This window comes from Hemitrygon akajei, chromosome 31 (assembly GCF_048418815.1).
Source record: "Hemitrygon akajei chromosome 31, sHemAka1.3, whole genome shotgun sequence".
NCBI lineage: Eukaryota > Metazoa > Chordata > Chondrichthyes > Myliobatiformes > Dasyatidae > Hemitrygon > Hemitrygon akajei.
Window position 1 is genome coordinate 10,340,362 of NC_133154.1, and position 63,803 is coordinate 10,404,164.

Consider the following 63,803-nt stretch of genomic DNA (forward strand, 5'->3'; position numbering starts at 1 on the left):
AAATAGAAACTAGGAGAAACAGGGCGGTGTTGATGAAGATTTGTGGCAATAAGTGGTTAGGACTGAGTTCTGATGAAGGGTCTCGGTCCAAAATGGCGACCACTCATTCCCTTCCACAGAGGCTGCCTGGTTTGCTGAGTTCTTCCAGCATTTTGTGCGTTTTGCTGGAGGGATGGGATTGTTATGAGAGTTGGAATAGACCAATGCTGGAAGGGAAGAGAAACAGGGTTTCTGCTTCCAATTGAAGACCTTCCACCAGAATTTTGGAAAGTGATAAAACAAGGTAGTGTTAAGTTCCAGAGCGAGTGTTGGAGAGCTGGTTTAAGACAAAAGGGATGTCTCAGATAGGGTGAGGTTGGTAATTCTGCTGTTTATGAAACCCTCTGGTTGGTAGATTGAAGATGGGTTGTTCGAGACGGAAAACAAAGAGACATGCAAGTCCTGTGAAGTGCAGGGTGCTGAAAGCCGAAACCAGTTGGAGAATGGTGGAAATCAGGCTCTGTCCACGCCGAGAGACAAGCTGAGTTAATTTTACAGCTGGATAACCTTACAGCGGAACTGGCCAGTCCAGATACAAACAGAACAGGAAAAAAATTAGTTATCTGAAATTGTTCAATTTGATACTGAATTCCAAAGACTGCAAAATAACCAGACGGAAGATGAGATACTGTCCCTCAAATTTATTTTGGGCCTGCTTAAAACAGAGCAGGCTACAGATGATAGGTCACCCTGGGAGAGAGACAGAGAATTGAACTGACAGGACATGTCTGTAGACAAAACAGAGGTGCTGTGAAAAGCAGTCTCCCATTCTGTATGTGGTCTGCTTCTCTTTCCACAGATGTTGTCTGACCAGCTGAGTATTTCCTACAGTTACTATCTTTAGTTCAGATTTCTTGCATGTGCAATATTTTTGATCTGGTACCCTCTGTTGGCCAGAAAGAACTACAGTCTACAAACCAGTGAATTCGAATGAATCGAGAGCAGTGGAAGCAGACAGACCAATCATCTTTGTTCTTGCCATGAGGTTGAAGGAATGGAGGCTGCCATTTTGTGAAGCTGCTCTGCACCCTCCATTTTGTGAACTGGTTTTGCTTGGCTGAATCGGTGTTTTAAAGTAGAAACAATGATGCTCCAGGTAATCTGCTGGATTAAAGATAATTTCCAAATAAGAAGTTGTTTGTGAGGTGTTCTTTGGTCTGATATTACATTGAAGGTTTGTGAATGGTGGGGTCTGTGTCTGCCATTAGTGATTCGAGCTGGTAACTGATTTCAACCAAAGAGCCATAAATTACCAGTTACCACTTGTGGAAGAAGGGCAATAAATGGATGCTGACTTGGACCAGAGCCAATAAGAAAGTGATATAGGTCATCAGATGACCCACAGCCAATGAGATTCAAATGTGACATTTGACCTAGTAAGGAAAGAATATGAAAACAGAGGTTTTGGATGCAAAGCAGCGACAACTCTTCAGAGCCCAACCGTCATGGAAGTGGAGTACCCCACGGACACGTGGAGATTAGTTAGGGACCACAAGGAACACATGGTCAGCGTAGACTCCTTTTCAGGGTATTAACTCTTTGATGCACCATCAATAACTCTCGGAGATGGGAGGCGAACAATAGGCTTTTATTAGCTGCAAGAGACCACGATTAGCAGCAAGAGACCACCACACAACATCCTGGAGACTGAGGGAGGAGCAGTGCCTCCAATCGCCTTCATACAGGGATCTGTGGGAGGAGCCACAGGAGCAGTCAGCAGAGGGGCGTGTCCAGACAGGTATATGTAGTTCACCACACTCTTCTATTCTTTGACAGTTCATCGAGGGTCAGGAAACCTTAATAGGTGTGCACATAGGTATTCATGTGCTCTTCCATTGAGACAATAAAGATTCTTGTCAGTAACTACAGATTATCTCTGGGCCTGACTGAGCATTATGACTAAGGGATAAATCTTTGCAATCTTGGTCATTTTATCCCCTCTCTCCCTTTGTAAAGCCACTAAGATTTATGGATTCCTCCAATTCTGCCCTCTGGATCATACCTGAATTTAGTCAGTCTGCTATTGCCTCTAACTGCCCCAGATCCAGGTCCAAAGCTCTGGAATTCCCTCTCCAAACCCCACACTCTCCTTCCCCTTTTAGGACATACCACGACATTTGGTTCTCTGACCAAACTTTCCATCGCCCTTTATACAGACGACTTCCTCTTCGTCTTTCAATCCAGCTGAAAGGTCTCAGCAGGAAGAGCCATTGTCTATTTCTTTCCACAGATGCTGCCTGACTTGCAGAGGTCTTCCAGCTCTTTGTGTGTGTGTTTTTTTTTTGCTCAGTCTTTCATTGATCCTGTTATAGCTATTATTATTTTATAGATTTATTGAGTACACCCATGAGAAAATTAATCTCAGGGTTGTATCTGGTGACATATATGCACTTTGATAATACATTTACTTTGAATTTTAAGTGGCAAGCTCAAATGTTGTGTAGAAATACTCCTGTACCTTTGGGTGTTCCTTTTTTTGTTATTTTAAAGATGCTATGTCACTGCAAGTTTTCCCTTCTGCTGCAGCAGGAATAAAAAAATTTTATCTAGGCTTTAAGGATGGTTTTGAAATGTGATCTGGAAAGCAGGATTTCTGCAGAAAATTCCTTGCCCTTTTCACGACATTTGAAAGCTCTTTACAAGCAATTAAGTACGTTTAGAGCTTGGTCACGCAGGTAATGCAAGAAATACAGCAACCAATTTCTCCACAGTAATCTGCATACAGTGGTGCAGTATCCAGATTTTCTTACCTTTTAATAATATAGAAGCCATTCAGCCCATCAAACCTGCACCAGTTCTCAGAGCATTCCCTTTATTCCACCCATTTCATTGTAACCTCTCTCACATACCCATCAACTCCTGCCTAAATTTCCTATCAGCGACTTTCACTGGGGATTGTTTTCCCAATCGGCAATTAACCTATTAATTCCCAGCTGGATGTGGGAATGCCCAGGAGCAACCCCGCACCATCACACCATCATTGGGAGAAAGTGCAAACTCCACCATCCAAACATTTGGATATAGCCAAGGTGCAGCGAGAGAGAGAGAGATGAGAGAGCGAGAGAGTGGGGAGAAGGAGGGGAGAGAGAGAGAGAGGGGGAGAGAGAGGGGAGGAGGAGGAGAGAGAGAGAGAGAGAGAGAGAGAGAGAGAGAGAGAAAGAGAGAGAGAGAGAGTAAAGCCAGTCGAGAATTCACTGACTTTAATGAGAACTGCTGCAGAATTTAAAAGAAAAGAAAAACAATAAACACTAGGACCGTTAACTAAAACACTCAGACTGAAAGTTAATGCCAACACTGTGGCTGAAAGCAATACCAAACGAATACTGCTCCTCTCCAACATCAGTCGAAACGGTAGTCCTCTTTCCTGGACAAGGATGCGGGTAAGCAGGGAGTATAAATGTCGTTGTACTTCTGGTCAAGTCTTGCCAAGACTACAATGAAAAGAAGGGGGTCAAATACCACCGTAATGAGACAGTATTTAGCTGGAATGTGAGCACATTTGCCAAGCCTGTTGCGCAGCCCCGCCTGCGGGGGACGCGTAGACCCTAGCGCTGTCTGCGGTTGTGACGTCCATGCAGCCAGACACTCCGCACAATCGTGTGGAGGTCACGTTTACTGAAGCTCAAAGGCAACAGAACTACCTGCTGCAATAAGGCGTGACCACAAAATACAGGAGCAGAATTCGGCCATTTGGCCCATCAAGCCTGGTCCATCAATCGATCGTGGCTGATTTATTTTTCCCTCCAGAAGATAAAAGCAGAACACGTTCAACAAATATTTCATATCACTAAACACTCCCATGGAACATCAGCTCTTTCTCACCCACCAAATATGTTGCTTGACCTATTGAGTATTTCCAGCATCTACAGCGCTTTATATTTGTATTGTAGAACTCTGGTTAGGCCATATCTGGAGTGTTGAATACAGTTCTGGTTGCCCCTGCGATAAGGAGATGTTGAGGCTTTGAAGAGGGCGCAGAAGAGGTTGACCAGGATGCTGCCTGGTTTAAAGGTCTTGTGAGGGGCTGGACAAATTTGGGTTATCTTCTGTGGAGCAGCAGGGGCTGAGGGGAGATATGTTGGAGGTTTATAAGATTATGAGAGGCATAGATGGAGTAGACGGGGAGTGTCTGTTTCCCAGGGTAGTAATGTCTAATATCAGAGGGCAAGTGTTGAAAGTGAGAGGGGGATGTGAGGGGTAAGTTGTTTACTCAGAGTGGTGGATGCCTGGAATCGCTGCCTGGTATGGTGGTAGAGGCAAATACATTAGAGGCTTTTAAGGGACGTTAAGGTAGGCACATGAATGTGAGGAAGATGGAGGGATATGGACATTGTGTAGGGAGGAGGGATTAGCTTTTGGAGGATTTTGATTTGATTTTTAGCTGGTTCAGCACAACACTGTAGGGCAAAGCGCCTTTTCCTGTGCTGTACTGTTCTATGTCCTACGTCTCCATTAGTATTTTATGAAATACTGAATAATAAATACATTTTCTCCCAGGACAAAACAAGTACCAAAGATAGCTAGAAAGTCCGAAGAAAATTTACAAGGATGCTGCACTGCTGGGATTTGACGAATTGAGTTATAGGGAAAGGTTTAATAGCTTGGGACTTTATTCCCTGGAGCACAGGAGAATGAGGAGAGATCTTATGGAGGAATGCAAAATTAATGATGAGTCTCGGCCTTCTCCCCTCAGGTTGGGTGAGACTAGACTTAAAGATCGTAGGTTGAGGTGAAAGGTGAAATATTTATTTATTTATTATTGAGATACAGCACAGATAAGGCCCTTCTGGCCCTTTGTGCCGCCCAGTAATCCCCCAATTGACTCCTAGCCTAACACGGGACAATTTACAAAGATCAAGAACTCTGCCGACCGGTACATCTTTGGACTGTGGGAGGAAACCGGAGCACCCGGAGGAAACCCACACAGTCACGGGGAGAACGTACAAGCTCCTTGCAGGCAGCAGCGGGAATTGAACCCGGGGCGCCGGTACTGTAAAGCGTTGTGCTAACCACTACGCTACGAGATCCTGGGGGGGGGGAGCTTCTTCTTTCGGAGGGTGGTGTGAATGTGAAACAAGCTGTCAGTGGAAGTAGTAGACGAAGTTCTAGTGTAACATTTAAGAGAAGTTTGGTTAGGTGCATGGAAGAAAGAGATACATAGGTATGTATGATCCAGGTACAGCTAGATGGGACGAGATAGAGAACAGGTTGGCATGGATTAGAAGGGCAGAGAGGTCTGTTCCTACGCTATAGTAGCACAGTAGGTGGTGGAAGAGGCTGACAAATAAGGGGCATTTAAACGACTCTTTGATAGGCACATCCTCCAAGAGAATAGGCTTACTTGCCTTAATGACCTGGAGAGCCATGTTGGCTGGAGTCAGGGCTTTATACTTTAGCCATTGGTAGGGTCACCCACGCCAAACAGGGCAAAGACGAAGAGTGGTCCACTGGTCCTCCAGGTTCAGCTCAGCTGTCTAGTAAAACCAAACTGTTTAGGAAACAGCAATGAAGAATCCTTCTACATCTGAGTGGGACGGTATTCCTGAGTCTCCACCCGGGATTTGCGTGACTGAGAGGAGCGAAAACCGAGAGGAAGCTACTGACACGATGAAGGAAGACCTGAACACCGCCAGAGATGGAGGACCTTCATTGAGTAAGTACTCAATGACTCATAACAACTGAATATTGTGCTCATCTACAAGATAGATATCACTGAACTGGAAAGATTGCAGAGGAGATTTATGAGGTTGTTGCCAGGACTCAAGGGACTGAGGTATGGAGTGAGATTGTGCAGGCTCCAACTTATTTTGATTAGAATGTAGAAGAAGGAAAGATGATCTTATAAAATCATGAGGGACATAGGTAGGATGAACGAGTACAGTTTTTTTTTTCACAGGGTTGGGCATCAAGGACAAGGGGGCAAAGCTTAAAGGCAAGAGGCAAAAGATTTAATCAGAACCTGAGGAGCAATCCTTTCACCCAGAGATATAATGTCAGTTTACTGAATGAGCTACCTGAGGAAATGTTGAGGCAGGTATGTAAAAGCATAAGATGTCGGAGCAGATTTAGGCCATTCGGCCCATTGAGTCAGGCCCACCAATCCATCGTGGCTGATATGCTATCCCTCTCAACTCCATTCTCCAGCCTTCTCCCCGTAACCTTTGACAAGAACCTATCAACCTCCACTTTAAATATACCCAGCGACCTGGCCTCCACAGCTGCCTGCATCAATGAACTCCACAGATTCACCACCAGCTGGCTAAAGAAGTTCTTCCTCTCATTTAGAAGGTACTTGGACAGGGGGATGGATAGGAAATGTTAGAAACAGAGAAAACCTACGGCACTATACAGGCCCTTTGGCCCACAAAGTTGTGCCGAACATGTCCCCACCTTAGAAATTACTAGGCTTCCCCATAGCCCTCTATTTCTCTAAGCTCCATGCACCTATCCAAAAGTCTCTTAAAAGACCCTATCGTATCCGCCTCCACCACTGTTGCCAGCACCTGTTGAGAGGGATAGGGGCCAAATTTGGGCCAACGGGATTGGGTTAAATGGGAATCTTGGTGAGCACGGACCAATCGAGCTGCAGGGCCTGTTTCTGTGTCAGATGACTCAATGTGCCTTTTCAAGAACAGCATAATGATGCTTTTTAAATCCAGACAAAAGGGAGGACCGAATCCCAGTTTAACGTCAGATCTGAAAGCCATCACAGTACGGCACGTTTCAACTGCTGTACCAGGATTCTGTCAGGGCTTCATTCAGCCCTCCTGAGCAGGAGCTGAACCAACAGCCTCCTGACTCAGAACCCAAAGGCCTACCGACTGAGCCACATTTGAGAACAGCTGAGTGCACGCCTTGAGTATAGCTACAAGGTCACATTGCACTGCAGCAGAAATGACACATTACCTCACAGTTCCTTTCTCCCTGTGACAGTGGTGCCCTTTAAGCAGACTTCCATTAACAAATGTATATTTTAACAGACCATTAGACTAATTGGGCCATAGATGCATCCCAGCCTTAGGGATTACACTAAAGGGGAGCTCTGTAAATTGGAGCTGTCTGTAGGTGTTCGAATCATTATAATTTGGTTCTTGCACAGTATTCTGAGGCATGTACATTCGGCCCAAACAGTTCATGCTAGCACTTATATGCCACATGAACCTCCTCCTTTCCTTCTTCATTTAAATCCAACAGTGTGATCTCAATTTTGTTCTCTCTCGTGGGCTTGTCCAATTTCCCCTTAAGTGCATCCAGACTATTTGTTGTGACGTGAATAAAGTCACCGGAGAGACACTGAAGTTAGTGGATAGAGAAGTGTTTTATTCAACAAAAACGAGCAGCAGGCATCATATTGAGACACTCGTGGAAGAAGAGGCCTGCTCGGCCCAATATTACATGACATTTTTACATGCTAAAGATGAAAGGTAGTGACAGGACAATTCATACAGTAATACTGTATCTACAGTCCTTCCTCTTTTCAAACACCTCCCTCTTTGCACCCACACTCCAGACACCCAAAATGAATGTTAATTCCCGCCGACCCCGGGCTGCATGCATGCTTCTGTGGTCAAACGGAAGGTCATTGTTCAGAGCTGGATTTTAAATTCAATCTACAATCCATGTTCAGATCTGAAGACTGGCTACTGTTAGAATTAGTATTTCCTATATTCCATAACTCCAGAATACATCTGAACAGTGCACCCTCTTGCAGGCTGTTCACCTTAAGAGCCCCCTGAAGCCATCAGTTCCATATCCTTACCATTCTTTTCATCAATTTTTTGAACATCGCATCTCCATTTTTTGACCTTGCACCATTATACACCTGCCTCGTGCCTCTCCGCCAACCTTCCTATTTCTTTACAATGTTGACCCTGACTTTAGGATATAAAAAGTTCATCGTTTTAGGGAAAGCGATCATTGAAATCAATGTAACCTTCTCGGGCTGGGCAGGTTTCTGCTACCGGTAATTAACTGCCCACTTGTTAGCAACCTACAAAACGCACTGCTGCAGCTCGCCAAAGCTTTTTTTTTTAACCAATCTTTCCCAAGCTTTTGACCTTATCATCTAACAGGCCGAGTATAGCAGACACATGGGAACAATTCGGTCTGCTCCCCCTCCAAGACATGCTTTTCCCCGGCTTGGCTCCTTCATTGGCACTGCATTGAAACCGTGGAGTTCCCGACCAGCGGATTCCGTACTGTTGTAGATGCTGCTGTATGTTTAAAGAGAAATATTTCATCAGTTAAAACCTCAACATTCAAGACAGTTACATGTGGCCACAATGCTGCTTGCTTGATCACAGAGAAGGCACAATATTACAGACAGAAACTTGAAGCTGTTACATTTAAAACACACACACACACACACACACACACACACACTCACTCACACACACACACACACTCACACACACACACACATACACACACACACTCACTCACTCACACACACACATACACACACACACACACTCACACACACACACACACACATTCTCTCTCTCTCTCTATCTCTCCCCTCTTTCTCCCTCCCTTTCTTTCTCCCCCTCGCTTTCTCTCCTATTACCCACCTTCTTTCTCTCCTTGATCTTTCACCCATTCTCTCTTTCCTGCCCCCTTCTCTCTCTCACTCTCCTTTCCCCTCTATCTCCTTTCCCCCTCTCTCTTTCATTCACTTTCTCTCTCTCACTCTTCTCTCTGTTTGTCTGTCTCTTTCACTCTCTTAATCACTAACTCTCTCTCTCCTTTCTCTGCCTCTCTCTCATTTACTTTCACGTTCTCTCTCTCTCACTCACTCTCTTTCGAAGATATAATGAATTGTTTTCGCTGTCTAACCTGAGAAATGGTTAGTTGCCTCCTACTTCTATTGGGACAATTCCGCCTTTCTGCCCCAATGGACGTTTGGATTCCAGGTACCTAGGGTTTCTCACTGTGCAGTTGCAAATCCCCTGAGCTCTTAATCAGCACAACCATACCTTTGGTTCCACGCTGGAGATAGGAGCACAGAAATCTGGGCTGAGTCTCCCAAAGCAGTTACAAAGGAGCCCCACGCAGAAAATGCTCGAGTAACTTAGCAGGTCAGACAGAGGAATAACCAGTCGATGTTTCGGGGCAAGACCCTTTCATCAAGAGTTGAAAGGAAGACGGAAGAAGCCATTCTAGCCCAAAATGTCGACTCTTTATTCCTCTCAATAGATGCTGCCGGACCTGCAGAGTTCCTGAGTCCCTCCAGTGTTTTGCATGTCTTACTCCAGATTTCCAGCATCTGCAGAATCTCCTGTGCTTACAGAGGAGAACAGCACCTTTCGATGTGCTGCTTTGACAGGAGTGATTAAATCGAAGACCTGCATGCTCTTGACAAATAGACGGAAAGAATCCACCTATTTTTTTGGGGGTGGGGGGGAGATCAGTAAAGAGGGTATTTGAACCTCAGAAACACAAGAGATTCTGCAGGCGCTGGAAATCCAGAACAACACACACAAGATGCTGGAAGAACTCAGCAGGTCAGTCAGCGTCTATGGAGATGAATAAAAGACAACATTTCAGACCGAGACTCTTCATCGGGACTGGAAAGGAAGTGGGAGGAGCCAGAAGAAGATAGATAGATAGATAGATACTTTATTCATCCCCATGGGGAAATTCAACTTTTTTCCAATGTCCCATACACTTGTTGTAGCAAAACTAATAACATACAATACAGGTGGTGGTGGGTGGTGGGGAAGGAGCACAAGCTGGAAGGTGATAGGTGAAGCCAGGTGGGTGGAAAAGATGTAGAAATCTGACAGGAGGGGAGAGTGGACCATGGGAGGAGGGGCACCAGGGGGACTTAACAGCAACTGAGGAGAAGAGAAGATGTGAGGAGGGGGCAGAGTGGGGAATTAAAGAAGAGGGACCAGGAAAGAGGAAAGTTAGCAGAGGGAAAGGGAAGGGAAGGGGAATAATTACTGGAATTTGGAGAAATTGATGTTCATGCCAACAGGTTGGAGGTTACTCAGAACCAATATGAGGTGTTGCTCCTCCAACCCGAGAGTGGCCTCGTTATGGCAGTAGAGGAGGTTATGGAGCAACATGTTGCAATGGGAATGGGGATTGGAATCGAAGTAGATGCCATTGAACCTCAGTGCATTTTCCAATAGTCAACATTACCAGAGAGGAACTTTTCCTCTACTCCGTCCCCAAGTTTGGCTTACCCTTCCGTCTCCTCCACTGCTGATTTAATCCCCACCTTTCCCTCAACGTTAATTTCCACTCCTCTCCCTCTGTGCAAGTGGGATCTTGCCCTATGCAAATTGTCTGCCAGGTCTCAAATTCAAATTCAAGTTTAATTATCATTCAAACGTAAGTACAGCCAGATGGAACAGCGTTCCACTGGGTCAAGGGGCGAAACACACGCAGCACATTCAAAATAGTGAGCAAAAAAAAAGCCACGCGAAAAAAAAACACACACATATATATATACTACAACGGTTACTGCCATTTAAAAAGCATTTCATTTGCTGTAAAGCACTTTGGGACATCAGAAAAATAACTTTAGGAATGTAAATCTGTCATCACCACAGGCTTGTGAGTATTAGAACAAGACTGAAAATTTATATTGATCCATTTCTTTTCTCTGGGTTTCTGCATCTCAGAGTAACACCAGCTATCACCTTGTGCCCAATATTTCTTTTGATTAATGAATATAATGGACTACTTATTTGTTGTAAATTTGTTATTTATCAATTAACTTAATAATATATTTAAATATAATTTATTAATAAAAATAAATGTACTTATTATCATTTAAATTGCAAACGTTTTCCGGTACATTGGTTAACATACACTGAAATGTTAAATAGCGACTTATCACAAGTAAATTTTATTCCACGTTCTTATCTAGCTTGCTTAGTGATATTCTGAAATATTCACTCTATTTGCACATATTAAAATATTATTCATCTTGATATTTCTTGTTTGTGTGTTCTCAATTTATTAAGCATAGATTGTAGTTTAATTCTATTTACATTATTTAACATGAATTTTTAATATTAGGTTGTTTTGCATATAGAAAGATATTTTTATCAGATTTCTTAACGTACAATATCAAAATATACTCATAAAATTATTTTGCATTCATTTTTATTTTGAAGACTCAGTATCACCTCATATTCCATATAGGATCACTTCATATTTTGTCCTTTTAAAACGCAACAATATTATCATGCATAATACTTTACTGCTACAAGGACATTTAACAGGTGCAACAATTAAAAATATATTTGCGGGATGTTTTAACAGGGGTATTACAATTTTAATACTTGATAAATTGTGCCATATGAAATATCTTTAAAAATGTTTTGCAATTAAAGGTTTATATGCTATCGCATGTTATCCTTTATTTCGTGCTTCTGGGTTGAGGAGGTCTTTCGAATTCTGCTCGCGAATCGCCTTTTCTCCCCCTCCCCGCTCGTGCACTCCGGCTTGGTCCAGGCGGCTTCCGTGCCTGGGAGTGCGCGCCCCCGCCGGCGCCGGGCGCGTTCCCGTCGCTCCAGCGCTGGGAGAAGGAAGAGGCTGGAGAAAGATGGAGACCGCAGCAGCCTATGGAGCTGGCAAGGCTGGGGGAGCCTTTGACCCCGTCACGTTCATCAGGCAGCCTCAGACCATACTCCGGGCTGTCAGCTGGGTGAGTGGGGGGGGGCCGAGCTGCCGGCAAGGGGTGGGGGTGGGGGGCAGATGCACTGACGGTGGGCTTAGGGAGAAGGTTGGATTTAATCAGTTAGGAGGACGGGTGGTGGGGATTTAAATTAGCCTGAGATGTGTGAAGTTAAACCAGACAGTGGCAAGGGGTTAAGTTAGACTTCTTGCAGGAGAAGGGGTTAATGCTGGTGGGGGTTGTGAAAATAGGTTTGTACTGGTTAGGTTGTGAGATGCGGGGGGTCAATGATAACTAGTATTGTCAGTGTGACTGTGGGAGGGGCATTTAATACTGACTAGACTATGGGGAAGTCAACCTTGGTTAGACTGTGAGGAGGGGTTAATGCCAGCTGGACTGTGGGAGAGGAGGTGTTAACACTGTGGGGATGGGCGTTAAGGCTGGTTAGATTGTGGGACAGGTGTTAATGGCATTTAGTCTGTGGGGGATGTGTGGTTAATACCGGTCAGACTGTGGGAGATGTGGGGTTAACGCCCAGTCAGACTGCAGGAGACGTGGGGTTAACGCCGGCCTGACTGTAGGAGATGTGGGGTTAACGTCCGGTCAGACTGTGGGTGATGTGGGGTTAACGTCCAGTCAGACTGTGGGTGATGTGGAGTGAACGTCCAGTCAGACTGTGGGTAATGTGGGGTTAACGCCGGCCTGACTGTAGGAGATGTGGGGTTAACGTCCGGTCAGACTGTGGGTGAAGTTGGGTTAATGTCCGGTCAGACTGTGGGTGATGTGGTGTTAATGCCGGCCAGACTGTGGGAGACATGGGGTTAATACCGGCCAGACTGCAGGTGATGTGGGGGTTAATGCTCGGCCAGATTGTGGGACATGTGGGGTGTTAACCCCGGCCAGACTATGGGAGGAGGGGGTGTTAACCCTGGCCAGACTGAGGGAGCTAGAGTGGATTAACACCAGTTGTATTGTAGGAGACGGGGCAGGGGTTAACGCTGATTAGACTGTGGTGGCGCAGTGGTTAATGCTGCTTTAGATCTCTTGGGTTTAATGCCGGTTCAATTTTTAGGAGAGTGGGTTAATGTAGGCTAGGAGAGCACAGTAGTTTAAGGCAGTATGGAGTGGTTTGACGGAGTGTGTTTAACAGTGGTTTAACACAGTGTGGACTGTATTTAACAGTGGTTTAACACAGTGTGGACTGTATTTAACAGTGGTTTAAGGCAGTGTGGACTGTGTTTAACGGTGGTTTAAGGCAATGTGGACGGTGTTTAACGGTGGTTTAAGGCAGTGTGGACTGTGTTTAACGGTGGTTTAAGGCAGTGTGGACTGTGTTTAACGGTGGTTTAAGGCAGTGTGGACTGTGTTTAACGGTGGTTTAAGGCAGTGTGGACTGTGTTTAACGGTGGTTTAAGGCAGTGTGGACTGTGTTTAACGGTGGTTTAAGGCAGTGTGGACTGTGTTTAACGGTGGTTTAAGGCAGTGTGGACTGTGTTTAACGGTGGTTTAAGGCAGTGTGGACTGTGTTTAACGGTGGTTTAAGGCAGTGTGGACTGTGTTTAACGGTGGTTTAAGGCAGTGTGGACTGTGTTTAACGGTGGTTTAAGGCAGTGTGGACTGTGTTTAACGGTGGTTTAAGGCAGTGTGGACTGTGTTTAACGGTGGTTTAAGGCAGTGTGGGCTGTGTTTAACGGTGGTTTAAGGCAGTGTGGGCTGTGTTTAACGGTGGGTTAAGGCAGTGTGGACTGTGTTTAACGGTGGGTTAAGGCAGTGTGGACTGTGTTTAACGGTGGGTTAAGGCAGTGTGGACTGTGTTTAACGGTGGGTTAAGGCAGTGTGGACTGTGTTTAACGGTGGGTTAAGGCAGTGTGGACTGTGTTTAACGGTGGGTTAAGGCAGTGTGGACTGTGTTTAACGGTGGTTTAAGGCAGTGTGGGCTGTGTTTAACGGTGGTTTAAGGCAGTGTGGACTGTGTTTAACGGTGGTTTAAGGCAGTGTGGACTGTGTTTAACGGTGGGTTAAGGCAGTGTGGACTGTGTTTAACGGTGGTTTAAGGCAGTGTGGGCTGTGTTTAACGGTGGTTTAAGGCAGTGTGGACTGTGTTTAACGGTGGTTTAAGGCAGTGTGGACTGTGTTTAACGGTGGTTTAAGGCAGTGTGGACTGTGTTTAACGGTGGTTTAAGGCAGTGTGGACTGTGTTTAACGGTGGGTTAAGGCAGTGTGGACTGTGTTTGACGGTGGGTTAAGGCAGTGTGGACTGTGTTTGACGGTGGGTTAAGGCAGTGTGGACTGTGTTTGACGGTGGTTTAAGGCAGTGTGGACTGTGTTTAACGGTGGTTTAAGGCAGTGTGGACTGTGTTTAACGGTGGGTTAAGGCAGTGTGGACTGTGTTTAACGGTGGGTTAAGGCAGTGTGGACTGTGTTTAACGGTGGGTTAAGGCAGTGTGGACTGTGTTTAACGGTGGGTTAAGGCAGTGTGGGCTGTGTTTAACGGTGGGTTAAGGCAGTGTGGACTGTGTTTAACGGTGGGTTAAGGCAGTGTGGACTGTGTTTAACGGTGGGTTAAGGCAGTGTGGACTGTGTTTGACAGTGGGTTAAGGCAGTGTGGACTGTGTTTAACAGTGGCTGAGGGAAAAGCTTTAATGTAGGCCAGGATTGGGGTTGAGAGTTGTTGGGTTGACGTGGCTGGAAGAGGAGGGTGGTGATGGGGGTTGGTGAGGAAGTGAAAAATGAGCTGATCCAGGCTGGAATGCCAATTAAGGAGTGGAGGTTAATGTTGACCAAGAGGCAGGGGAGAGGTTTAAACGATGCAGGGAGAAGTGGTTAAACACGGCCTCCTGGAGCAAAGTTAACTGAGTTTGACTTGTAGGGGGGGGAGAAGATTGGGAAGAGCAGCCACCATAACTTGGGTGGGCCAGAGCGGGGAAGGCTGTGATACGGGAGCTGGTTCAGGCTGGGTGCACGTGAGTCCTGGAATGGCGAGATAGGGAGAGATTGAACAAAGTCACCGCTCACTGAAACAAGATAAGATGCTAGTGTGACATCAGAGTTGTTCAAAGCACCCTAATAATTTGATGTGTGTTAATTAGGAACCAATATTTGCCTCATGTGCCTTTCCCCATGTGTGCTAATGCATGTTACACCAGTTGAAATCTGCTGGATTGCAATTATCTCAGGTTGGCTGCCCTTGCTTATGAGGTATTACCATTTCTGATCTTGACTACATTAATAATAATAACTTATTTATAGAGAACTCTTCATACAGAATCACCAGCGTATGTCGTGAAATTGGTTAACTTTACGGCAGCAGTACACTGATAAATAAATAGAGGGGAAAAACTGAGTTACAGTAAATATATATGTCTATTAAATTGTTAAATTAAAATACGTAGAGCAAAAACAGAAATAAAAAAGTAGTGGGGTAGTGTTCATGGGGTCAATGTCTGTTCAGTGCAGAGGGGAAGAAGCTGTTCCTGAATCGCTGAGGGTGTGTCTTCAGGTTTCTGTACCTCCTTCCTGACGGTGGCAGTGTGAAGGGGGCAGGTCGTGGGTGGTGGGGATCCTTAATAATGGATGCTGCCTTCCTAAGGCACAGCTTCACGAAGATGTCCTGGATACTACGGAGGGGCTGGTACCCACGGTAGAGCAGATTATTTCAATCTTGTGCAATGCCCACCCACCACCACCCCAGACGGTGATGCAGCCAGTCAGAATGCTCTCCATGGTACAGGCCACTACAGTTCTTTTACAATGGGATATAGTGCAAACATGAAATTTTATAAGTCAAGTTTATTGTCATTTAACAAGATACATGTATATAACATTTATAGCCATATAATATATGTAACATACATATATAGAAACGAGACACCATTTCTCTGAACCAGGGTGTGAAGGACAATAGTACACATAACACACATTACACAGGATAACTTGTGAAAGTTCGGATAAAATCGACAGATGAATCACACAAAACTAACAAGCTAAAGTGCATAAGGTAAATATTAGTCCCGATGAAGGGTCTCAGCACAAAACTTTTCCAGAACTGCTGCCTGACCCGCTGAGTTCCTCCAGCAATACGTGTGCATTACCTAAATTAAATATCGTAAGGTACGGAGCAGATTAACCAGTGCCACTGAATACAATGCAGCAGGGAGGTCAGAAGCCCAGTGGCCTGAGGGAAGAAACTTTCTCATCCTGGCCGTTTTTGGCTTAATGCATCAGAATCTCCTTCCTGATGGTAGAAAGTCAAAGAGGATGCTGGATGGATGGGTGGGATCCTTAATGTCATGAAATTTGTTATAACAATGAGAAGAGGGCATGTCCTGGGAGGTGGGGTCCTTAATGTCAGACACTGCCTTTTGGAGGCATGGCTCCTTGAATGTTCCCATGATGGAGCTGACTAATTTTACATTTCTCTGCTGTGCAGCAGCCCCACCTCCATACCAGACGGTGATTCAGCCAGTTAGAATGGTCTTCACGGTACATCTGTAGAAATTTGCAAGTTAAAAGCAAGGTTAATTAAATAGGTTTTGAGCTGGTGTTTAAAAGTGTCAAGTGAGTCTGCATCAGGCATTCCCTTTTTTTTTCTTTCTTATTTTTTTAATAGGGATGTTAGGGGGGAGGGGTTAAGGGGAGGGGGGCTGGGTAACACATTTTTTTTTCATACACATTTATTCTGTAACTATTTGAAAACAATAAAAAAAAGTTTTTTTAAAAAAAAGGTATTGAATTCCACACTTTAGGAACGTTGTTCGAAAAAGCTGACGTGCCAGTTATCTTTTATGGGAGATTGTTTGAATCTAAGAGACCGGTGGAAGAAGACCTGGGAGTTTGAGCAGGATTAAAAAAAGATTATAAAATATAATTGAGTTCAGTGGGTGTTTTTGTTTTAAATCATCCCCTCCGTTCTTTAGAATCCCGTGGGATCTCTGGAATATTGATAGTATTTGATACCTCGAATGCGTGGGAAGGGGACTGAACCCTAAATGAGGTAATTCTGGTCACTGTTATTTATTATAGCCCATGATGAAGGTGTGACAGCAGTTAACAAAAATATATTCACTTTTTTCAAGAATTGAAATTGAGCAGGCAAGAAATCATTTTATTGAGATACAGCGCGGAATAGACCTTCTCGGCCTTTTCAGCCGCACTGCCCAACAGCCCCCGATTTAACCCTAGCCCAATCACAGGACAATTTATTTGTTTTTTAACAATGACCAGTTAACCTACCCGGTGCGTCTTTGGACTGTGGGAGGAAACCGGAGCTCCCGAGGAAAACCCACACAATTCCACGGGGAGAAAGTACGAACTCCTTACAGAGGACGTCGGAGTTGAACTCTGAATTCCGATGCCACTACGCTACCTTAAGTGTCCACTATCCAAATATGAATTGTTGGATTTTTAAAAAACTTCCACTAAGTTAAAAGTTCAAATTGCACTTATTATCAAAGTGTGTATATTTTATATACCACCTCAAGATTTGTCTCCTTATACAAAGAAACCCATTAAATCACAAGAAGGCCATCAATCATGTGTGGTGATTTCTTTTGAACTTATAGTCCTTTAACATCTTTGGACTATTTTTACTGTGCCCATGGTCTTTTTTTTAATCAATTATGCTATTGTTTGCACTGTTGTAACTATATGTTGTGACTATGTGGTTTTGTGCAGGTCTTGTAGCTTTAGTTTTTGGTCTTGTTTTGTCTGGTGGATTGGAGCTCCTTTCCGGGGAACGCGCTAAGACGGTAGCGCGATATTAATACGCAGCAGCCTCTCCGGATTCTGGATTGGGGATTGCCAAACGATATGTGGATTTTCTGGTGTAGTCTGTTTTGTCATATGCTTTTGTGATATCATTCTGGAGGAACGTTGTCTCATTTTTTAACTGCATTGCGTTTGTGGTTTCTAAATGACAATAAACTGAATCTGAATCTGAATCATCCAATGTGCAGTTAAAAAAAAATGAATTGTCCAAACAATAACAGTAAGCAAGTAGCATTCGGAACTCGAGTTCACGAAAGTGAGTTCACAGCCAATTCAGGAGTACATTAGTTGCAGGACACAGCCTCAGTTCAGTGCAGAGATGAGTAAACCCTGAGGACCAGTGAGCTGAAACATCAGTGTGTGTCTCACCTTGAATTTTTTTTTTTAAAAAGCAGAGTTATAAAAATAAAACATGGAAATAAGGAATTGATGTTGCGAATTGATCATGATCTTACTGGTTGGTGGAATTGGCTCAGGGAGATTAAATGGCCTACTCCTGACCCTAATTCGCACATTTGTATTTGTTGGAGGATAAGGGGTGACTTGATTGAGGTGTACAAAATGATAGACCAAGTGAACTGCCAAAGACTTGTTCCCAGGGTGGAAAGGACTAATACAAAAGGGGACATAATTATAAGGTGATTGGAGGGAAGTATGGGGGATGTTGGAGTTAAGTTCTTTACAGAGAGTGGTTGGTCTGTGGAACGCCCTGCCAAGGGTGGTAGAAGCAAATACATTGGGGGCATTTAAGAATCTCTTAGATAGGCATGTGGATGATAGAAAAATGGAAGGTTATGTAGGAGAGAATGGTTAGATTGATCTTAGGATAGGTTAAAAGGTTGGCACCACATCATGGGTTGAAAGGGCTGTACTGTGTTGTAATGTTTGATGTAACAGGTGAACTGAGGAAAGAATCCCCAAAAAAGTACCTTCCCAACTAAATGAAAACATTATTGCCTTGAGAAACTCCCTAGTCCCCAGGGCTCGCTAAGCTACATTCAACAGACTCGTTCTAATCACTCCTTGGGTTGAGTGGAGTTCCTTCTTCCTCATGAGGGAGGGACCCAGTGCGTGGCTGGAAATGTGATGTGGTCAGCGAGACAGATCTCTGGTCAGCAGTGCAGGATATGGGTCGACAGGCATGCAATCTGATCTGTGGCAGAAGGTAAATAGGGTGTGTATCTTGAATGGGGAGATGAGTCATTTTAATGGGGAGCTGCTATCGTGATTTGGACATAATTTCATGTCCTTGTCTTGGAAGCATGGTTTTTTCAGTTGCATGTTTACCAAGATACAGTGAAAAGCTTGTCTTGTGTACTGTTCCATAAAACATGGGCCCTATGCAGCCTGTTCTGCCATGGCTGATTTATTCTCCCTCTCAGCATCATTCTTCTGCCTTCTCCTGTAATCTTTGACACTCTTACTAATTAACACTTGTCACATCCATTTTAAATACAGGTGCCCCCCCCCCTTTTCAAACGTTCGCTTTACAACAGCCCGCTGTTACGAAAGACCTACATTAGTACCTGTTCTTGCTAACCAAAGAGGATTTTTGCCTTTACAAAGAAAAACGCCCACTTTATACGTATGTTTACCCCACAAAGACTACCATGACCGTGAAGCCTTGTGCGGGCAGTTGTGTGCGCATGCGTGTACGTGCGTCCACATGTATGTACGTATGCGTGTACGTACCGATTTTTTTCTCCAAATCGATTTTGGCTCGCTGTCTTCCTAATTTTGATATGTGAAACTACACCATATATACAATATTTCTACTTTATATAGGCTGTGTATTTATCATATCATTCCTGCTTTTTCTATATGTTTGTGTTATTTTAGGTTTTATGTGTTATTTGGTATGATTTGGTAGGTTATTTTTTGGGTCTGGGAACGCTCAAAAATTTTTCCCATATAAATTAATGGTAATTGCTTCTTCACTTTACGACATTTCGGCTTACAAACGGTTTCATAGGAATGCTCTACCTTCAGATAGCGGGGGGAACCTGTATGTCCAATATCTTGGCTTCTACAGCCATCTGCGGCAATGAATGCCACATATTTACCACCGTTTGACTAAAGAAATACCTCTCAACTCTGTTATAAAGGGACGTACTTCTATTCCGCGACTGTGCCCTCTGGTCCTAGACTCTCCCACTGTTGGCAACGACTTATCCATGTCTCTTTGGTTTCTTTTTCTCTCTGCGCATTAGCTGTTTGTCGTCTTTTTTGGGTTGTCTCAAGGTTGTATAATATATACATGCTTTGATAATAATTGTACTTTGAACTTCAAACTTTGAGTAGGATTACTAAATGGGACCCGGTGGGCCAAATGGCCTAATATTGCTTACGAATAGAAGGACAATAAGGTGAGATTCATGTAAATAGATCTTTGAGGGTCAGCGTAGAACAAAGGGTCTGTTTCTGAACTTATGACCCTATGATCAAATCTTCTACACAGTTTTTATATTCCGTGCTTTCACCTGTTTTTTTCTCATAGATTTTTTTTGCAGGAGAGGTGGGGTTGTGGTCCATGATCTTGTTCCATTTTGTGTGGGGGGGTGGGGAAGTTTGGGGGATTGATAATCATGTTGCCATTCTTTTCTGTGTGTGTGGGGGGGGGTATTGGGGTTTAATACCTCCATGGGTTTTCTTTGTTTCGTGGCTATCTGGAGAAGACAAATCTCAAATATGCGTACTGCATACGTACTTTGACAATAAGTGAAACTTCGCACCTTTGAAGCTTTGAAGTGGGTATTAGGTGAGGAGGGGCACAACACATTCACAGTAGAGATCACGGTGCATGCTGAACTCCAAGGGGAGTGTGAGAAATGGGAAGTAGAAGTCCAGTTAAACATTGGTTTAGTTCCAGAAATGTAAATCATATGGCCATATTCCAGGAATATGTAAAGGAAAAATATTGATATTCCCATCAAAATTAAAGGGATAAATGTATTACAAGTGAATAAATTGTAAGTAGGTTGTGATTGATGCAATGTGATGCATAATTTTTTATCTTTGCACTGAGTTTAAAAGTCTATTATACTCAGTGGCCACCTTATTAGATAAGGTGTAGGTTCATGGTCTTCTGCTTCTATCCACTTGTAGGTTAGACATCTGTGCTTTCAGAGATGCTCCTCTGCACACCTCTGTTGTAACACATGGTTATTTGAGTTGCTGTCACCTTCCTGTCAGCTTGAACCAGTCTATCCATTCTCCTCTGACCTCCCTCATTAACAGTTTTCACCCACAGAACTGACACTCACTGGATGTATTTATGTTTTTCACACCATTCTCTGTAAACCCTAGAGTAGGGGTTCCCAACCTTTTAATGCCATGGACCCCTACCATTAACCAAGGGGTCCGTGGACCCCAAGTTGGGAACCCCTGCTCTGGAGACTGTTGTGCATGAAAATCCCAGGATATCAGTTTCTGAGAAGCTTAAACCACCCGTCTGCCACCCAAAATCATTCCATGGTCAAAGTCACATAGATCACATTTCTTCTTCATTCTGATGTTTGGTCTGAACAACAACTGAACCTCTTGACCACGTCTACAAGCTTTTATGCAATGAGTTGCTGCTACATGATTGGTTGATTAGATATTTGTATTACGAGCAGGTGTGCCTAATAAAGTGGCCACTGAGTGTATATTTATATTAAAAAAAGGAATTCTAACATTGTTTCCTAGATCTGAATTATTGTACTTCAGATTCAGTCATTCAGCCAGGAGATGTGAATGTTAATTGAGTCTTGGTTGGTTATAGTTTAGAGTGAATTTCTTCTTCCATTGTTTTTGTCAAAGGAACAAATATAAGATATAAAGTTATCACACAGTAGGGACGATGACAAAGAAGGTGCAGATCTTTATCTTTATGGCTCTAAGATGATGGTTTTAGCTCTGTGGAGAGGATGGATAAAACTGCTGTCCAAAGAGCAGAAAAGGTCAGTAGATTTACTACTGATACACAAAATGTTTTGTTGGAGTAAGTAAAATGATTGAGAGTCGGGTTAATATCACCGGCATATGTCATGAAATTTGTTGTTTTGTGGCAGCAGTACTTTGTATTACATAATAAAACAGTAAAATACAAAAAGCATATATAAAATATAACTTTAGTGCAAAAGTAGAAGGAAAAATACTGAGGAAATATCCATGGACTCATTGTCCATTCTGAAATCTGATGGCGAAGCTGTTCCTAAAACTTTGAGGGTGTGTCTTAGGACTCCTGTACCTCTTCCTTGATGGTAGCAATGAGAAGAGGACATGTCCTGGGCGAAGGGGTTCCATAATGCATACCAAAATTGCAATAGTCATGGGGAACTTCAATATGCAGGAAGATTGGGAATATCAGGTTGGTGTTGGATTCCAGGAGGAGAGCCTAAGAGATGGCTTTTTAGGACGGCTCGTGGTTGAGCCCACTAGAGGATTGGGTGTTGTGCAATGAATCAGAATTGATTAGAAAGCTTAAGGTAGAATAACCCTTAGGGAGAAAGTGATCATGGTATGATTAAATTCACCCTGAAATCTGAGAAGGAGAAGCTAAAGTCAGATGTGTCGGTATTACAGTGGAGTAAAGGGAATTACAGAGGCATGAGTCGGCCAGTATTGATTGGAAAAGGACACTGACAAGGATGATGGCAGAGCAGCAATGGCTGGAATTTCTGGAAGCAATTCTGAAGGCACAGGGTATATACATCCCAAAAAGGGAAAGGTATTCTGAACGAAAGATGACACAACAGTGGCCAACAAGGGAAATCAAAGCTGACATAAAAATCAAAGAGAGGGCATATAATAGAGCAAAAATTAGTGGGAAAGTTGGAGGATTGGGAAGGTTTTAAAAACCAGCAGAAGGAAATTTTTAAAAAGCCATTAAGAAGGTAAAGTTTCTTCAGGTACATAAAGTGTTAAAGAGAGGTGAGAGTGGATATCAGACTGCTGGAAAACGATGCTGGAGAGGTAGTAATGGAGGACAACGAAATGGCAGATGAACTGAAAAAGTACTTTGCGTCAGTCTTCACTGTGGAAGGCACTAGTAATATAGTGGAAGTCCCAGGTGTCGGGGGTCATGAAGTGTGTGAAGTTACCATAATTAGAGAGAAGGTTCTTGGGAAACTGAAAGGTCTGAAAGTAGATTAGTTACCTGGATCTGATTGTGTACACCCCAGGGTTCCGATAGTGGTGGCTCAAGAGAAAATGGAGGCATTAATGATTTTTCAAGAATCACTAGGTTCTGGAATAGTTCCGGAAGACTGAAAATTGCAAATGTCACGCCACTCTTTAAGAAGGGAGAGAGGCAGAAGAAAGGAAACTAGGCCAGTTAATCTGACCTCAGTGGTTGGGAAAATGTTGGAGTCAATTATCAAGGATGAGGCCTTGGTACTTGGAGGCACGTAATAAAATAGGCCATAGTCAGCGTGGTTTGTTCAAGGGAAAATCTTGCCTGAGAAATCAGTTGGAATTCTTTGGAGAAGTAACAAGCAGGATAGACAAAGGAGAATCAGTTGATGTTGTGTACTTGGATTTTCAGAAGGCCTTTGACAAGGTGCCACATGTGAGGCTGCTTAACAAGCTAAAAGCCCCACTGTATAAGAGGAAAGATTCTAGCATGGATAAAGCAGTGGCTGATTGGCACTAGGCAAAGAGTGGAAATAAAGGGAGTTTTTTCTGGTTTGCTGCTGGTGACCAATGGTGACCCAGAGGGAGTCTGTGTTGGGACCGATTCTTTTTATGTTATATCTCAATAATTTAGATGATGGAAGGGATGGCTTTGTTGCAAAGTTTGCAGACGATATGAAGATAGGTGGAGGGGCAGATAGTTTTGAGTAGAGAGGCTACAGAAGGACTTAGATTAAGAGAATGGGCAATGAAATGGTAGATGAAATACGGCGTTGGGAAGTGTGTGGTCATGCACTTTGGTAGAAGAAATGTAAGGGTTGACTATTTCTAAATGACAAAAAAATGCAAAAAACTGAGGCACAAAGGGACTTGGGAGTCCTTGTGCAGGATTTCCTAAAGGTTAATTTGCAGGTTGAGTCGGTGGTAAGGAAGGCAAACGCAATGTTAGCATTCATTTCAAGAGGACTAGAATATAAAAGCAAGGATGTAATGTTGAGACTTCATAAAACACTGGTGAGGCCTCACATGGAGTATTGTGAGCCGTTTTGGGCCCCTTAGAAAGGATGTGCTGACACTGGAGAGGGTTCAAAGGAGGTTCACGAAAATGATTCTAGGATTGAATGGCTTGCCATATGAAGAGCGTTTGATGACTCTGGGCCGGTATTCACTAAAATTCAGAAAAATGAGGAGTGACGTCATTGAAACCTGTCGAATAGTGAAAGGCCTTGACAGGTTGGATGTGGAGAGGATGTTCCCAATGGCAGGAGAGTCTATGGCCAGAGGACACCATCTCAGAATAGACAGGCGCCCTTTTAGAACGGAGATGAGGAGGAATCTTTTAGCCAGAGAGTGGTGAATCTGAAATTCGTTGCCACGGTGGCTGTGAAGGCCAAGTCTTGATGTATATTTAAGGCAGAGGTTGATTCTTGATTGGTCAGGGCATGATAGGATACAGGGAGGTGGCAGGAGATTGGAGCTGAGAGGAAAATTGGATCAGCCATGATGTGGAGTCTGCTCCATATGGTGACTCGATGGACCAAATGGCCTAATTCTGATCCTATACATTATAGTCTTGTGATCTTAACGATGGATGCTTCCTTGATGCATTTTGAAGGTGTCTTGGATGCCGGGGAGGCTAGTGCCTGGGGTGGAGCTGGCTGAATTTACGATTTTCTGCAGCTTTTTCCAATTCTGTGCAGTGTTCACTCCATATCAGACAGTAATGCAACCAGTTATGATGCTCTTCACGGTACATCTGTAGAAATTTGCAAGTGTCGTTACTGACACACCAATTCTCCTCAAACTCCTAATACAATATTGCCACTGTCTTGTCTTGTTTGTAACTGCATCAATATGTTGGACCCAGGATAGATTAAAAACCGGGACTTGAAACTGCTCACCCTTTCCATTTCTGATCCCTCAATAAGGACTGATATTCATTCCCTCGAATTCCCCTTCCTGAAGTCCACAACTGATGTTGAGTGTCAGGTTGTTGCTGCGACACCACTCAACCAGCTGATCTGTCTCACTCCTGTACGCCTCCTTGTCACCATCTGAAACTCTGCCAACAATAGCTTAGCTGCCAAGAGGGTTGTTGACCAGAGGGAACAGAGCTATAATGATTGGCATTTGGAAAGTGATGACATTTGGAATCAATTATTTACAGAGCAAGTTAGACCAGGACGACCTGCCTGAGTAATACGTGAACGTTGATTCAGTCGAAACTTTCAAAAAAGAATTGGAATTGTGAAGATGAATTATGGGAAAAGAGTGAGGTAGTGGGAATGAGTGAAACAGCATGAGGAACGTGGCTGAATGGCCTCCTGTGCTGCTAAATCATCCTGTGAAATTCAGAAGGGGTTCTGGAATTAAACCAACACTTCCCCTCACAATGTACGTGTCCTTAATCGATTGCCGCACATGGCCGTAAAGGCCAAGTCATTGAGAATGTTTAAAGTGGAGTTTAACAGGTTCTTGATTCGTAAGGGCGTCGAAGTTTATGGGGAAAAGGCAGGAAACAGATTGAGAGGGATAATAAATCAGGGGTGATTTTCTTTTTGCAGTTCGTTTGATTTGTTTTTCTCTGTGGTGGGGGGTGGTGTTTGATGCTTCTGTTGGCATTGCATGATGTTTTTCACGTGTGGGGGGGGTTGATGATCATTTTGCCGTTCAGCATGTTTTTGTTAGTTTTCTTTTGTGCGGGGGGGGGGGGCTTGATGTTTCCTTTGAATGACTCCATGGTTTTCTTTGCTCTCTGGAGAAGATGAATCTCAGAGTTGTATACTGCATTCATACTTTGATAATAAATGAACCTTTGGACCTTTGAATGGCAGAGCAGTTTGATGGGCCAAGTGGCTCAATTCTGCTCCTTTGCCTTATGGTTTAATTGAACTTTAACTCGGTTAACTTACTGTAGAACCGCCTGAGTGACTGAATGAATTCTCAACAACACAAATTATGCCAGTACTGATTGTTATTTAGGAGTGACTGCTCACAGAACGAAAAACTCTGCAGAGATTGAGTGGTAAATGATCAACATCGTCAGGTTGGCCCTTATGACCCAACACCCAAGATAGGTGGAGCATCAACTGAATCCTTCCCATAACTGACCTCCCCTCCTCCCTCCTATAATTAGATGCCCCCTTGAGATAGCCAAGAATGGAAAGACTCTACCCAGGCTCAAGAAAACAAACGTATAACTGTGGAGTTACTCGCCTTCTGTCCTGTCATTGAAGGGGGGATATCTCAATAACAAAATGTCAAGCACATAATTGAATGGTGCGACTACTGACCCATTCAGGCACCAATCAGAATTGGGTTTGGATGAGCCGATTCAGGCAAAATTCCAGACCACAACTCATGAAGTTCACCACACTGCCAATTGGCAATGGGATTTCCTCCCCACATCACAACTGAGTGATGACGTCTATTCAGCTGATAAGGCTTTTTCCACTGAGGTTGGGTGGGACTACAACTAGAGGTCATGGCTCAAGGGTGAAAGGTGAGAAGGTTAAGAGGAACATAAGGAAACTTCTTCACTCAGAGGGTGGTGAGGGTGTGAAATGACCTGCCGGCACAAGTGGTGCACGTGAACTCGATTTCAAAGTTTAGAAATGTACATGGATAGTAGGGTTAGGAGGGTTATGGTCCCGGTGCAGGTCGACGGGAGTAGGCAGTTTAAATGGATTTGCATGGACTAGATGGGCCAAAGGGCCTGTTTCGGTGCTGTACCTCTTTGTGACTCTGTGACCAAGCATTCAGAGGACACACCACAATCAACAGCACAGTGACCATGTCCCCTCGCATGGTGACGAAATGTTTGCAAGGGAATTGCCGAGATCGGAGTACAGCTTAACCCAGAATCAGGTTTATAATCACTAACATAATGTCGTGAGATTTGTTGTTTTGCAGCAGCAGTACAGTAAATTTTATTTATTGTATGAACATAACATACTATAAATTATAGTAAGAATATGTATAAAAATGATAAATAAGTAGTGCAAAAAGAGAACAAAAATGGTGAGGTAGTGTTCATGGATTCATTGTCCGTTCAGAAATCTGATGGCAGAGGAGAAGAAGCTGTACCTAAAAAGTCCCTTGCAAAGGGGAATTTCAGCTGTCAACACACCAATAACACACCAATATTGTGAAGGGGCTTGATCGGGTGGATGCGGGGAGAATGTTCCCAATGATGGGTGAAACTAGGACTAGGGGGCATAATCTTAAAATAAGGGGATGCCGTTCCAGGACTGAGATGCGGAGAAATTTCTTCACTCAGAGGGTAGTGGGGCTGTGGAAGCTACTACACTCAATAAATTCAAAACGGAGATAGACATTTTCCTGGATAAAAATGGCATTAGGGGATACGGTGAGCGAGCAGGTAAGTGGGCATGAGGTTAGGTTTAGATCAGCCATGTGATCTCCTGGACCAGTTTTCGATAGCCTGGATGGGTCGGAGAGGAATTTTCAAGATTTTTTCTCCTCAATTGGCAACTCGGTTTTTTTTCCCCGGGTGATCACATGGGTTTGGGCGGGATGAATAATAAAATAAAATGGGCGGCATGGTGCCCTGTTGGTTGGCACTGTTGCCTTGTGGGATTCGGTGAAAACTAGAGTTAAGATTGGATCAGCCATGATCTTGTTGAATGGCGGAGCAGGCTTGAGGGGCCGATTGGCCTACTCCTGCTCCTATCTCTTATGTTCTTATAACACATTGAGGAGTTCCCTCCTCTCTATGAGAAGCAACAGCGTGGCAGTGGCTCTTGGCTGAAGCCAGTGTTGATTGGTGCTCCCAAAACAGGAGTCGTCTTCATGACCTTTTGATCTTATTTTAAACCTGCAATTGGTCTGCTCTTGGCTAAGTAGACTCAAGTTCTTTGTCCTATCTGTGACCGTACAAGAAGAGGTTGCCAGCCTCAATTCTACACATCCCTTGGTTCCTTCCTCCACACGTCTACTCAATTTCTCAATTGCACCATTGATCAATATCTCTGCGTAACTGTCCCATCAGTCAGCCCCCTCGCGGGTGAAAATCGGAGAACTGCAAAAGCTGGAAATATGGGACAGAAGTGAAAAGTGCTGGAAAAACTTAGCAGATCAGGCAGCATCTGTGGAAAGAGAAACAGGTGACAGTTCAGTGACACACACTAAACACTGAGGGGACCCAGCATGTTGTGTTTGTTGCTCAAGATTTCCAGCATCTTCAGAATTTATTGTATCTCTAATAAAGTTTCAGTTCCAAGGCTCAGCGGGTGGAAATATTATTCTTTAACTCTAGATCCAAGTGCTTTGTCACCTTTTCCTTTATGTAATTTAGCTCCCATTTCCAAAAGGCAATTCAGTCCAATTTCTTTATCCCGAGTTTTAGGCTGCTTGTAATCAACCCGGTCCTCTGCTTTGTACCTGTGTTTATGAGAAAGCAGACTCCCATTGCTCAGCTTGTGGTAGCTCCCGTGCAGCCATTACACCCCACAGGCTGGGTCCTGGAAACATTTCAATCTTAAAATTCTCGTCCTTGATAAAACCAGCAAATTGAGTCTGTTCCACCATTCCATCATGGCTGATTTATTATTCCTCTCAACCCCATTCTCCTGTCTTCTCCCTGTAACCTTTGATGCCCTGATTAATCAAGAAACTATCAGCCTCTGCTTTAAATATACACAATGACTTGGTTTCCACAGCCTTTGTGGCAATGAATTCCACAGATTCACCAACCTCTGGCTAAAGAAATTCCTCCTTATCTCTGTTCCAAAGGAACACCCTTTTATTCTAATGCTGACCCTTGGTCCTAGACTCCCCCACTATTGGAAGCATCCTCTCCATATCCACTCTATCCAGACTTTTTGATATTCAGTAGTTTTCAATGAGATCCTCCCTCATTCTTCTAAACTCCAAGCCATCAAATGCTCCTGATATGTTAAGCCTTTCATTCATCTTAGCCGTAGTCATCTCAGTCATACTCTTCAGTTCCAGGGAATAACCTCTCCTTCTAACTCAGGCCCCAAGTCTAGGCAGCATCCAGGTAAATCTTCTCTGCACTCTTTCTGGGAAAGGGATGGGAGATTGGGAGATTGGTCAGAATGAAAGGATGATAAGGGGTTGACTTGTAGAGGTTTGAGGAGGGAGCAGGAATCAGCCTGGGGTATCCAAAGTGACCTTCACTGAAAATTAATGGTGGTGAAGGAGCTGAGATGTTATTGAGCAGGAATTCAGAACTGAAGTGCAAAGATGTTGGATGACTGTGGAAATAGGAAGCAGTGGCAATGAATTCCACAGATTTCTACTATGTTGCACTCCCACCTCCTCAACTCAACACTGCTTTCTATTTCCCATCATAGTTACCATTCTTTAGATCTGCTGAATACGCCCACAGAAAAATGAATCTCAGGATTGTATGTGGTGATATACAGTACCTTGTGAAAATATTTGCCCCTTAATCCTTTGTTCATATAAATAAGTATTACAGCCAGGGATTTTGATCAATTTCACTGAAAATTTTTATTTGTGATTCACATGCTTTTTTTTTCAGTAGAGCAGTACAACAGGGAAAATTGTAAAGCATGAAAAACTAAAACTTCAAAAACTGAAATGTCAGAAGTTCAAAAGTCTTCATCCCCTTTGCTCAGTACTTAGTTGAATTACCTCTTGCAGCTATTACAGCCAGTAGTCTTTTTGGATAAGTCTCTATTAGCTTTGCACAACGTGATAGAGCAAGATTTGTACATTCCTCCTTGCAAAATGGTTCAAGCTGTGCCAGGTTACTTGGGGAGCAGCAGTGGACACCAGTCTCGAGGTCTTGCCAGAGATGTTCAAAGGGATTAATGTCAGGATCTGACTGGGCCACTCAAGGATATCAGTTTTCTTCATTTGAATCCACACCATGGTTGCTCTGGCGGTGTGCTTTGGGTCGTTAATCCTGCTGAAAGATTAACTTCCTCCCCAGTTTAAGCTTTCTGACAGAGGCTAGCAGGTTTTTATCCAGCATCACTTTGAACTTAGCAGCATTGATCTTCCCATCAATCCTGATCAGATTTCCAGTCCCTACAGCTGAAAAGCATCCCCATAGCATGATGGGGATCCACCACCTTTACAGTAGGGTTGGTGTTACTTGGCTGATGTGCAGGTACCGCTTAGTGCTGAGGCCAAAACGTTCCACTTTAGTCTCATCTGACCATAAGACCTTCTTCCACATCTTCACAGTATCTTCTAAGTGACACTTCGCAAAGTCTTTAGAGGCAAAGATCTGTGTGTGTTTTTTTTAAAGCCAGGGCTTCTTCCTTGCCACTCTTTCATAAGTACCATTTTTGTGCAAGGCCTTGGAGATTGTGGAGCCATGAACATCATCTCTAGTTGCGGCCACTGACTTCTGCAATTACTCAGAGTGACTGTTGGTGATTAGAAGGATGGCCTGACTTAGGCAGTGTGGCTGTGGTTTCATAGTTTTTCCACTTTTTCACGATGGACTGCACAGAGATCTGAAGTACGTTTAGTGCCTTTGAGATGTCTTGTACCCTTCCCCAGATTTTCCCTCTCTGTTACCTTTTCCCTGACTTACCTTGAATGCTCTTTTGGCTTAATTTTGGTTTGGTCTGTTGAAATTCTACCAGATTGTTGGACCTTACAGACGGAGGGGGTATTTATTTAGGTGATCCTCCAATTTTCTATGTCAACAATTGGATGAGGTGGTAAGGTAATATACAGTATTGCACCTGAGGAAAGTTAGCGTAGTAATTACGGGGGGGGGGGGGGGGGGCGGGATACTTTTTCAGCCTCACAAGTTTGTTTTTTAATTTTTTTGTAAATTGTTGACAGGTTTTGAAATATTTCTTTTGATTTGACATGATACACAATGTTTTGTAGATTAGCTCAAAAAATCTTACTTCAGTATATTTAAAATTTTGAAAAATGAGAACCCAGTAAGACAATTTCTGTGCTCATTAACTATTAGGAACTAATATACAGTTTTATATTACTTTAGTAATATTGATAGTGTTCTAATTTGTTCTGCATTTCATTTAAATATGTAAGTTGTTACTTAGTTCAGCTGTAGTTTTATCTTATTTTGTACTTTTTTGATTATTTCCATGAAATATCAGCTAATTGGAACAGCTGCTTAATTGGGCCAAAATGTGCTGGTCCCGATGTGTCCCAATTAACAAGAATCCACTGTATTACAATGGGTGACAATAGCTTAAACAAAGAGATCAGCATTTCTTAATAAAGACTGCAACAAGATTTAGGGAAGGAGTTAAAGAGCTCAGGTCTCAGAATACCAGAGATGAGCATTCTGGAATGATCTGGCGACCAGAATCGGTGGTGCACAGATCTTGGAGACTGGTCTTGCACTGTTAATTCAATAACCCTAATAAGACTGTACTGTTTGGATTTTAGAATAATAATGAGGAGATCTCATTGAAACTCTTCTTACAAGACTCAACAGCTGGATGTAGGGAGGATATTTTCTCTGGTGAGGGATCCTACAACCAAGAGTCACAGTCTCAGTGTGAAGGTGAGATCATTTAGACCCAGGTAAGGGCAATTGAAGACCTTGAGTGCATAGATATAGGGATAAGAGGGCAAAAATTTTAAACAAGACTTGAGAGGTAGCTCATTGACACAATGAAGTGAGTACCTGGAATGATCTACCAGAGGAAGTGGTTGAGAGGGGTACAATTGCAACATGCAAGTGGCTTCTGGATAGGTGCTTCGAGGGGAAAGGGTTGGAGGTTGTTGGGTCAAATGCAGGCAACTAGGGCTAACAAGGAGGAGGATGTGGTCAGCATGGACCATTCTGTCTGTGCTCCATGCTTAAAGAAAAATACAGATGCGGAAAAAAAATTTGAAAAAGAGGAATTTGAAAGAACGAGAATTTTTAAAAAGAGTGCTCCCTAAGGAATTTATTTTTATTGGGACAGAGCGTGGAATAGTCTTTCCAGCCCTTCGAGTTGCACCGCCCAGCAATTGCCTGATTTAATCCTAGCCTAATCACGGGAGAGTTTACAATGACCAATTACCCTACCAACTGGTACGTCTTTGGACTGTGGGAGGAAATCCCCATGGTCAAAAGCAGAATGTACAAACTCCTTACAGACAGCAGCAGGAATTGAACCCAGGTCACTGGTACTGTAAAGCATCGTGCTAACCACTATGCTACTGTGCCATACCATAAGAGAGTGGTCTTAATGGTCTTTCTTATCTTGGTGGGGTTAAGAAAGAATGGAGAATGTGGATTACAATCATCTTCACTGGAAAATCCTGATCATTTCTTAGAAATTCGCTGTCACATTCCAGTTCTTTTTTTCCCCCCTAATAGTTGTTTCACTGTCCTTGTTGTGATTTCTCTCTCGTGCACAAATCACTATCATTTTCTTATCAGTGTTGATGGGTACCATTGCTCAGTAATCCTGTCAAGTGGAACATCTACGGGGGCAGCAATATTTTCTGAGTTAAAGCAGTCTCTGTACTCCAGGTCGTTTATTGTTTAATTAAAAGTCTTTTAACCCAATTTATGAGATGGATTGGTGTTGGTTGCATGTTTCTAAATAAAAAGGTGATAAAGTTGAGTTCCCACTCTGGTGTTAAAGGTAGAGTCTTACAAACAAGATGTTATACTAGAGTAAATGGGACTGGCATAGAAGTATGTCTTGGTAGCATAGATCAATTTGGCGGAAGAGCCCGTTTCGTGACTGTGACTGTGGCTCTGTCTCCCTTGGTGAAAATGAAAGATTTTTTATTTACTCTTTCTTGAGGTATGTACAGCAATGATTTATTAATTATCTTCTTAATTGCTTCTGAACTGAATGGGGAGGGCATCCGTATTATGGGCACCTACCAGTACACCTTAGAAAGCAAGAAAATAATTGCTCTTTCTGGAGTACAGTCCCAATTCCCAGAGCACTTTGCATCCAATAAGTATTTTTTTCCGAAGTGCAGTCACTCTGTTTAGTAGGTTAATATTTACCACAAACAATCCCAAATAATTCATCAGGTCTTTCTCAGTTAATGTCTTTCACTTCAAAGCGCAGCAATTTGATCACTGCATTGCACGGTAAAAGCTTTGCCAAATGGCATCCACAGGGGTTGCTGGTTAGCTGAGAGTTAAGAATGTTTTTGCATAGTCAGTAATGCCCTTCTGTCTCAGGAGGGGGAAGTCCACACCACTACCTGTGGATGGTGTTAGTGGAGGTGCTGAGCTTGCAGGCATTTTCACACCTACAGCAGAAGCACTTTGCAGCGATTTTCAGATGACTAAAACCAACCTGCTTTTTCTTCAGAAAATTGCTGGGGATGGCATTACTTCCTGAGCGGAATAACCGGAAGTCTTCTCCCAGAAATGGACAAATAATTCCAGGTCTTTTCCATGGGGGCATAGATAGCATTGTTCGTAAGAAACTTTTCCCTTTATTGTCTGTTTTATGACGTAATTTCTGTATATTTAAGGTAATGGGATAGAGGTTTAGAAGGGTTTTTACCTCTACTGGAGCATAGGCCACTGACAGGAACTCGCTAGAGCCCTCTGTCCTGAGCCAGACTTTCAGGTTATCCCCAGGTGTAGCCCATCTTTGAAGATTCTTCCTCTTCCAGCGATGAGGTCTTTGGAGCCTCTGTAGCACTGGGTTTCTACAGGATGGGATTCCCAAACCATCCTCCTTTTGTATTCAGGCTTGAAATAGTCCATGGCGGAGTTAGAAGGGGTTTGAAGAAGATTTTTTTTACCCAATAGGTAATTGGAATCTGGAGCCCACTGCCTGGGTTGATGGTGGAGGCAGATATCTCACAGCATCCAGACAAGCACTTGAATCATCGAGGCACAGAAGACAGAGGGTCAAGTGCTGGGAAGTAGTTGCACATCACAGAAACAGGTTCTGTGGCCCCACTTGTCCGTGCTGAACAAAATGTCTGTTTGAGCTAGCCCCATTTGTATGCGTTTAGCCAATATCCCTCTAAACCAGGGGTTCCGAACCTGGGGTCTACAAACCTCATGATTAAAGGTAGGATGTACATTTAGAACAGAGATGAGAAGAAATTACTTTAGCCAGAGGGTGGTGAATCTGTGGAATTTATTGCCACAGATGGCTGCGAAGGCCAAGTCATTGAGTTTACTTAAAGCAGAAGTTGATAGGTTCTTGGTTATTCAGGGTGTTGAAGGTTAAAGGGAGAAGGCAGGAGAATGGGATTGAGAGGGATAATGAATAGGCTGTGATGGAATGGTGGAGCAGACTTGATAGGCCAAGTGGTCAAATTCTGGTCCTAGGTCTTATGGTGATGATTTGATATACCTTAATGAGGTCATTCCTCAGCCAACTACTCACCAGGGGCAAAATGTCCTGGGATTAGTATTGATGGATACTCTGTGGTTGGCATGGGCATCGTGGGTTGAAAGGCCTGTGTCTGGGCAGTCTGGCTCTATGACCAAAGCCATAGTCAACCGGTGTAGTCTTACCAAAACACTATTATTACAGTCTCTTATTCCGCATTGGTTGCGGAGAAAAATGCCAAGTGGTAGACTTTTTTGGATGATGAACAGTGAAGCTTTAACCATATCCATAGCTCTTGTTTAACGTGTAGAGTGCTCAGATCATTGTGGCAACTGGGAAATTTGAATTAAATCTGCCTGAAATAAAAAGGTAATACTATTAATGATGACTATAAAGTTACTAAATTCTCATTTGGAAAAATCAGTCTGGTTCCTTCAGAAGTAAAAATCTGGTAACCTCATTGGGGTCTGTTTGTGACTCCATACCTTCCAATGTGCTTGAGTGCTGTCTGCCATCTGAAATGGCCCAGCAAGCCACCAGGGTCAAAAGGAAATTAACAAATAGGGATTAATGCTTATCAAACCAGCGATATGGAACTGAGTTTGCGGACAGATCAGCCATGATGTAATTGAATGGCGGGGAAGGCTCGATGGGCCGGACGGCCAACTCCTGCTCCTATTTCTTATGTTCTTATGATAGCTGACACTAGGTTACAGTCTTCGATGTTTTCATTGAGTGTGGTCAGCTGAACATCTTCTGGAATGTTAGGTGGTGTCGGGTATGTTATAGGCGAAATTACATCTGTATTGCTAGGTTGCGCGAGAGCCTCTCCAGTATACTGCCTCAGCCCACACTCCCTTCCCTGATGCAGACCCATCACCACCAGTGTCCTGCCTTAGAGTTAAAACAACTCCAGCCATTTCTTACTCCCTCTCTTCTTCTCACCTGCCTGTCATCTCCCCCGGTGTCCCTCGTCTTTCCCTTTCTCCCATGGCCCTCTTTCCTGTCCTATCAGATTCCTTCGTCTCCAGTCCCTTACCTTTCCCACCCAGCTGGCTTCACCTATCACCTACTACCTTGTCCTTTGAATCAGGTTTAATATCACCAGCACATGTTGGGAAGTTTGTTGTTTGCAGCAGCAGTACAATGCAATACATAATAATAAAAGTATAAATTGCAATAGGAAAATATATTAAAAAATAAATTAAAGAAGTGCAAAAAAGTAGGGAACAATACTGGGGTAGTGACTGTGGGTTTATTGTCCATTCAGAAATCTGATGGTGGAGAAGAAATTGCTGTTCCTGAAATGCTCAGTGTGCGTCTTCAGGCTCCTGTACCACCTCCTTGATGGTAGCAATGAAAAGAGGGCAAATCCTGGGTGATGGAGGGTCCTTAACCTTGGATCTTCTCTTCTTAACCCCTATCTCCTGCCTTCTCCCCGTATCCCTTCATCTCCTGGCCAATTAAGAATATATCAGCCTCTGCCTTAAATATACCCATTGACTTGGCCTCCACAGCCGATATAATCTGGGCAAATGTGAAACTTGTTGTTTTGTGGCAGCAATACATAATAAAACTATAAATTACAATAGGAAATATATATGCAAATTAAATTGAATAAGTAGTGCAAAAAATAAGGGGGAAATAGTGAGGTAGTGCTCATGGGTTCATTGTCCATTCAGAAATCTAGTGGTGGAAGGAAGAAACTGTTCCTGAAATGTTGAGTGTGTCCCTTCAGGCTCCTGTACCACCACCTTGATGGTAGCAATGAGAACAAGGCACGTCCTGGGCGATGCAGGTCCTTAATGATGGATACCGCCTTTTTGAGGCATTACCTTTTGGAAATGTCCTGGATGCAGTGGAGGCCAGCACCCACGATGGAGCTGACTGAACTTACAACTTTTTGCTGCTTGTTCCGATCCTGTGGAGTGGCCCGTCCACGCCAGGGAGTGACACAACCAGTTAGAATGCTCTCTATGGTACATCTGTAGATATTGAGAGTGTCTTTAGTGACATACCAAATCTCCTCAAACTCCTAATGAGTAACTGCATCAATATGTTGGACCCAGGATAGTTTCTCAGAGATGCTGACACCCAGGAACTTGAATCTGCTCACCCTTTCCGCTGCTGATCCGTCAGTGAAGTTTGGCATGTGTTCCCTCGACTTCCCCTTCCTGACGTCCACAGTCAGTTCCTTGGTCTCACTGACTTTAAGTGCAAGGTTGTTGTTGTGACACCACTCAACCAGCTGATCTGTTTCGCTCCTGTACGCCGCCTCATCACCATCTGAAATTCTTCCAACAACAGTTGTGTCGTTGGCAAATTTATCAACGGTGTTTTAGCTGTGCCTAGCCACCCAATTGTTCCCTTCTTCAAGCATTCACGCTCCTTCTCCTCTCCCCCCCCACCTTTCTATTCTTGCATTTCCCCCTTCCTTTCCAATCCTGCCGCCCAAAATGTTGACTGTTTTCCTCACCATAGATGCCGCCTGACCTGCTGTGTTCCTAAAGCATTTTGTGTGCGTTGCTCACAGTAACCTGATGTTTTAAAACAAAAATGCTCTTATCTGCTTCCACCTCAGTATCAAAGGGGAGTTGTTATTCAGATCAAAATGGCGGTGATTTTCTCTGTCTTCCTTTGATGATGACAGGCACTGGAGTTGTAAGAGTGCTTCGGGAGTAAGGATTGATCCCTGGTGACGGGGAGTGATTATTATCTGTAGAAACACAAGCCGATACTTATAGGGTGTCTTACAGCTACATTGCAGGGTTTGATATTAAACTAGATTTGGAAGAAGGTTGTATATCGATTTGAGCGTCTGCATATTCAGGTGGTGGAAGGGTTTGCTTGCACATCCTGTATTTGATTTAATCGACATTGAAGGGCAGCCTCATCTCTGTTCAAGGGGAAAACAATTGGATCTGCCCAGAGTTATTTCTCACAACGAGATTTCAGAAGAGAACGTCCGCAGTAATCAGTGCCTGGTTTCCGAGCTGAATAGCATTGGGGCCATTTATTGGCCTTTCATCCAATCCAACTTGTAGGAGATGACGTACAGACGGTCATCCAATCAGAGGCTGACCTGTGATGGTGTCAGAGTATGGCTTGTTTAACCATTTGTACCTGAACCATTTCTGTTTGTTGTAGACTGCATGGGAATAGGTTTAATCTTTTGCCTGTCAGTGACGTACAGTACAAATTCCAATGACAAATGAGAAATTCTGCAGTTGCTGGAAATCCGAGCAATGCACACAAAATGCTGGGGGAATCCAGCAGGCCAGGCAGCATCTATGGATAAAAGCACAGCCGACATTTTGGGCCGAAACCCTTCGGCAAATTCCAATGCATCAGTTAGGGGCCATTGTTTATCACAGAGTGTTATGGGCCACAGAGGAACAGGCGCCCTTTGTAGCTCATTGATCAGTAAATACCGGCACCACTTTGACCCCACAGGGCTGTGTGTGTCTGTCTTTTGTGCATGATTAAATGTTGACTGGAGATCACATTCCTGTTTCTCCAGCGGGCTTGTTGATCGTGTCTCTCTGTGTATCAGTGTCTCTGAATACGAGGATGGCTGCAGCCATTCGGTCTCCCAAATTTGTACTGGCTCTCTATAAGACATAGGAGCAGAATTAGGCCACTGGGGCCATCGAGTCTGATCCGACATTCCATCATGGCTGATTTATTATCCCTCTCGACCCCATTTTCCTGCCTTCTCCTTATAATCTTCGACGCCCTTACTGATCAAGAACCTATCACCCTCCGCTTTAAGTGTACCCAGGGACTTAGCCTCCACAGCCGTCTGTGGCAATGAACTCCACAGATTCACCACCCTCTGGGTAAAGAAATTCCTCATCCCTGTTTTAAAGGGATGTCCTTGTATTCTGAGGCTGTGCGCTCTGGTCCTAGACGCTCCCAGTACAGGAAGCATCCTTTCCACATCTCCCCCATCCAGACCTTTAAATGTTCGACAGGTTTAAATGAGATCCCCTCTCATTCTTGCGAATTCCAGCGAGTACAGTCCCAAAGTCATCAAAAGCTCCTCGTATATTAACCCTTTCATTCCCAAGATAATTCTTTTGAATCTTCTCCAATGCCAGCACATCCTTCCTTAAATAAAGGGCCCAAACTGCTCAAAGTACTCTGAGTGAAGTCTGACCACATAGGGAGTAATCCAATTTGTCACACACCCCTCCCTCACCCCAGAGCCCTAAAAATTCCCTTCTCTCAAATATCCAGCTTGAATTGAAATGTAATCAAATCTGCCTTGCCCTCTGCCCCAGATGTACCTTCACTACAATCCCAGCAGTTCAAATAAGTGGTTATAATGGTATGGTTGCACTGTGGTTAGCACAACGCTTTACGGTACCGGCGACCCGGGTTCAATTCCCGCCGTAGCCTGTAAGGAGTTTGTACGTTCTCCCTTGTGACTGCATGGGTTTCCTCTGGGTGCTCCGGTTTCCTCCACAGTCCAAAGACGTACCAGTTGGTAAGTTATTTGGTCATTGTAAGATAGGATTAAATTGGGGGGACTGCTGGGTGACGTGGCTGGAAGGGCCTATTCTGTGCTGTGTCTCAATAAGTAAAGAAATCACTTTTGATTGTTTTGCCAATTACTTCTTTCTAGTGACCCCCGTTCCTGCCCCCTCTACCAATTGTAATAACAATACTCTGTGATTTAAATTCCATTCTCTCAGCTCCCCTTGCATCTGCCCCTGTACCAGTGTGAGCTTCTGCAGTCTATACCCCATGCCTGCAAACATTCTGGTAAGTCACTGCTGCGTCCTCTCAAGTGTGGTACTCAGAACACTCCAGCTGTGGCTGAGTCAGTGCTTTACTAAGGTTCACCGCGACTTGCTTGCTCTTGTACCCTATGCCTCGATTTATCAAATCATGTCTGCTCTATGTAATTTTCCCAATGTGCCTTGCTGCTTTCGACAACAGCATCTGTGTCCCTGGCCCTCTCGCTCTTCTCCCCTCTCGTGCTCTCTCCTCCTCCCGAGTGTGTGTGCATACGCCTGTTTGTGTGTATTTATTTCCGTTAAGGTCACTGGAGGATTAACGTCCTCAATGGAAAGAAACTCAGGGAAACAGGGAGGAGCTTAATGCAGAATGCGAGAGAAAATAGGGAGTGAGTGAGGATGCTGTTTGGGGTGCACTCATTCATCTAGAAGGTTCACCATTCTCAAGCAAAATTTTAGCTTATTTCATCTGCCTTCTACTTTAAAAAGAAGAATCCTTCATCTCTTTGTAACTCTGACCTGTTACTATTCATGATTTTAGATCTCATTCTTTGCAGTTCCCTGCTCTTGACACTTGACTAATGAGATGGAAAGAGGGAAATCAGAAAATAACCGAAGCGTCTCACAGCTTGAAAGGGTCGGAGAAATAATTAGAAAGAAGACCGTGGCTGACAGGAACTGGCTGGGGGAAGGCAGGAGACTGAGTGAGCAGGACACAATTCTCACGCAAGTTAGCAGAGCCACAATTCCCGAGCAGATGGGCAAGACTAGGGGGAGATGTTCCGGCAGCATTCCAGTCAAATCCTGTAAGGTGCACAGTGTGTGAAGAGCAATGCTACTTCCAAGCCAGTTCCCTGGATGTCAGCACAGCCTTCAAACCCTGCTCTTGCCCCAAAACCAGAGAATTGATCTGACTATGTAGGCAAAGCTATGAGATTAAAGTCCAAAGAAATCTTCCACTCACCTAGTGGCCTTAACATTGCAAAACATCCCAAGCTGCTTTACAAGAGACTAAGCTACATTAAGAATATTGAATATTTCTATTTTCCCTTTCATGTCAAGTTTGTCATTTAACTATATATGTGTATGCTGTCAAATGAGATGTTTCTCCGAACTAGGGTGTAAAGCACAGTAGTACACATAACATACGCAACAAAGTAAGGATAAAATCTACAGATGAATTATGCATGATCTAAACCATAAAATAAATATTGTAGGGTACAGAGCAGATTAACCAGTCACGCTTCGAATGCAATGTGGCAGAGAGTTCAGAAGCCCAGTGGTCAGAGGGAAGAAAGTTGTTTACCATCCTGACCGTTCTTGTCGTTATATGTCGGAGTCTCCTAACTGACGGTAGAAAGTCAAAGAGGATGATGGATGGGTGGGATCTTTAATAATCGTAAGGGCCCAATGTACACAGTACTCCTGATAAATGTCCTAGGTGGATGGTAGGAGACCCTCAGCCATTCTCACAGTCCTTTGTGGGGGACTTCCGGTCCAGTGCTTGGCTGTTTCCATACCAGGTGGCGATGCAACTTGTCAGGACGCTCTCTGGTGCTCCTATAAAATGCAGTTAAGATGGCGGTGGGGGGAGCCACACTTGCTTCAATCTCCTTAGGAAGCAGAAGCACCGCTGTGCCTTCTTGTTCAGGGAGGTGATATTAGAGGACCAGGTGAGGTCATCCATGATGTGAACGGCCAGGAGCTTGGTGCACTTAACTCTCTCTACAAAGGAGCCATGGGGGATGGTTCATCCTAAATGATTTCCTTTGGACTTAGTTTGTTCATCTCACACCAATCCACCAGCCACTCCACTTCCTCTCTGTGATTTTTGTACTTTCATTAAGTCATGGAACACTACCGCACAGAAACAGGCCCTTTGGCCTATCTAGACCATGCTGACCTATTGATCTGCACCAGACCATAGCCCTCCAAAAATTCTCCCATCCATGTACTTATCCAGATCCTCTTAAATGTTGAAATTACTCCTATATCCACCACTTCTGCTAGCAACTCGTTCCACACTCTCTCCACTCTGAGTGAAGAAGTCCCCCCTGATATTCCCCTTAAACATTTCACCTTTCACCCACGACTTTTAGTTCTAGTCTCGCCCAACGAAAGCTACTTGCATTTACCCTGTCTATATACCCCTCATGTTGTGCCTTTCGCTAGAACCTTCTCTTTTGATCCACTTTTATACTCAATAGTCTGGAATCTCTCTCTCTTTTTCATTGCGATATATTTTATTAGCATACAGTACAGTAAAGCTACCATCCAGGCCAGGCCCTCTTCTTGTTACCACCATTGGGTAGGAGGTACAGAAGCCTCAGGTCCCTCACCAACAGGTTCAGGAACAGTTATTACCCTACACCTATCAAGATCCTGAACCAGTGTGGATAATCTCACTCACCGCAACTCTGAACTGACTATGATCTACAGATTCATATTCAACAACTCTTTACATCTCACGTTCTCAGTATTATTTTTACCTTTGAACATCACTACTACCTCATGCGTTGGTGTGAAGAGGTTCCTTTATAAGAGGAAGGAGAATTGAAGAGGGCCAGGGAGACACCCTCAAGAGTCTGTGAGCCTCAACAGCTGAGCGCACACTGCCAGTGCTGGAAACAAAGAAAGTTAGGGTGCTCAAGTACAGTCTGGGTAACCCCAGCCATCCTTGGTGAGGCTAATCTGTGTTGCTGCTGGCTCGGGTATGGTTTAGTTTGGCCCCGGCTAGGTTGGATTTTAAAACTGAAGCCAGAATTGGTGGAATGTAGAGGTTTTGGGAGATTATAGATTATCTTTATTTGAAAGTATGTAACAGTTTCTTCCCCCAAGCTATCAGACTCCTCAATACCCAGAGCCTGGACTGACACCTTACTGCCCTATTGTCTTGTTTATTATTTATTGTAATGCCTGCACTGTTTTGTGCACTTTATGCAGTCCTGGGTAGGTCTGTAGTGTTTTTTTCTGTGTTGTTTTTTACGTAGTTCAGTCTAGTTTTTATACTGTGTCATGTAACACCATGGTCCTGAAATGTCTTATTTTTACTGTGTGCTGTACCAGCAGTTATGGTCAAAATGACAATAAAAGTGACTTGACTAAAGTGTGTTGCTTATATTGAGGACTTACTGCAAGTGTCGCCATTCTTCCAGCGCCAACATGGCGTGCCTTCAACTTAATAACCCTATGATGTATGCCTTTGGAATGTGCTTTTCTGGTGGATGCCAGACCCTTTTGGACATTGTTAATGTGGAATGCTGCAAAAGTGATTCACCGATTCGTTGGCAGAGAGCACGGGAGCTGCGTGGCCTCGGTTGTAGCAAGGACAAGGCCTCAAGCCACAGTGTCACCTGTTTACAGCCGCCAGGAGGGAGGCGTCAGAGCCAGTGTGCTCCTCCAGGGGGCGGTGTGGCGCTGCGCCCGGGCTGGAGTCAGTGCTGCCCCCCAGTGTTTGCTCACCAGAAGGCAAGCCGTATTGTGGTCAACTACAGATTTCTGTGGCATACATGGACTCGGGGGTCTGCACTATTTTTTTGCATGCTGTGTGTGACTTTTGGGACTGTGTTTTGTATCTTGGCCCTGGAATATCGCTGTCCTGTTTGGGCGTATTCATGTGTGATTGAATGAAAATCAAACTTGAATTGACTATTTTCAAGTGGCAGGGCTTTAAGTGTCCATTACCAGAATGAGTTGCAACCTGGGTCTAAATCTTAGAGCTCCCATAGGAGTGTCTTCATTGGATGCTGCAAGGAGGCTTCTCATCACGATTCTGTCGAGATCAATTAGGGATGGGCAATAAATGGTAATCTTCCAGTGATGTCAACGTTGTGTGAGCAAGTCAAAGAGATTATTCTCATCTCAGGATCACCACTCGCCAGCGTCTCGCCAATTACACGGTGCAACATTTCAAACTCTTTCATCACTCCCATCGTGCTTCCTCCGTGCCCTTTAGCAGTGCTTTGGAGAACAAAGTGGCAAGTGTGCAGCCAAATTACCGTAGGTATTTTTAGATCCCGCCTGAAGTTCTCGTGGGACCAGTCATGGAGTGAGAGAATGAGAGAGCGGCATTGAGGCAGCTCCCACGTGAGTTTTCATGTGACCAGCCCATGTCCTTTGTGATAGGCACCAGGCAATTCGGTATTTAAGTCTCAAATGACGGAACTTGATTATGAGACTCCAGGAAGGCACCATTAGGACAGTTCTGAGGAGCAGCCTCAGAGGGCTGTTTTATTGTAGCAAGATTTTAGCCTCTTTCTTATCATGGCTGTTCAGTCAGTCTTTCAAAGAATGGATGTTTGCTGTCATATGAAAACAAGAAAATGCTGAAAATCCTTAGCAGGTCAGGCGGCGTTTGTAGAAAGTAAAACAGAATTAGTGGTTCAGATTGAATTGAAAAAGTCGGTTCAGGCTGAGTCAAGTGGTACGGTCCAGACTTCGGAGCGTATTGAAGTGACAGAACCCAATGTTTGGACAAGTTGTGTGCCAGGCCAGATTGGAAAAAGTTAGGGTGAGGGATGGGCCTGTTCAGCTCACTACTCCATGATGCTTACTTGGCTCTGCGCTGAACTAAGGTTTTATAGACGGACACCCTTTGCAGTTCAGAACGCTATTTGCTTGTGTTTATTGTTTGCGTGATTTGTTTTTTGTCCCTCCTCTACACGTTAAGTGTTTGACGGTCTTTTAGGTTTCTTTGTTTCATGGTTTCCTATTAGGAAATGAATCTCAAGGTTGTATAATGTATACGTACTTTGATAATAAAAGCACTTTGAAAGTTGAGGTCAAAGATCTAAACCTCTCTCCACAGGTGTTGCTATCCTGCAGCCCTATTGCGGAATTCCAGTACTCATGGTATTGCATTCAACATTACTTTTGCATGGAACTTCTCCCAATTTTTCGAGGAGCCGGTAACAGTAACTACACTTCATTGGGTGTTGGGGCATCTAGTAGCCTTGCTTTAGTTTAATTATTGACTGAGTTATTGGCTCAGAAGTAGGCCATTGGGACTGGGTGCTGGTGTTTGTGTTCCACAAGAGCCTCCTCTTTTTCCCTCTCTAACTGCTGCATCAATAAATCCTTCCACTTCCTGTCTTCCTCGCGCAGTTATTCAGCTTCCTCATGAACCCGTGATCTGGTTTTTACATCAGCCACTCTTTAACCATTTTGGATAAGAATGTTTCTCCTGAAGCATTTATTAATGCTTGCTGTATTAATTACTACATTTATTAATGACTGACCATCTTTTATTTAAGGCCCTTGGAAACAAAAGACTTTTAATCACTATGTAAACAATGAACTGAATAGTCTCCTTTTGGACTGAGATTTTTGCATCATCTTTAGTCACGGGGGAGGTACTGGAGGGTAGCTAATGTTCGTATATTTTAAAAGGATTGTAGCGATAAGACTTTGTGTTAGTAGTAAATTAGATTAGACTCGCTGAACTCCGGATTTCTAGAAAAACGATTAGAAAAAAATTATTGGAAGTGGGATTTATGACCTCTGGAAAGGCAGGGGACTGATAGCGGAGTTGATACAGTTTAGTGCTTGTGAAGTCCTGACTCGGCTTTGGGAGGTTACTATGAAAGTTGATGAAGCAAGGCAGTAGATATTGTATATGTGGACTTTAGCAAAGTTTTTTAGATCCTGAGTGGTGGGCAGCTCCAGAAAGCTAGGACACTTGCTGGCCGGAGTGTTTTGTAACACTGCCTCGTACAGGTATTACCAAGCCAGTTTTGGATTGGAGGGTTGATTTAATGACCGGATGTCTATAACCAGTAATATATGGCACGGATCAGGGCTGCGACCTCGTTGGGTGAGAACATCTGAAACACGACGCTGGAAATCCAAAGCAACCCACGCACACAAAATGCTGGAGGAACTCAGCAGGTCGGGCAGCATCTATGGGAATGAATATCACTTTCCCCTGGGTACCCTCTTCCCTCCCTTTCTCCCATAGTCCGCTCTCCTCTCCTATCAGATTCCTTCTTCTCTGGCCCTTGACCTTTCCCACCCACCTATCACCTTCTAGCTAGCCTCCTTCCCCTCCTCCCACCTTTCTTATGCTGGCATTTTCCCTCTTCCTTCTCAGTCAGTAGAGGATAGCTGACGTCTCAGTAAGTTTGCTAACAACATGCTTGTTGGAATTGTAGATAGTGAGGACGGTTGCCCAGGGATACAGAGGAACATAGATCAGCTGGAAAACGGGGGGGAAATGGTAGCAGATGGAAATTCAAATTTCTACAAATATACGATGGAGACCATTCTGACTGGCTGAATCTCTGTCTGGTATGGTTGGGGGGGGGGTGTGCTAATGCACAGGATTAAAATAAGATGCAGAGAGTTGTAAAATTAGTCAGCTCCATCATGGACATTACGCTCTGTTGTACCCAGGACATCTTCAAAATGTGATGCCTCAGAAAAGTGGCTTTCATCATTAAGGACCCCCACCACCCAGGACATGCCCTCTCCTCATTGTTACCGTCAGGTAGGAGGTACAGAAGCCTGAAGACACAGACTCAACGATTCAGGAACAGCTTCTTCCCCTTTGCCACCCGATTTCTAAATAGACATTAAGCCCATGAACACTATCTCACTTTTTTATTTCTGTTTTTGCACTACTTACTTAATGTACCTATTTAATAAATAAATAAAAAGGAAATAAATAAATATATATATATGTACACACACTTACTGTGATTCAGTTCTTTTCTATTTTTATCCCGTTTCGCATTGTACTGCTGCCGCTAAGTTAACAATTTCACAACACATGCCGGTGATATTAAACCCAATTCTGATTATTGCAAACAAGTTCACTCAGGGTCAGCAACTCTTGACTGGTCAAATTTTAAAACATAGTCACAGAAACAGCAATGACGTGTTCTTATTGCTGCCCTGAACGCCAGCACAATAACAGGCATTTGATTTGATGCCACCACTGTTGTACCATGTGGTTATTTGAGTTACTGTCACTTTTCTGTCAGCTGGAACCAGTCTAGCCGTTCTCCTCTGACCTCTCTCATTAAAAAGGTTCTTTGCCCACAGAACTGAAGCTCACTGGACTTTTTGTCTAGAGATTGCTGAGCATCTCTAAAATCCCAGGAGACAGCAGTTTCTGAGATACTCAAACCACCCCATCTGGCACCAGTAATCATTCCACAGTCAAAGTCACTTCAATTATATTTCTTCTCCATAGTGAAGTTTGGTCGGAACAACAACTGAACCTCTTGACCATGTCTGCATTGAGTTGCTGCCACATGATTGGCTGATTAGATATTTACATGAACGAGCTGCTGTTATATCCTTGCTGTTAGTGAATATTAGCTATTTCTACTTTCACAGCCTTACCTAGGTACGTGCCACCTCAGCTTATTTGTAGCTGAAACTTCACCCTCACCTTTGGTACCTCGACATTTTCCTGTTCATCTTGTCCAACTCTGAGTGCCTCGAAGCTCTGCTAGCTGACACCTCCTTCTTCTCCCTCATCCCTGCGCTCACTGCCCTACGCTATTTTAGGGTTCTTGCCCTCGTTTTCAAATTCTTCTCTGCCCTCACCCCACCCTGAATCTCTAACCACCCCGACTCTGCACTGGCCTGTAGTTGGTGATAAGTCTAATCGCCATTAACAGGCCTGTTTTAAGCTGCCCGGGCCATGCGTCTGAAATTCCCTCCCTAAACATCTTCCCCTCCCTCTTTTATAATGCTCCTTTAGCATTGTTTCTTTCACATCTCATTACCTATTTTAACATCGACATATCAGTTTATATATTTTCCAGCTGCTTTTGAGGTGCCTCGAGCTGTTAGAAGGGCTTTTACATATGAACAAACACAAAACACTGGAGGAACTCAGCAGGGCAGACAGCATCTACGGAAATGAGTAAACAGTCGACATTTTGGGCCGAGACCCTTCTTCAGGACTGAGAAGGGAGAGTGGGGGAAGCGTAGGTGATAAGAGAAGGTGATAGGTGAAGCCAGGTGGATGGGAAAGGTCAAGGGCTGGAGAGGAAGGAATCTGATAGGAGAGTGGACCGTAGGTGAAAGGGGAGGTGCGGACCCAGGGGGAAGTAATAGACAGGTGAGAAGAAGCGAAGGGTCAGAGTGGGGAATAGAGGAAGGAGTGAGGGGTGAAATTTGCTCACCGGAAGGAGAAATCGATAATCGTGCCACCAGGTCAGAGGGTATGCAGGTGGAATACAAGGTGTGGATCCTCCACCCTGTGGGTGGCCTCATCTTGGTACAAAAGGAGGCCATGGATCAACATGTTGGGCTATTTGAATATATTGAGAAACTAATAGCTCTCTCATTTTTTCTCTTTTGGTGTGAACCCTCCATCCTCCTACCCCCCTCCCCACTCCACCCTGGCTTGCTGCCCCTCTCCCCCCCCCTCCCCCCTCTCCCCCCCCTCCCCCTCTCCCCCCCTCCCCCTCTCCCCCCCTCCCCCCCTCCCCCCTCTCCCCCCCTCTCCCCCCCCCCTCCCCCCTCTCCCCCCTCTCCCCCCCTCTCCCCCTCTCCCCCTCTCCCCCTCTCCCCCCTCTCCCCCCTCTCCCCCCTCTCCCCCCTCTCCCCCCTCTCCCCTCTCTCCCCCTCTCCCTCCCCCTCCCCTCTCTCCCTCCCACGCACAACCCCCTCTCTGTCACTGCCACATTCACTCCATCTACCTCACTCTCTCTCACTGTCTATCTCGTACTCTCATTGCCCCTATCTCTCCCTTACTCTCGGCCTTGTGTGTGCATCCTCCCCAGCTTTTCTCGATTGTTGTATTCGGATCGATTGTCAACGAGGGCTACGTGAACCGACCGAGCGAGATCGAGGAGCACTGCGTCTTCAATCGCAATGCCAACGCTTGTAACTATGGCATTACCATCGGGGTGCTGGCCTTCCTCGGGTGCCTGGCTTTCCTCGCCCTCGACGCCTACTTCCCGCAGATCAGCAGCGTCAAGGACCGGAAGAAGGTGGTCTTGGGGGACATCGGATTTTCAGGTGCGTGACGGGCTCCCAGCGGGAGGGCAGGTCTCTTGGTGGGGTGGGGGGGGGGTTGTTGAGGCGTTGGGGCGAAGTGTTACACCTTTAATTTGTGTTTTCGCCTTTCCCTGCTGCAGCCTGCTGGTCCTTCCTGTGGTTTGTGAGTTTCTGTTTCCTCACGAACCAGTGGCAGGCCACGAATCTGGCCGAAGACAACCCACTGAAGGAGGGGGCAGACGCTGCCCGTGCCACCATCACCTTCTCCTTCTTCTCAATCTTCACCTGGGTGAGTATCCAACACTGGTAGACCAGTGGCTGACAGTTAACAAAGCCCGTGGAGTGAGATGGCGTCCCCCCCCCCCCCCCCGAAGCCTGTTGGCAAAACCAATCATCCAACTTGGCCACAAGCTCTAGTCTCTTACTTTAGACGAGGCTGCAGGTCCTGATAGAACAGGGAATTCTCAAGCCCTGTTCCTGTGTATCATAAAGTGTTCCAGCATATTGGGCAGGAGTGACATTTGAGCCTTGTGGAATCTACCCTTCATCATCTCAGTGGACAGGGCAGTAGGATGGTGTCTCAGTGATGGGCACATGAAATACTTTGTAGAGTTAGTTTTGCCGTGTGCTGTAATTACAGCTGTCCCGGGTCCTATTCCTGATGACTTGGCCATTGAAATCTAGCGAATACTTAAAGGCCTCGTGGACGTGTAGAGAGTATTTCCTATAGTGGGGAGTCCAGGACCAGAGGGCACAGCCTCAGATTAAAATGATGTCCCTTTAGAACAGAGATGAGAGAAAATTTCTTTAGCCAGAGGATAGTGAATCTGTGGAATTCATTGCCACAGACAGCCATGGATGCCAACCCAGTGGAGGTCGATAGGTTCTTGATTAGTCAGAGCGTCAAAGGTTATAGAGAGAAGGCAGGAGAATATGGTTGAGAGGGATATTAAATCAGCCATGATGGAATGGCAGATTAGACCCAATAGACAGAATTATATAATTCTGCTCCAATGTATCCTGGTCTTGTATCTGGCCTAGGGAGTTTTTGATGGGTAAAGTGCATAAGGAACTTTACTCTGTACCTAAGCTGTGCCCTACCTGTCTAGAGAATGTTTGGTAGGATAGTATTTGAGATATATCCATATTGAACTTGGCTTATCCCTGCTCTGGGAGTGTTTGATGGGACAGTGTGGAGAGAGCTTCACTTTGTTCCTGATGTTACCAATACCCTCTTTATAAAGCCTGTTTATGGGATTCATTGACAGGTGCAATATGGAAATAGGCCCTTTGGCCCATTGAATCCACGCTGATCATCAACTACCCATTTATGCTAGTACATTATTCAACCCCAATTTTATTCTGCCCACAATCTCATTAGCTCCCTACCCCTCAAGAATCTACGACTTGTCTACATTAGGGGCACAGTGGCCGATTAACCTACCTGCCTATGAATCTTGGGGAAGCAGCTGAAAGGGAAATCAGGCCAACACCACGGAGACAGCGCCCGACGTCAGGGTCGAACCCAGTTCAAGTGGCGCTGCAAGGTAGTGGCTCTACCAGCAGTGCCGCTCTGCTGCCCCCTGTTATAATTCTTCAGAGTTCTTTGGAGAGGCCGCAAGAGAGCTTTACCAATAAGGCATTGAGTTCAAAAGTTGCAACTTTATAAAACTCTGGTTAGGCCATGTCTGCAGTATTGTGTACAGTTCTGGTCGCCCTACCGTAGGAAACATTTTGAGGCTTTGGAGAGGGTGCAGAAGAGGTTTACCAGGACGCTGCCTGGTTTAGAGGGCACGTGCTATCACGAGAGGCTGGATAAACCTGGGTTGTTTTCTCTGGAGCGTCGGAGGCTGAGGGGAGATCTGACAGAGGTTTTATAAGATTTTGAGAGGCGTAGATAGAGTGGACAGAGAGTATCTGTTTCCCAGAGTTGAAATGTCTAATACTAGGGGACATACATTCTGAGAGGGGTAGGTTCAAGGGGGATGTGAGGGGGCAAGTTTTTTACTCAGAGAGTGGCAGATCCCTGGAATGCGCTGCGTGGAGTTGTGGTAGAGGCAAGCGCTTTAGAGGCTTTTAGGAGATTTTAGATAGGCACGTGGATGGAAGGATACAGACGTGGTGTAGGTAGGAGGGATTAGTGTTTGGGTGCTATTGATTTGCTTTTTAGCTGGTTCGGCACAGAATTGTGCTGCCCTCTTCTCTGATACTAAACTTGGGTTGTTTTATCTGGCGAATTGGAGGTTGAGGGGGTGGTGTTTAAAACTAGAGAACTGGAGTTGAAGGAGGTTGAGAACCAGAATGTCAGAACAGATAGTGGAATGGTTGTGGGGAAAGATGTTGTTGAGTCTGTATACAAGGTCAGGAAACGAAAGGTTGAGCGCAGTGGGACTAATGCTCTGAGCTGCGTATGTTTCAATGCAAGGAGTATCGTAGGGATGGCGGATGAGCGCGTGGAATTATGACACTGTAGCCGTTAGTCAGACTTGGTTGCAGGAAGGGTCGGTCTGGCAGCTCAACATTCCAGGATTCCGTTGTTTTAGACGTGATAGAGTGGGAGGGATTAAAAGGAGAGGGCTGGCATTACTAGTCGGGGAAAATGTCACGGCAAAGCTCAGTCCGGACAGGCTGGAGAGCTCGTCTAGTGGGGCTTTATCGGTAGAACTGAGGAATAAAACAGGTACGACCACGTTAATAGGATTAGATTATAGACCACCCAACAGAATTTAGAGGAACAAATTTATAGAACAATTGCAGTCTGTTGCAAGAAACCTAAGGTTGTGACAGGTGATGTTTGTAATAGGTAACTGGGACTCCCCTACTGTAAAAGGGTTGGATGGGATAGAGTTTGTCAAATGTGTTCAGGAAAGTTTCCTTAATCGTTGCACAGAAGTCCCAACTAGAGGGAGTGGAATACCAGATCTCATATTAGGGAATGAGACAGGGCATGTGACAGAAGTTTGTGTCTAATGATCTTAATGCCGTTAGTTTCAAGGTAATTATGGTACTGGGGTTGACATTCTAAATTGGAGAAAGGCCAATTTTGATAATATCAGAAAGGATCTGGCAAGTGTGGATTGGAATAGGTTGTTTTCTGGCATAGGTGTAATGTAAAGGTAATTGGGAGGCCTTCAAAAGTGAAGTTTTGAGGGTACAAAATTTGTATGTTCCTGTCATAACAAAAGGCAAGGATACCAGGCAGGATAAAAGGCAGGTTTAGGGAACCTTGGTTTTCGACAGATACTGAGGCCCTGGTTAAGAAGAATGAGGTACAGAGCAGGTATGGTCAGGTAGGAACAATGAGGTACTTGAGTATAAGAAATGCAAGAGAACACTGAAGAAGGGAGTCAGGAGGGTTAAAAGACATGAGGTTGCTCTAGCAGACAAGGTGAAGGAGAATCCTAAGGGATGCTACAGATAAATTAAGAGCAAAACGATAGCAAGGACAAAATTGGTCCTCTAGAATACCAGAATGCTAATCTATGCGTGGAGCCAAAAGAGATCTTAAATGGATGTTTTTGCATCCGTGTTTACTCAGGAGATTGCCTCACTCTGTAGACGTGAGGCAATGCAGCAGGGAGATTATGGACCCGATATAGATTACTGAGAAGTTGGGGTAGATACATGGACGGGACAGGAATGAAGGGCTATGGTCCAAGTGCAAGTTGATGGGACTAGGCAGTCTTGAGGCAAATTAGGGTGGACAAGGTGTTCCCTCGGATCCTGTGGGAGGCTACTGTCAAAATTATAGGGCCTTAGCAGAGATACTGAGGTTAGCTAATGTTCTTCCGTTGTTTAAGAAAGGCTGTAGGAACAAGGCAGGAAATTATAGGCCAGTGAGTCTGACATCAGTATTGGGAAAGGTGTATGAAGATATTCTAAGGGACCAGATATATAAGTATTTGGATAGACATGGATGGTTGTATAGATGATTAGAGGTGGTCAGCATGGCTTTGTGTGTGGTAAGTTACATCTAACCAATTGTAAGAGCTTTTCAAGGAAATTACCAGAAAAGTTGATGAAGGCAGGGCAGTCGATGTTGTCTATGTGGACTTTAGCAAGGTCTTTATCAAGGTTCTGCATGGGAGGTTGGTCAAGAGGGTTCATTCGCTGGCATTCAAGATGAGGTAGTAAATTGGATTAGACATTGGCTTTATAGGAGAAGCCAGAGAATGGTTGCCTCTCTGACTGGAGGCCTGTGACTAGTGGTGTGCCACAGGGATCGGTGTTGAGTCCATTGTTGTTTGTCTTCGTTATCGATGATCTGGATGATAATGTGGTTAACCAGATCAGCAAATTTGCAGATGACACCAAGATTGGGGTTGTAGTGGACAGCGAGCAAAGATATCAAAGCTTGCAGCAGGTTCTGGATCATTTGGAAAAATGGGCTGAAAAATGGACGAGCTATGAGGAGTGCTGTAGAACAAAGGGATCTGGGAACACAGATCCATAATTCCTTGGAAGTGGTACCACATGTAGATAGGGTCATAAAGGGACCTTCACATATCAATGTGTTGAGCACAGGAGTGGGATGTTGTGTTTAAATTGTATCAGGCAGAATGTGAGGTCTAATTTGGAGAATTGTGTGCAGTTTTGGTCGCCTACCTACAGGAAAGATGCAGATGAGATTAAAAGTATAGGGTAAATGCAAGCAGGCTTTTTCCGCTGAGGTTGGGTGAGACTAGAACCAGAGGTCATGGGTTAAGGATGAAAGAGGAACATGAAGGGGAACTTCACTCTCATGGTGGTGAGGGTGTGGAATGAACTGACAGCACATGTGGTGGATATGGGGTCGGTGTCACTATTTAAGAGAAGTTTGGATAGATGTGTGGAGGGCTATGGTCCCGGTGCAGGTTGATGGGACCAGGCAGATTAATGGTTCAGCAAAGACTTGATGGGCCCGTTTCTGTGCTGTAGTTTTCCATGACTCTAGAAATAGTGAGGTGCAGATAGGTTTATTGTTGTTCAGTCGTTAAGTCAAGTCCGACTCTTTGTGACTCCATGGACCGTAGGGTCCATAGTGTTTTCATGGCAAGATACGGGAGTAGATTGCCAGGCCTTTCTTCTGTGCAGATACTGCTGCTGCCCAGGTTGGGACCCAGCTGAGATTTGAACTTAGGACTGTCTGCCTTGAAGTCCAGTGCTGATGCCACTACACCACCAGCCGGCCCAATAGGTAGACAATCAATAGGCAATAGGTGCAGGAGTAGGCCCTTCGAGCCTGCACCACCATTCAATGTGATCATGGCTGTTTATCCACAATCAGTACCTCGTTCCTGCCTTCTCCCCATAGCCCTTGACTCCGCTATCTTTAAGAGCTCTAACTCTTTCTTGAAAGCATCCAGAGAATTGGTCTCCACTGCCTTCTGAGGCAGAGCATTCCACAGATCCACAACTCTCTGGGTGAAAAAGTTTTTCTTCAACTCCTTTCTAAATGGCCTACCCCTTATTCTTAAACTGTGGCCTCTGATTCTGGACTCCCCCAACATCGGGAACATGTTTCCTGCCTCTAGCGTGTCCAATCCCTTAATAATCTTATATGTTTCAATCAGATACCCTCTCATCCTTCTAAATTCCAGTGTATACAAGCCCAGTTGCTCCAATCTTTCAACATGACAGTCCCGCCATCCCGGGAATCAACCTCGTGAACCTACGCTGCACTCCCTCAATAGCAAGAATGTCCTTCCTCAAATTTGGAGACCAAAACTGAACACAATACTCCAGGTGTGGTCTCACCAGGGCCCTGTACAACTGCAGAAGGACCTCTTTGCTCCTATACTCAATTCCCCTTGTTATGAAGGCCAACATGCCATTAACTTTCTTCACTGCCTGCTGTACCTACATGCTTACTTTCATTGACTGATGAACAAGGACACCTAGATCTCGTTGTACTTCCCCTTTTCCTAACTTGGCACCATTTAGATAGTAATCTGCCTTCCTGTTCTTGCCACCAAAGTGGATAACCTCCTATTTATCCACATTAAACTGCATCTGCTATGCATCTGCCCACTCACCCAACCTGTCCCAAGTCACCCTGCATTCTCATAACATCCTCCTCATATTTCACACTGCCACCCAGCTTTGTGTCGTTTGCAAATTTGCTAATGTTACTTTTAATCCTTTCATCTAAATCATTAATGTATATTGTAAATAGCTGCGGTCCCAGCACCGAGCCTTGCGGTACCCCACTAGTCACGGCCTACCATTCTGAAAAGGACCCGTTAATCCCTACTCTTTGTTTCCTGTCTGCCGACCAATTTTCTATCCATGTGAGTACCCTACCCCCAATACCATATGGTCTAATTTTGCCCAAAACTTTTTCTTGGGGTAGCAATGCCAATGCTGAACTTTCATTTAAAGTGAGGGCAAAAGTTTAAAGGGGAGATATGGGGCGTGTTTTTTGAACCAGGGAGTGACAGGAGCCAGGAACAGGCTGCTGCGGGGAGTGGTGGGTGCAGGTACAGAAGGAGCATTGAAGGAGCTGTAAGATAGACACAGGGAATAAATTCACAGGGAATGGGGGGATAAGGATCATGTGCAGGCAGAAGGAATTTGGTTTAATTCAGAAGATGTGTCGCTCAGGTGGCTGATGGTTGGGTTGAGTTGTCCTCCAGTCTTGGCAATTTACTTGCAACCGTTTCGTCACCATGCGAGGAGACATTGTCAGTGCACTGTTGATTGTGGTGGGTCCTCCAGATGCTTGGCCTTTATATGCTTTTCGATCAGCTGATTGGCCTTGTGGTGAACTTTGTGCTTGTGGTCAGGAGTTTTGCCTGCGTCGGCTCAAGGTGCACAAAGTTCGCCACTCAACCAATCAGTGACAAGATCTCCTCCCTGCATCACAATTGAATTTCCAAAATGAGGTCCAGTCAGCTGATCAAAGAGTATATAAAGGCTACACCGCGATCAATAGCGCACTGGCGCACGGCATGGTGGGGAAACATTCACAAGAAAACTGCCAAGAATGGAGATTTGGTTTAATTTGGCATCATGGCTGGCACAGACATTGTGGGCTGAAGGGCCTGTTCTGCACAGTACAGTTCCATGCTCGTGTGCCCTCCCGCACTTTTTCACAGGAGACGTAAACCAAGGGAGTCACGGGTAGAAGGTTTAAAGCTCATGCCTGTTTGTGGTGGGAGGAAGCAGCAAACACTCAATGCTGGTGTACTGGCATTCGGCCGCCATTGTCAGTGCTAAGCTGACTGTTTCACCCGGCTCATACACCTTCCCGTTGCAGGGTTACCTGGTGCTCCTTGCGATGGAACGTTTAAAGGACGTCACCTTCACAGAGGAATACAACAAACTGTTCCCACCGCAGCAAAACCCTGTGCTTGTTTAACTTCTCTCCCCTCTACCCCCGCGCTCTGTCTGTCAACCCCCTCCCCCACCCTCCACTTTTCTCTCGCTGTCTGAAGTTCAGGGGTCTAACAGCAAGTGAGCTGGAAACTCTAACCTTGTGCAACGCCAAAGTATTCCCCTACCAACAGATCAGATTAACATGGGTGGTGGCAGACAGTATTTGTCACTGCTACTCTCTGGATGAAAAAATCAGGCTTCTTATCATTGAATTAAGTGATGTGAAATTTGTAGTTTGTGCTAAAATGACTATAAATTGCAAAAGCAGAAAACAAACGAGTAATGGGATAGTTTTCTTGGATCTGATGGTGGAAGGGAAGAAGCTGTTTCTGAAATGTTGAGTGGAGGTTGTCGGGCTCCCTACTCCCCCACCTCCGATGATGCTAATAAGAAGAGGGCAAGTCCTGGACAGGTGAATGTCCTTAATAATAGATACCACCTTCTTGATAGGCCAGCTGTACCCCCACCCTCTCAACCCCACCCCACCCCCATCTCCAGTTCCTGCCTTATTCTGGGGGGGCATGGACCTGTTTCATTATCTTCCTCCTGCCCCCCCACCTCACCCTCATCCCCAGCCCTCACTTCCCTCTCAGTCAGGAGTTGTGAGTTCAAGGCCCACCCCTGCGCAGTTCCCAGATGAGGAGGGTGTTTGCTGGTTCCCTTCAGTGGATAGAAAAGATCCCACAAGGCCATTTTAAAGACAAATGCAGACTAGGCCTCCGAATTATGGTGTCAATACTTATTCTCTAGGAAGAAAACTAAAAGATAGTTATCCTTAGTCACTTGGTGTGAGAGGGAACTTGCTTAGCACAAATTGGCTGCCTCATTATTAAATTCAGATTAACTTATTTATCACATCACATCGAAAGGTGTCATTTGCATTAACAACCAACGGAATCTAAAGATGGCGCTTCGCATCCCAGTGTCAGGAGGTGGGAATCTGCCCTCCCCACCCGTGCAAAGGTTGACTCCTCACTGCCTCCTCAGATCAGAGGCCTCTGGGGATGAACACTCGATGCCGACACCGCTGTGGACTTCCATGTCCAGTGAGCAAGTGTTAGAACAGGCTACAGAATCAATTCACATCCCTCTCCCTTACCCCTTTCATTCCTGAGGGTCTCAGGCAACTGAGGCACAGACGCCAGTTGGGGGAAGGGGAGGGGGTGGAAATGAATTTGGGTCTTGATTGAGAGGCTGAGATTGGAGGATGATAAATCCAGGGTTGAAGGAGAGACGGGGATGGGGCGAGACCTGACTGAGATTTGAGAGCACAGTGAGAGTTTAATGAGCCAGTGACTTTGCGTGCACTGGCAGCCGATTTAGAAGACAGTGGGCTACAGGCTCCATGTCCCTGTGTTCTGAATCTGGTTTGAGGAGGCACCAGTGATTTTTGCTAGCTTAATCACCCTAATGCAGTTACCAGACAAGCCCTTGCCAGGTTCTGTAATAACCTTCCAGTGCCTTTGTGTGATCCTACCTACACAGAAGGATTTACTACTACATGTAATCAGGCTGTCTTAATGTGTGAACTACATGCTCTGGCCTAACTCTCAATTGTATTTTAACAGTCTCAACATATTAACAACACTAACAGCAGTGTCCTCTCTCTCTTCGCTTGCTCTTCTCTTTCCCGCTCCTCATCTCTGTCTCACTCTTCTCCCTCCCCCTCTGTCCTCCTCTGCCATCCACCCTTCCTCTCTCTCTGCCTCTGCCTGCCCCCCTTTTCTCTCTGTCTCCATCTCTCTCCCACTGTCTCTGTCACTGTGTGTGTGTGTCCCTCTCTCGTTTTCTCTGTCTCTCACACACTGTCTGTATGTCTCCACTCCCTTTCTCTGCCCTTTCACCCCCCCCCCCCTCCCGTTGAACAGGCCGGCCAGGCATTCCTGGGGTACCAGCGGTACCGTCTCGGCGCCGACTCCGCCCTCTTCTCCCAGGACTACACCGATCCAAGCCAGGATGCCTCCGTCCCTTACGCACCGTACGTCTCCGGCGACGAGATGGAACCGCCTGGGTCCTACCAGCAGCCGCTGCCGACGGCCCCCTACAGCACCAGCTCAGACGGATACCAGTCGCAGGGCTACTAAGTGCGTCCGCGGTGAGGGTGGTGTACATGAGGCCCTCGCACTGGGGGGGGGGCAGATACACATTTTACTGGGCAACTCTTGATGAAAGCAGGAGAACGCTCCAACACACGTGAGCCATCAGTGTGTCTGAAGTAATTAGGACAGGCTGTGATCTCCTTGTGTTTGAGTCGCACTTTATAAATCTCTGACACCCGGAGGAGGGTGGACAGATTTCCAGTTTCCTGGCGGGTGGTGGGCAATGTATATCACAATGAACAAAATATATATTTATTTATTCCTATTTTGTGGCTGCTCTGAGAGTAAACCCCCCCCCCCCCCCAAAGATCACCTTGCTTTCTGTTCATCTACCTTCCCTCTGGAGAACGGACAGACCCCATTCCTCTCGAGCATAAGCCTGCAGGTATTACACAGACATACACCCCTTCACATGGGATTGAGTGTGTGTGTTTGTGGGGAGGGAATTCTGAATCCCTGATGCCCAATGAGGGGTGGGGGAGGGTACAGAATGCCTGGGGGGTTTCCCAGAGGCAAGTTGGGTTATTACTGCTCCTTAAGAACACATGCAATCATTTGGGCGCGGGCAAGGGTTGGAGGAGGAGCTTCTGCCTCCACTGCCGATCGACCCTAACCCCCTCCAAGCTGAGGACATCGGCCGTGTGGGTAACAACTGGAACAGGTCCTTGGGTTTTGGGTCTGAGGAAAGGATACAGACCCTTCGCTCACTCAGCACAGCCCCTCTCCGACAGAGAGGAAGTTACGGGGTGTGAGTGGACCCCCTCCATTGATAGGGAGGTACTGATGGGAAGTACGCAGGACTGCAGCACAGCTGGGAGGTTCTATGAAAGGTGCTCCTTGGATGCATTGTAGGTGAGAGAGTCCGGGGAATCCATTACCCAGGCAGGCTGGAAGAGTCTGGTACAAGTCTGGCACCAAGTTGCCTCTGGGATGGTGGTCCTTTGCGTGGGAGTTGAGAGTTACCTTCTGCAGTGGAGGGGGGGGCCCTGGATGGTATTCTCTAATCCCTCCTCCCAAGGATTTGAGAGCGAAAGGGTGAGAACTCTTCCCCAGGGCCAACCGGAACTGTTGGCAGTCGGAGCTGATGTGCAATGTGGGATGGTGTGGCTGCGGGTCCTTCGCCAATGCTCAATGACACCTGTTGTGTAGAATAGCGGGGTCTTCAGTCCTTTGTCCTGTCCCCTCAATCTGTTAGACCGTAGGTGACGTTAACTTTGGCTCCATTCACTTCCCTCAATCTGTTTAGCCAGTGAAACTCTATCACCATTTTGAAATATTCAGTGAGCCTGAAGAAAGCTCGTGGGAGGAGTGGAAATGATATCTGATTCCTTCCCAGCTCTGTGTGAAGGCTACACTCCCCATATCATCCTGGGCAGCCTGGCACTCAGTTTAACCTTGTCCCCTTTTATTCTGGCCCGGCCCAACACCGGAGGATATAGTTCTGTCTACCATTTTGCACCCTGTAATCAATATAAGTGCCTCAGCCAGACAATTGGTGGGGAACACCAGTCTCTGAGATCACTTCTTCCATGTTGATCCCATCTTGCGTTCTGACCATTTGTGTGTTGGAGGCTTGGAGCCAGGTTTTCGGGTACAGGTTGCAAAACTACGCGATGCCAGGGGTGGCTTGCTGATTCGACTCAGGCGGTAGACTGAGTCAGAACCACTGACTGGCAAGCATCGACCTTGGGTGGCCAGCATGAAATGGCCCTTTGCAGCCAAGAAGCCCATGGATCAAAGCTCTTACACCAATTATCAGCTGGAGAGCAAGAACCCAGGGTCCTGTTTACCACCATCCTTAATTATCTACAACGAACCAATTAGTCTTCATGGTGCAAGGGAGAGGATCAGTGGCATTGGTTGTAGGGTGAGGGTTGGTTAGTTGGATCCTCACAGCACACTAAGCCTGCACTCTTAAACAAAACGCAGAAGATTGGGGCTTGATGGCAAGGTTTGAAAAAGGGGGGGCTGCCTGTCTAAATATTACTGTCTTATCAAACCTCGTTCTACAGATTGCCTAGTATTCTGTGTATAGTCTGGGAACAATTGCAACTTTAAACAGATCCTTAAAAGTGTATAAATCTGTATTTCATATAGTATTTTACTGTTGTATTTAAAAAAAAATACATTTTTTGTGTTACTATGTATATGGGCTAGGCCCAGGCTTTCTGAGGTGATAGAGGTGGGTGAAAGCATCAGAATCATCTGTACGCAGGGGTTCCCAACCTTTTTTATGCCATGGACCAATACCATTAAGCAAGGGGTCCATGGACTCCAGGTTGGAAACCCCTGCCTGTGTGTAAAAGGTAACCAATTGAAAACCATGTTGTCTGATGTTTTGTCCACAGGGGCAGAGGAGGAGCATTGGAGCTTGAGGTGGGATTGGGGGAGGGGGGGTAACACACTTGGAGGCTGTGTCAAGAGTACTCGTTATCGCTGGCTAGTGGGGAGTGTTGAGGCAGGTCCTGGAAGTGTGGAAGTGGACGACCATGAAACTCTTTCCCCCAAGGAGGACAAAAGGCACACTTGCTGTCTGTGTTCATCGTCTCTCCCAGTCATTTCCATTTATCCTGTAGCAGTGACCCTGGTACTTACCACTGTCATCTCCTGGGCAGAAGGTTGTGGGTTTCAGCACCTCTCTAGAAAGAGCACTATAGCACCAGGGTACCACCTCAAAACCAGCACCCAATCTCCCAAATTCAGGTACAGAGAAAAGATCCTATGGACATTACTCTGAACAGGATTCTGCTCAAACATTTCTCGCTCCAAACCACTAAAACTGATTGGTCATTACCACACTTACACCTGTGCACTAATTGGCTACTATCCCTACAATGGCCAAATTTGATTTGTTTGTAAAGAGCTTGCGGGATTTTCCAAAAGGGACGTGGAGGTGCTATGCATTTATAAACAGATCCTGCAGATGCAAATAGTCTTGAAGGAACACACACCATTCATTGGAGGAACTCAGTAAGTCAGGGAGCATCGATGGAGGGGAGTAAACAGCCGATGTTTTGGGTTGAGATCCTTCATCAGGACTGGGTGGAGCGTCTGTCTGAAATGTCGACTCTTCATTCCTCTCCATAGCTGCTGCATTCCTCCAGTGTTTTGTGTGTTGCTGTTGAACAAGTTGATGCAACAGGCTGGGGGACTGCCCTTGCCAGCAGGTACCTCAGCCAATGGTGGGGGTTAAGAGAGAGGTTATAAGACTTATGAAAGGCAAGGGTGGTGGGTGGGAGATGTGGAACAGCAGTGCGATCTTTCCGAGTGTGAGAGTGTAACTTGCCTGCGAGGTGCAAATCTCCCCATTACCTCAAACACCCTTATCACCCCAGCCAATACCTGGTGCACAGACTGGAACAGTTTCCTTGTGATGCCAGACTCGCCCACCATTAGAGAGAGCACTGCACTAGCCACTAACTTATTGCCGAACAAGTGTAGCATTCTGTGTATAGATGTCATGGTGTGTATATGGGCCCTCGTGGCTTTAAATATCGTTTTTGCTGTGTGTCCCCCTCACAGCGCAGCCTGTGTTTGTGGTACATTGAGACGATAGCAAATATTTAACTGTAAAATTGTGATTCTCAATAAAGATGTTTGAGGTAGTAAACCGCTTCCTGTTCACCTTGAATTTAAACAAATGTAGAAAATACCTTAACACACAGGTCAGGCAGTACCTGTGGAGAGAGAAATGGCGAATGTCGGAACTGGCAGAGATTAAAAGAAAAATTAATCTACAAAGAAGTTTGGGGGTGTTGGCAGGACTGGGTAGGGGCAGACCAGTTTAAATGGACTATTGAGAGCAGTTAGCAAGTGGGTTGTGGGACATCTCCAATCAGGCCATGTCAACGAAGAAAGAGTGGGCCATATCAATAACTTGCACTTTCCATTCTGATACAGACCGGAGAAGTGAGGTGGCAACTTCATTAAGTGGTCCTGCAGGCTGTAAAAGTGTCTGGGTAGAAGATACGTTGTTCTTCAAAATTATGTAGGAAGTGCCACCTCTCCTCCAATTCTCCCTGGTAAAAGTGGTAGGGAACTCCTGAGGGGAAGTTTGGCTACCAATGATTTGGGGGGGGGGGTTGCAAGGGACCAGAACTTGGAGAACACAGGCAACACTGGTTTGTCTGACCTAATGTTCAAAGAGCTGGGAGGCAGACCAGAAGGGGGAACCATTAAGTTTGAAGGTAACATGGGCACTGATACAGGTTTCAACACCAAAGAGCAGAGGCAATGGAGAGGTGGGAATAGCTAGACTGTTCTCATTCAGTCACTGAACACGTTCGTGTTCTGGTCCATTAGTACACCTTAAGAACTTTCATTGCACCCAGGTCATGCTCTTTTCTCACTGCTGTCATCAGGAAGGAGGTAAAGAAGCCTCAGGACTCACCCCCACCAGGATCAGGAACAGTTACTACCATCAGGCTCTGCAATCATTGAAGGTAACTTAACTTGCGCCATCACTGCAGGACTCTTCATCTCACTTGGATATTTATTTATTTTTTGTTGTCTTTTGCACCCTTGTTGCCCCACAGTGTGCAGCCTTTCATTTATCCTATTATGGTTATTGAGAATGCCCGCAAGAAAAATTAATCTCATGGTTTCATTTATGTACTTTTGATAATAAATTTACTTTGAACAAATTCTGATTGAAATTGAATGGACCCCTTCCCACTGTCTCTGGAACAGTGACAGACATCTCGGGCACTGCTTCCAATAGCAGTAAGGGTTAGCAGCCAGAACGTTACGGAGACTGACAAAGGCTGAGATGGCAAATGCCAGTTGTGATCTTGGGTAAATGGAAACAGAATCAGGATCGATACATTTCGTGAGGAAATTGGGCAATTCTTTGAAAAGGAGAAGAGCTTGCGGGGCTGAGGGGTAAGAGGAGGCCATTGGAGTGAACTGGGGAGCTCATTTGAAGCGTCAGTGTTAGCTTGATCTATTTCTATTTGAAGCAGAGGTAGACTGCAACCAAAGGCCTGTCCACTGGAGGGAGCCAAAAGTCACTTTACTGAATGGGAGTGTAATTCTGGCCTTCCCCCTATCTCAAGTCACACATCATGGACAGGGCCCATCAGATCAACTGGTCCATGCCAATCAAGCTGGTCTCATATGCCACATTTAACTCGTATCCCTCTACACATCTATGCCTTGTCCATTGAAGTCAGAAGATCGTTGGTTCAAACCCCTGTGGTTAGTGAAGCCATAGGAGGGGTATTGAATAGACGGAGATTAGTGATGAGGAGACATTTTCCACAGTGAATTACTGTTAGGAAGGTAACAGACAGTAGAAGCAGATTCAACGGTATTAACATCTCAGCCCCTCACTGCCTAGTTTGTGAGTCTAAGACCTCCCTGCTGTGTAAGACTACCAACCCCACCATTATACAAGGATAGCCAATGTCCATTGAGAACACCACCTACCAAGCACAATCTGCCTAAGTGTCTCACCCCACCAGTCTCCAAGGGAAGATGGGACCTCTCTGAGAGCAGAGAGGCTATGCTGGAACTGTACAGGGTGCTGGTGAGACTGCACCTGTGCAGTTCTGGTCTTACTTGAGGAAGGACGTACTGCTTTTGGAGGTGTTGCAGAGGAGGTTAGACTATGAGGAGAGATCGAGTCCCCTGGGATCATACCCACTGGAATTCAGAAGGAGAGATCATCTTATAGAGGCTGGGAAGTAGTTTCCATCGGTAGGCGAGACGAGAACTAAGGGACATAGCCTCAAGATTTGGGGGAGTAGTTTTAGGATGGAGATGAGGAGGAACTGCTTTTCCCAGATGGTAATGAATCTCTGGAATTCTCTGCCCAATGAACTAGTGGAGGCTACCTCAGTAAATATATTATTGACAAGGTTGGATAGATTTTTGCATAGTGGGGCAATTAAGGGATTGGGGAAAAGGGAGGTAGGCGGAGATGAGTCTGTGGTCAGATCAGCCATGATCTTATTGAATGGCGGAGCAGGCTCGATGACCCAGATGGTGGACTCCTGCTCATTTCTTATGTTCTTATGACACACACCCATCGAGCTGCTGCCCGTTCCTCTCCATCAACTTAAGAGCACAGAACAGTACACCACGGAGTTATGCTGAAATAATTAAACTAGTAATTAAATGCCCAAATAAACTAGTCCCTTATGCTTACAGAATGTCAATATCCCTCATTTCCTGTATGTGCCTGTGTCTATTTATGAGCCACAAACACCCCTATCATCCAGTGATAGAGCACTGAGTACTCCCTTCCAGCTGTACGCCATCCCAGCAACCCCATAACACTGATTAACCTTAACCTAACCATGGGCAAATTAACCTACCCAGTATGTCTTTGGACCGTGGGAAGAAACCAGAACACCCGGAGAAAACCCACACATTCCACAGGAAGACGTACAGAGCCTCCTTACAGAACAGCATTGGAATTGAACTCCGAAAGACCCCAAGCTTCAAGAGTGTTGCACTAACTGCTACACTACTTATTTGTCTTCACTGCATGGAAGCACCTTCCAGACACCCACCAGCCATGTAAAACAAAATACTCCTCCACAGATTTCCTTTGAAACCCATGCAGTCACAGGGAGTATGTACAACCCTGGAATCGAACCAGTGGAAATGAGTGTAGTTGCTACCACGAAGGAGAAGGTACTTGAAAAGCTGGAAGGCCTGAAGGTAGGTAAAATCACCTGGATCAGATGAACTAAATCCCAGGCTTCTGAAGTGATTGTAGAAGTATTAATGATCTTTCAAGAATCACTAGATTCTGGAGAACTGGAAAACTGCAAATGTCACTCCACTCTGAGGCAAAAGACAAGAATTTATAGGCCAATTGGCCTGATTTCAATGG

At 45.0% G+C, this 63,803-nt stretch overlaps 1 protein-coding gene across 2 annotated transcripts; it reads left to right on the forward strand.

Moving 5' to 3' along the window:
• Positions 1-11,531: 11,531 nt before the first annotated feature.
• On the forward strand, positions 11,532-60,572 carry LOC140719480 (synaptogyrin-1-like). 2 transcript variants are annotated; one of them, XM_073034182.1, is made up of 4 exons: positions 11,532-11,701; positions 47,291-47,528; positions 47,648-47,796; positions 56,732-60,572. In XM_073034182.1, exons 1-4 carry the CDS (start codon positions 11,600-11,602, stop codon positions 56,945-56,947), a joined length of 705 nt encoding a protein of 234 aa, XP_072890283.1. In that variant the 5' UTR covers positions 11,532-11,599; the 3' UTR covers positions 56,948-60,572. The 2 variants fall into 2 exon arrangements, with proteins under 2 accessions (XP_072890283.1, XP_072890284.1); XM_073034183.1 differs by lacking the exon at positions 56,732-60,572 and adding an exon at positions 54,745-56,723.
• Positions 60,573-63,803: the final 3,231 nt, after the last annotated feature.

Excerpts from the sequence above, each read along its gene's own strand:
- LOC140719480 (XM_073034182.1), top strand. The coding sequence starts at position 11,600 with ATGGAGACCGCAGCAGCCTATGGAGCTGGCAAGGCTGGGGGAGCCTTT. Across the intron at positions 47,529-47,647 it reads GGGGGACATCGGATTTTCAG|CCTGCTGGTCCTTCCTGTGG; the intron begins GTGCGTGACGGG and ends TCCCTGCTGCAG. Across the intron at positions 47,797-56,731 it reads TCTTCTCAATCTTCACCTGG|GCCGGCCAGGCATTCCTGGG; the intron begins GTGAGTATCCAA and ends CCCGTTGAACAG.